The sequence below is a fragment of the Phaseolus vulgaris genome, chromosome 4 (assembly GCF_051622355.1).
Source record: "Phaseolus vulgaris cultivar YP4 chromosome 4, ASM5162235v1, whole genome shotgun sequence".
In the NCBI taxonomy this organism is placed as follows: domain Eukaryota; kingdom Viridiplantae; phylum Streptophyta; class Magnoliopsida; order Fabales; family Fabaceae; genus Phaseolus; species Phaseolus vulgaris.
In genome coordinates this window covers 47,953,667-48,025,755 of record NC_143501.1, presented here as the reverse complement: position 1 = coordinate 48,025,755, position 72,089 = coordinate 47,953,667, and the positions used below count along the sequence as shown (strand labels likewise).

The following is a 72,089-nucleotide window of genomic DNA, read 5'->3' as shown; positions in this document are numbered from 1 at the left end:
CTGTTTGATTTTTCTCGTGGGTGAATACTCATCCGTTTGACCTGAAATTTGTCGCTTTTTGTCCCGAATTCAGTGTATATTCTTACGTAGAATTTCAGGAAAAAACTATTTCGGGAGAATTTTTCAAAAATTTAGTGCAAACCAAGGCTATCCTCTTCCAAAACTTGTGAAAATTCGCCCTACTTTCTAAAATTTTATTCTGGGTCCGTATTGCGCTGAAACAATTCAGACAAGTACTTTCATATGTTGTTTGCACCCAGGTAAGGAGGCACGTCCATAAACAAATCACAAAAAGAAGATACGGGGGAGAAAAGCCAGGAGGCTTTGTTTTCGGAAAACCAGTTTAGTTCATTCTCGGTCTAGGAATTACTACGCCTTACTCCTTGGGTATTTTCGTCTTATATTTTTACCACACGTTCGTCACTGTGTCTACTGAGTTTTGGCTAAGATTTGAGCCCCAGGTTCATTCCATAGGAAAGGCAATAAATTTTTCATTCATCACTGCCGGGGCGGAAAGGAAGTTTCGTTTGTGTGTGAAACTGTTTCATTTTTTTCGTGGGTGAATACTCATCCGTTTGACCATAAATTTGTCACGTTTTGTCCCAAATTCAGTGTATATTCTTACGTGGAATTTCAGGAAAAAACTATTTCGGGAGAATTTTTCAGAAATTTTGTGCAAACCAAGGCTATCCTCTACCAAAATTTGTGAAAATTCGCCCTACTTTCTGAAATTTTATTCTGGGTCCGTATTGCGCTGAAAAAATTCAGACAAGTACTTTCATATGTTGTTTGCACCCAGGTAAGGAGGCACGTCCATAACCAAATGACAAAAAGAAGATAAGGGGGAGAAAAGCCAGGAGGCTTTGTATTCGGAAAACCAGTTTTGTTCACTCTCGGTCTCGGAATTAATACGCCTTACTCCTTGGGTATTTTTGTTTGAAATTTTTACCAGATATTCGTCACTGTGTCTACTGAGTTTTGGCTTCGATTTGAGCCGCAGGTTCATCCCACAGGATTGGCAATAAATTTTTTATTTATCACTGCCAGGGCCCAAAGGAAGGTTCGTTTGTCTGTGAAACTGTTTGATTTTTTTTCGTGGGTGAATACTCATCCGTTTGACCTGAAATTTGTCACGTTTTGTCCGAAATTCAGTGTAGATTCTTACGTGGAATTTGAGAAAAAAACTATATCGGAAGAATTTTTCAAAAATTTGGTGCAAACCAAGGCTATCCTCTACCAAAGCTTGTGAAAATTCGCCCTACTTTCTGAAATTTTATTCTGGGTCCGTATTGCGCTGAAACAATTCAGACAAGTACTTTCATATGTTGTTTGCACCCAGGTAAGGAGGCACGTCCATAAACAAATCACAAAAAGAAGATACGGGGGACAAAAGCCAGGAGGCTTTGTTTTCGGAATACCAGTTTTGTTCACTCTCGGCATGGGAATTACTACGCCTTACTCCTTGGGTATTTTTTTCTGAAATTTTTACCAGACGTTCGTCACTGTGTCTACTGAGTTTTGGCTGAGATTTGAGCCCCAGGTTCGTCCCACAGGATTGGCAATAAATTTTTTATCCATCACTGCCAGGGCCGGAAGGAAGGTTCGTTTGTGTGTGAAACTGTTTGATTTTTTTCGTGGGTGAATACTCATCCGATTGACCTGAAATTTGTCGCGTTTTGTCCCAAATTTAGTGTAGATTCTTACGCGGAAATTCAGGAAAAAACTATTTTGGGAGAATTTTTCAAAAATTTTGTGCAAACCAAGGCTATCCTCTACCAAAACTTGTGAAATTTCGTCCTACATTCTGAAATTTTATTCTGGGTCCGTATTGCGCTGAAAAAATTCAGACAAGTACTTTCAAATGGTTTTTGCACCCAGGTAAGGAGGCACGTCCATAAACAAATCACAAAAAGAAGATACGGGGGAGAAAAGCCAGGAGGCTTTGATCTCGGAAAACCAGTTTTGTTCACTCTCGGTCTGGGAATAACTACGCCTTACTCCTTGGGTATTTTTGTCTTAAAATTTTACCAGATGTTCGTCACAGTGTCTACTGAGTTTTGGCTAAGATTTGAGCCCTAGGTTCGTCCCACAGGATTGGCAATAAATTTTTTATTCATCACTGCCATGGCCGGAAGGAAGGTTCGTTTGTGTGTGAAACTATTTGATTTTTTTCGTGGTTGAATACTCATCCGTTTGACCTGAAATTTGTCGCGTTTTTTCCGAAATTCAGAGTAGATTCTTACGTGGAATTTCAGGAAAAACTATTTCGGGAGAATTTTTCAAAAATTTTGTGCAAACCAAGGCTATCCTCTACCAAAACTTGTGAAACTTCGCCCTACTTTCTGAAACTTTATTCTGGGTCCGTTTTACGCTGAAAAAATTCAGACAAGTACTTTCATATGTTGTTTGCACCCAGGTAAGGAGGCACGTCCATAAACAAATCACAAAAAGAAGATACGGGGGACAAAAGCCAGGAGGCTTTGTTTTCGGAATAAGAGTTTTGTTCACTCTCGGCCTGGGAATTACTACGCCTTACTCCTTGGGTATTTTTGTCTGAAATTTTTACCAGACGTTCGTCACTGTGTCTACTGAGTTTTGGCTGAGATTTGAGCCCCAGGTTCCTCCCACAGGATTGGCAATAAATTTTTTATTCATCACTTCCAGGGCCGAAAAGAAGGTTCGTTTGTGTGTGAAACTGTTTGATTTTTTTTGTGGGTGAATACTCATCCATTTGACCTGAAATTTTTTGCGTTTTGTCCCAAATTCAGTGTAGATTCTTACGAGGAATTTCAGGAAAAAACTATTTCGGGAGAAATTTTTGTGCAAACCAAGGCTATCCTCTACCAAAACTTGTGAAATTTCGCCCTACTTTCTGAAATTTTATTCTGGGTCTGTTTTGCGTTGAAACTTCAACCAAAGCATCAACAATATAAAATGGAGTTGTAATTTAATTATCAAGCTTTCTAAATTGAGTGACAAAGACTACACTTTTAGTGTTGTAATTGTTGTTAGCAGTGGATTAAGGGCATTTTGTTTATGCATACTTAATGCTCTATACAAAATAGTAGGAAGTTTGTGTATGCAATAGTAAGGCCATGCAAGAAGGAGATGTCATTTTAGTGACATTTTTTTCTTTTGTATAATGGTTGGGACAACTTATTACCCCATAAAAAAAATAATAAATGTAGTATATGTTTTATCATCATTTGAAAACTATAAAATTGACAGTTTAATTAAAAAGTACATAAGTCATATTTGTTTATTAAAATAAACTTGAAAACTTATTTACATTCTAAATAAATTTACAACTTAATGTAAGATTTATAAAAAAAAGAATTATTCTAATCTATTTCCACTTGCTTGTAGATTTATTATTAGTTGATTTCAACATTTTCTTATAATAATTTGAGGATTCTTTCTTCAATAAATAAGATTATGTTGATTTTAAGTACACTAAAAAAATTAACTTATATGAGGTTTCTACCTCAAACTAATACTTGATTAATTTTCATTATGAGAAAATACTATCCTCGTGCATGTGTTTTGAGGTATGTAATTTCACTCAGGTTTGTTCACCATAAAGGATAATGTCTTATGATATATACAATTAAAAGCATAGACCTCCATAATACATATGAAAAAAAGAAATAGTTATCATCCTCATACTGCACCTAAATGGGTAACTTTAAGTAAAACTACTGGTTTACATTGAATATGAATGTTTTTTATAGGTCCACAATCAAGCAGTCAAGGGTCTAGTAACACATTTACGTCTTTCGGAGATGTCATATCTTCTAGATATACGACCAAATAATACACACACATATATGTCTATATATATATATATATATATATATATATATATATATGAGTGTAAACCTCACTTTATAAACACTTTTGTAAAGTTAAGTTAGACTTAAATTTCAATTTCTTAATATGATATTAGATCATATTAGTGTTTATCCTAATGAGATTTATTAGACCAATTGTGTCACTTGCTATCTGGTTCCATATACTCCATGTCCTCGATAGGAGGGAGCATGTTAAAAATCTCACATCTTTTAGAAATATGGTCAAATAACAATATGTAGATGGATACAAAATTTACCTTACCAAATTAGTTTTGTAAAATTGAGTTAGACTTAAATTTCACCTTCTTAATATGGTTTGTTAATCTTTGTTACAATGGTTGGTAATAGTTTAAGGATCAAATTCTTAGAATGTTTTACTCCACCATAATAAACTGGAAAAGAATGAAGTGGACAATATCTTGACATGACAAATTTAGATGCATTTTGCATATTAAGCATGATAACTAGGTAATTGAAATTTGACAGAGCAATGTTTTGTATAAAAAAAATTGATTGAAGAGTGTTGTCTACAAGAAGCTAGGGTAAGTACCAAGTGAAGTTCTGTGTAGAAAGGATGATAATCAATAAAAAAATCACACTATTAGTTAATTTGATGTGAATTCATAGTTTTATGAATCGAAAATCTAATACCAAAATCAATTAATATTGATTTTATTGAGTTAAGTGATTAAATTAAAAAAGTGAAACTAACTTAATTGGTTCTATTGAGGTTTTTTAATTGATTAGATTGATATAAGCATAAAACATCATCAGTTCATTAAAGATAAAAAGAAACAAACAAAAAAGATAAAACTTAAAACTCCAACAACAAGAGAAAAGGTGTATCAAAAAATATGTGTGAACAATAACAATAACAAAAACTCAAAATTGAATTATTAGAGATCACCATCATATTAAAATTCTCCTCAATCTTCTCAATGAACACTTTGAATGTTTCCTACTAAGTGAAATATCAAATCTCAATCAAATCAAAGAAGTACCAAGTAATTTTAAAAAATAAATTCTATTGTAAAATTACTTGATACTTCAATGACTAATTAAGATAGATCTTCACATATAAAAAAAAAGGACAAATTTCAATTATATCACGCACTTTGAGTGTCTTATTTCATTTTGTTGACGAGTTTTGCATAATATATATAGCCCTTCAATATAACAAAAATAATTAAACATTTAATATTTATTTTTAACATTAATAAATATATAAATACTTTCATGTGTAAATTAAATTTATCATTCATTAAAACCAGATAAATACATGTTTTTAATAAATATTTTCATTAAAGAGTAAATACACACAAACTTCTAATAAAGGCATGTAAATATTATAAATACATAATTAAATACTTTTATATTATAAACACATATTAAATATAAATATTTAATAAATTTTTTTTAAGTATTTACATAAACATTAATAATATCATTTACTATAATTATTAAATATAATAAATAATTAATATACTATGCACTGAATTTGAATTTATTAATGTATATTTTATAAAAAAACGGATACATTCATGTTTTTAATAAATATATGCACTAAATAGCTTCATATTATAAATACATACATTATTCTAATAAATATATAAATTTAATCTGAAAAAAAACATAAATAAATACATTAAATACTTTTTTATTATAAATACTTAAAATATTGAGTATTTATTATTTATTGTAAGCAAATAATAAAATATATTGTGCAAAAAAAAAGTTAAAGAACATCAAATAAAATCCAACTTTTTTCGGTATATGTGTAAATAAATAAAAATAATTTATAATTAATAAAATTATATATTAAATTTACCTACGAATAAATCAATAATCAATTATATTTAACATACAAACAATTTTATAAAACAATAAAGATTTCAAAGAAAAATTATATAAACTACATAACATAGGTCTATCTAAAACAAGTCTATATAAGACAAGTTTATGTAAGATAGGTCTACGTAAGAGAGATTTATGTAAGACAAGTGTATCTGAGACAGGTGTATCTGACACAAGTGTATCTGAGACAGGTGTATCTGAGACAGGTGTATATGAGACAGGTGTATATGAGACAGTTCTATATGAGACAGGTGTATCTGACAGAGGTGTATCCGAGATAGGTGTATTTGATCTGTGACAGGTGTATCTGAGACAGATGTATCTGAGACAGGTGTATCTGAGACAAGTCTATCTGAGACAGGTCTATCTGAGACAAGTCTATCTGAGACAGGTGTATCTGAGAAAGGTTTATCTAAGACAAATCTATCTAAGAAAGGTATATCTAAGACAGGTCTACACTCAGGTGGATTGAAATGTCCAAGTCACCATGCATTTTTGTTTTTTTAAACTAAGAAAATATCATGACTCAATTCACCACCTTAATTAGACCTACGACCTATATATATGTGTCTATAGCTCAACAAAACATAATAATACACTCAAAGTGAGGTTAGGAATTGTAGTCTTTTCCATATATTTTTCTCATAGTTTTAACAATTCTTTTGTTTCTTAGTTTTTGTTTGAAGATCTATCTTATTCAGTCAATGAAGTATCAAGTAATTAAGAAATCATTTTCCTAAAATTACTTGGTACTTCTTTGATTTGATTGAGATTGAGATTTCATGAGTCAATAAAAAGCATTCAAAGACTTTATCCCGATAAGAGGTGAACATTTCAATCCTTTAATTTTAGGTTTTTTTTAGAAAAAAATGCACTGAATTAATTTGCAGTACATTTTTTTTCCTCTTTTGCTATAATTTTTAGTTTTATTATTCTACTTCTCAGATTTTTTTTTGTTAACGATGAACTATTTATAATAATTGTTTAGATTCGTATTATAGATATAAGAATTCGAATGGAATCAATTAAATTTATTTAAAATTTAAAGTTTTAATTTTATTCCATCAGCCATTTTAAACAAGTTATTTGTTTGGGAATTGGACATCTATTATTAATTATAATGTATAAAGTTTTATAGTGCATAGATAATTATTTGGAAAGTTAATGTAAAATTTCACCATTTCACAAATTAATATGCAAACATTTAATTAAAAATATCTTCACATAGCTAGCAAATAGTAACAAATTCTGTTCCAAAATACGATTTTTTATTACATTAACTTTTTTTAATTGAAGTCGTAAAGTTTTTATTTTATTTTAAATTTGTGGTAAAATATACAAACATGAACCTTTTATTTGATGAAAATTTTGTTTTTGTGCAGAATTTACTTTTCTTTTAGTTTTATTTCAAATATTGTTTTCTTCATGATAAGATCAGTAGAGATTTATTGATTGAATTGCGTTGTAAGGAAAATATGGAAAAAATTAACAATTAATTATCTAATTTGTGCATTCTATTATGGTATTTTTTTTTTTATGGTATTGTAATAACCTTATGTTGAGAATTAACACACACCTTTCATATAGATCAAGGATCATTCCCCAAGCATAAGAACTTTTATACAATATACCTGGAAAATATAGCAGGATTTGTGTTCTTCCCCCTTTTTAGAACCTGGAAAATATTCTACACAACAAAAATTCTAATATTTTATTGGAAAGATTTAAATATATTTGAACTCTAAAATATATTTTAGGATTTCACTTCTTAATAACTTTTGTCTTTGATAAAAAAAAAAAAAACACATTATTTGTATTTTATCTATGTCATTACATTAAGTATCAAGTAACATGAAATTTTGCAATTAACATGGATGGAAAAGTTGACCAAAAAATAATCTAACAAAAATATTTCTAAACAATTAATGTAAATTAAGAAAAATATTAGGTGATTATTTTTTAAAAAAAAACTTAACATATTATAACTAAAATAATTTTTTGATCATTAAATATTATTCATTATTAAAATAATTTTTTATTGAATATTAGTTGAAATATTGTGAAAAACATAACAAAACAATTTTATAAATAATGTTTGATGATACGGACGATAATTAACTTATATAATAAATAGCATGAAATTTTAAAAGGATACGGAAAAGAAGAATGTACTTTCAAGTTTGTATGTTGGTTCTTTTGATAGCACAAACTATAATATAATTTTAAACCAACTTATTGAGTTCCACTGTGAAGATTAACCGTTTAAGTTACAGCACAAGTATTCTTTTAAATCGTAGTCATTTTTAACTAACACGTCAAGTATTATTTCAGAATGTAGTCACTTTTAGTTATAAATCCGAGTATATATTCTTTTTGTATCATAGTCATTTCTAACTAACCCGTCAAGTATTTTTTAACAAACAATTACTCATGGCTAAGACAAAGAGTTGTCTAAAGAGTGATCTAAAAGATCACTAATGTTTCTTCACCAGATAAAATGTGATATATACAATTAAAAGCATGGACCTTGATAACACATAAGAACAAAAAAAGTTTGTTTCTCCTACTCAGACTGGTGCCTAAATGGGTAATTTTGGCAAAGGTAGGGACCATTGCATGCATAAAAAAAGGGTTAAAATGGAGATTTCAGGAAATTGTGCAACATTAAAGCTTAAGTAAAAACCATTCGCTTACATTGGTACATTTGAGCTAATTTTCTGAATTTTAACTCAAAATATAGACTCAACTTAGTCTAATTTAAAAGGAAAGGAGAGGTTAGCATAGTGCATATAATGACATTGATTAAGTAAGAATGTGTACATTAGAGAAAAAAGTACTTCTGCATTTGTTTTCCCCTTGATCATTTTTCTGCAAGGATATAGGACATATAATGTATCGATATTTCAATCGAGGGAATGAATTTTCCTTGCTACAAATACAAAGCATATCCATCATAAGAAGGAGAGGTAGAAACAACCAATCTCTAGGAGACTCATTTTCATCCGTCAACCAAAGATCTACCCAAACAAATTGAAAAGGAAAGACAAGACCTATTGGACATTTGTGGGAAAGAAAGTATTTTTGGAACTTCAACCAATCATCAACAACATAAAATGGAGTTGTAATATAATTATCAAGCTTTCTAAATTGGGTGACAAAGACTACACTTTTTAGTGTTATAATGTTGTTAGTGGGGGGTTAAGAGCATCTTATTTATGTATACTTAATGTTCTGTACAAAATAGTAGGAAATTTGTGTATACAATAGTAAGGTCATGCAAGAGGGAGACGTCATTTTAGTGACATTTTTTTTTTCTTGTGTAATGTAAGATTTACAAAAAAAGAATTATTCTAATCTATATTCACCTACTTGTAGATTTATTGATTTCAACTTTTTGTTATAATAATTTGAGGACTCTATCTTCAATAAATAAGATTATGTTGGTAATAAGTAAACTAAAAAAATTAACCTATGAGGTTTCTACATCAAACTAGCACTTGATTAATTTTCATTATGAGAAAATACTATATTCATGATTCCTTTCTTATTTTGATTTTTCTTAAGAAGTCATCTTTTAAACATAGAATTCAAATGTATAAAAAGATATTTCGATTAGTAAACAAACATCAATGTTGTGTGTTCATTTGTAATCTTTGATCGAGTTAATGATATTTAATTTGATCAAAGCATCAAATTTAGAAAGAAATTATAATAGAAGATGATACATAATGATATAAGAAAAGGTAATTGAAAAAGATAGTTGTGAGATTCTATGTTATTAAAAAAAAGAATGTGAACTGCGTAAGAACTACATGCACGTTGTCAAACTTTGAGAAGGAAGCAACTACATGTAAAGTTCTTATTGTTAAGAATTAACAGCAAAAGTCATGATAATAGTGTGATGAACACTAAATACAAAGAAATAGTTTCATCTTATGGAGAGATTGGGAAAAGTATATAGTGAAGAAAATAAAATCAAATAAGGAGTGCAGCAAATACAAAATTTTAGAAGAAAAATGGTTAAGAGGAAAAAAAACAGTAGACAAAGAGATTTTATAGGTTGTTCTTAGTTTCAAAGCAGCAATTACATCAACAATATGGGATTTTGGTCAATTGAGATATGAAAGTGGAGGCTAACACGGAGAATCAATATCTTTAAATGGAAGAAGATAGTGTTGGAGGACCTCATATTAGGAATTATCAATACATCACTACATAGGAATAAGAAGAAGATGAGGTTATGGGGGGAGGAAGCTCTCGAGTATTATTTACCCAAATTTGCATATAATATTATTCAAGCCATAAAAATTGGTTTATTCCAACCACATGGTACATTGAAGAAGCTCTTGACCTACAAAGTCCCTCTAAAGGCTTTGTGTCTCTTTTTGAAGCTATTTTGGAAGAGACACCTAACTAGGATAATTTTAAAAAGCACAATATATTATTCCTTCTTAACTAGCTATTGTGTCATTTTTTAAACTCCAGTGATAAAGCTATTTTGGACTAGACTACTAACTAGGATAATTCAAAAACACATAATATATTACTCCCTCTTAACTAGTTATTGTGCCCTTTTTGAAACTCCAATGATGAATCAACTAAACATATTTTCTTCACTTGCAACAAATCCTATGAGGTGTGGAATATCAGTTTAAGATGGGTGGGCTTGGGTAAGGTTCTACATTGTTATGTCATACAACATTTTGTGCATCAAAATGGTGGGATCGGTAAAGTTAAGAATTTGGATTGAAAAAGATTGTGTTTGCTATGATTTGAAGCATTTATAGATGAGAATAATATGTGTGTTCAAAGAAAAAGTTTTAATGGTTATTCAAGACATTAAATACCTATGTAGGCGTGAAGTATTACGTGAAATGATAAAGATTGTCCTTCATTTCACTCTAGGCTGGCAATCATGGGACATGCCTTCAAATGATATATGGTGTTGTGGTTTAATTTATATGTTTTTGTTGTTCTTGAGGTATTATGCAACAACATATGACATTTAACACTTGAGATAAAAACTAATAGGCATAGTCTTATCTCTTTAAAGCTTGTGTTATAAGTTCTTGCAAGCTATTAAGTTTTATGGATTCCTTTCTTTCTTTTTTCTCAAGTGAAAGTGTTGGTATTCATTGCATCAAGTCTACAACATGGAGTTTAATTCTTGAATAAACAAAAAGAAAGGATGGTGTGATAGGAACTGAATATGAATGTCTTTGATAGGTCCACAGTCAAGGCTCTAGTAACACATTTACGTCTATGGTTTGTTAATCTTTGTTACAATGGTTGGTAATAGTTTAAGGATCAAATTTTTAGAATGCTTTACTCCACCATAATAAACTGGAAAAGAATGAAGTGGACAATATCTTGATAGGACAAATTTAGATGCATTTTGCATATTAAGCATGAAAAGTAGGTAATTGAAATTTGATAGAATAATGTTTTGTATAAAAAAATTGATAGAAGAGTGTTGTCTACAAGAAGCTAGGACAAGTATCAAGTGAAGTTCTATGTAAGGGATGATAATCAGCAAAAAAAAATCACACTATTCATACTTTTATGAATCGAAAATCTAATACCAAAATCAATTAATTTTGAATTTATTGAGGTAAGTGATTAAATTCAAAAAGTGAAACTAACTTAATTGATTCTATTGAGGTTTTCTAATTGATTAGATTGATATAAGCATAAAACATCATCAGTTCATTAAAGATAAAAAAAAGAATCAAATAACTAAGATAAAACTTAAAATTCCTAGCAACAAGAGAAAAGGTGTACCAAAAAATATGTGTGAACAATAACAAAAAGACAAAATTGGATTATTAGAGATCACCATCATATTAAAATTCTCCTCAATGTTCTCAATGAACACTTTGAATGCTTCCTACTAAGTGAAATATCAAATCTCAATCAAATCAAGGAAGTACCAAGTAATTTAAAAAAATAAATTCTATTGTAAAATTACTTGATACTTCAATGACTGATTAAGATAGATCTTCACATATAAAAAAAAGGACAAATCTCGATTCTACCACACACTTTGAGTGCCTTATTTCATTTTGTTGATGAGTTTTGCATAATATATATAGGCCTTCAATATAGCAAATATCAATTAAACATTTAATATTTATTTTTAACATTAATAAATACATAAATACTTTCATATGTAAATTAAATTTATCATTCATTAAAATTGGATAAATACATGTTTTTAAGAAATATGTTCATCAAAGAGTAAATACACACAAACTTCAAATATATACATGCATTGACAGGTAAAAATTATAAATACATAATTAAATACTTTCATATTATAAACACGTATTAAATATAATTATTTAATAAATGTATTTTTTATTAGTATTTACATAAACATTAAATAATACCATTTATTATACTTATTAAAAATAATAAATAATTAATATATTATGCACTGAATTTATTAATGAAGACTTTATAAAAAAACGGATACCTATTCATGTTTTTAAGAAATATATGCATTAAATAGCTTCATATTATAAATACATACATTATTCTAATAAATACATAAATTTAATCTGTAAAAAACATAAATAAACACATTAAATACTTTCTTATTATAAATATTTTTTAAGAATTATAAGTTTAATTTTAATATAAAAGTATTTAGTTTATGCATTTATTTATTGTAACATTTATCTAAATATTAAATAATACTCTCTCTTTTTTTAAATGTCAAATTTTTAACAAAAAGTTGTTCCTTTTTGATGTATTTTTTATATTTTATAACATTTTTCAATTATATTCTTAATGTAATTAATATATAAAAAATTATTTATCATGACAACGATAAAATTCAATGACATATAAATATAAAACAAAATAAAAAGTTGAAAGAAATACAACAAGTAACTCACTTAAAAATGCATTAAAAAAATTTGTTTTATAAAATAACAGATACTATCATTTTAGCATATTTCTTGAATATAGTATATAATTATGAGATTACTTAAAAATGGAGGAATTATTTAGTTAAATAAGTTTTGTAATATTTGGATAGTAATTTAAATTGGGGAGGCTTAACACAGATAAGATTTACATGTCATTTTCTTGATTTGTCTCGTATAAATGAAGGTCAACCCCACACATGAGCTGATAAATAAAAACCACACATATGTGAAAAAAGTTTAAAACTTTTTATTCACAATGTTATAGCAAATTTTTCATTACAAAGTTTGAATTCCTCATGCTAAACAAGTACATTAAGTAAATAAAGTTAAATAGTTAAAAAAAACTTAAAAGATTGAGTATTTATTATTTATTATTGTAAGAAAATAATAAAATATATTGTGCAAGAAAAAAAATTAAAGCAACATCAAATAAAACCTACTTTTTTTCAATATATGTGTAAATAAATATAAATAATTTATAACTAATAACACTATATATTAAACTTACGAGTAAATCAATAATCAATTATATTTAACATACAAACAATTATATAAAACAATAAAGATTTCAAGAAAAATTATATAAACTACATAGCGTAGGTTTATCTAAGACAAGTCAAGTAAGATAGGTCTATCTAAGACAAATCTATCTAAAACAGGTCTATCAAGGACAGGTTTATCTAAAACAAGTCATCTAATACAGGTATATCTAATACAGGTCTATCTAAGATAGGTATATCTAAGAAGGTCTATCTAAGACAGGTTTATGTAAGGAAGGTTTATGTAGGATAGGTCTACATTCAGTGGATTGAAAAGTCCAACTCACATTTATTTTGTTTTTCTAAACAAAGAAAATCCCATAACTCAATCCACCACCTTAACTAGACCTACGACCTATATATACATTTGTTTGTAGCTTAACAAAACATAATAAGATACTCAAAGTGAGGTTAGAAATTGTAGTCTTTTTCATAGATTTGTCTGTTAGGTTTAACAATCCTATTGTTTCTTAGATTTTTGTCTGCAGATCTATCTTATTCAGTCAATGAAGTATCAAATAATTAAGAAATCTTTCCCCTAAAATTATTTGGTACTTCCTTGATTTGATTGAGATTGAGGTTTCATGAGTGAATAAAAAGTATTGAAATTTTTTTTGAAGATCTATCTTATTCAGTCAATGAAGTATCAAATAATTAAGAAGTCTTTTCCCTAAATTATTTGGTACTTCCTTGATTTGATTGAGATTGAGGTTTCACGAGTGAATAAAAAGTATTCAAAAATTGTCTGAAGATCTATCTTATTCAGTCAATGAAGTATCAAATAATTAAGAAATATTTTTCCTAAATTATTTGGTACTTCCTTGATTTGATTGAGATTGAGGTTTCAAATAAAAAAGTATTCAAAAGGTTTATTCAGGTAAATTTTAATATATCATATGAACATTTCAATCCTTTTATTTTTAGGTTTTTTGTTTTAAAAAATTGCACAAGATAGATTTTTGGGACTTTTTTTTCCCTCTTTTGGTATAATTTTTAGTTTTATTTTTATTCTACTTCTCAACTTTTGTTTATTTACAATGAATTAATCATATTAATGGTCTAGACTCGTATTATCGATCTAAGAATCCGAATGGAATTAATTAAATTTAAAGTTTTAATTTTGTTACATCTATTTTATACAAATTCAATGTTATTTATTTGGAAATTGGGCATCTATTATTAATTATAATGTATAAAGTTTTATAGTAAAGTTATGAATTTATGTTGTAATTCTTGTTATTATTTGGTTCAGGTAAGTTAATTAAAAATTGTTATCTACTCATTTTAATAACAATATTAATAATATTCTTGACTTTTTTAATAATTTTTTACTCAAATCTAATTTGAATGGATCCTTTTAATTATTTTTTATTGTAAAAAATAAAGAAAAAGAATGCAAAAAAAAAAAATCATGTTTCAGAGTAACGGGTTGGAATTATGTTGGGAGGAAGGGATGATCTTATTTCTTCTTCAAATATCTTTACATGGAAATCACCATCTTCTTACTTTCTTTAAAACTTATCTCCTTCACACCTAATTATTTATGTGTTTTTCATTTAATTATTCGAATTTTTGAATGTACCTTTTTTTCTCATCTTAAATTGGTGTGCTTTATGATATAAACGATCTGTTTATTAATATGGTTAAGGAAATCATGAATATTATTATTATTATTAATATTATTATTATTATTATTTTTTATTTTTATTTTACTCATGGCTGAGACAAAGAATTGTCTAAAGAGTGATCTAAAAGATCACTAAGGTTTCTTCACCAGATAGAATGTGATATATACAATTAAAAGCATGGACCTTGATAACACATAAGAACAAAAAAAGTTTGTTTCTCCTAGTTAGACTGGTGCGTAAATGGTTAATTTTGGCGGAGATAGGGACCATCGCATGCATAAAAAAAGGGGTAAAATGGTGATTTCAGGAAATTGTGGAGCATTCAAGCTTGAGTAAAAACCATTCGCTTACATTGGTACATTTGGGCTAATTTTATGAATTTTAACTCAATATAGATTCAACTTGGTCTAATTAAAAGGAAAGGAGAGGTTAGCATAGTGCATAGAAAGACATTGATTAAGTAAGAATGTGTACATTAGAGAAACAAGTATTGCATTTGTTTTCCCCTTGATCATTATTCTGCAGGGATATAGGACATATAATGTATCGATATTTCAATCGAGGGAAGGAAGTTTCCTTGCTGCAAATACAAAGCATATCCATCATAAGGAGGAGAGGTAGAAACAATCAATCTCTAGGAGACTCATTTTCATCAGTCAACCAGAGATTTACCCAAACAAATTGAAAAGAAAAAACAAGACCTATTGGACATCTGTGGGAAGGAAAGATTTTTTGCAACTTCAACCAAATCATCAACAACATAAAATAGAGTTGTAATCTAATTATCAAGCTTTCTAAATTGGGTGACAAAGACTACACTTTTTAGTGTTATAATGTTGTTAGCAGGGGGTTAAGAGCATCTTATTTATGTATACTTAATGTTCTGTACAAAATAGTGGGAAATTTGTGTATGCAATAATAAAGCCATTCAAGAGGGGGATGTCATTTTAGTGACATATTTTTTTTTCTTTTGTGTAATGTAAGATTTACAAAAAAAGAATTATTCTAATTTATCTCCAACTACATGTAGATTTATTGATTTCAACTTTTTGTTATAATAAGTTGAGGACTCTACCTCCAATAAATAAGATTATGTTGGTAATAAGTAAACTAAAAAAATTAACCTATGAGGTTTCTACATCAAACTACCACTTGATTAATTTTCATTACGAGAAAATATTATCTTCATGGTTCCATTCTTATTTTGATTTTTATTAAGAAGTCATATTTTAAACATAGAAATCAAATGTATAAAAAAGATATTTCGATTAGCAAACAGACATCAATGTTGTGTGCTCATTTGTAATCTTTGATCGAGTTAATGATATTTAATTTGATCAAAGCATCAAATTTAGAAAGAAATTATAATAGAAAATGATACATACCGATATAATAAAAGGTAATTGAAAAAGATAGTTGTGAGATTCTATGTTATTTAAAATAAAAATGTGAACTGCGTAAGAACTACTTGCATGTTGTCAAACTTTGAGAAGGAAGCAACTACATGTAAAGTTCTTACTGTTAAGAATTAACAGCAAAAGTCGTGATAATAGTGTGATGAACTCTAAATAAATAAATAAAATAGTTTAATCTTATGGAGAGATTGGGAAAACTATATAGTGAAGAATATAAAATCAAATAAGGAGTGGGGCAAATACCAAATTTTAGAAGAAAAATGGTTAAGAAAAAAAAAACATAGACAGAGAGATTTTATAGGTTGTTCTTAGTTTCAAACTTGTAATTACATCTACAATATGGGATTTTGGTCAATTGAGATATGAGAATGGAGTCTAACACGGAGAATGAATATCTTTAAATGGAAGAAGATAGTGTTGGAGGACCTCATATTAGGAATTACCAATACATCACTACATAGGAATAAGACGAAGATGAGGTTATGGGTGGAGGAAGCTCTCGAGTATTATTTGCCCAAATTTGCAAATAATATCATTCAAGCCATAAAAATTGTTTTATTCCAACCACATGGTACATTGAAGAAGCTCTTGGCCTACAAAGTCCCTCCAAAGGCTTTGTGTCTCTCTTTGAAGCTATTTTGGAATAGACTCCTAACTAGGATAATTTTAAAAAGCATAATATATTATTCCTTCTTAACTAACTATTGTGTCATTTTTTAAACTCCAGTTATAAAGCTATTTTGGAATAGACTACTAACTAGGATAATTTAAAAAAAACATAATATATTACTCTTTCTTAAGTAGCTATTGTGCCCTTTTTTAAACTCCAATGATGAATCAACTAAACATATTTTCTTCACTTGCAACAAATCCTATGAGGTGTGGAATACCAGTTTAAGATGGGTGGACTTGGGTAAGGTTCTACATTGTTATGTCATACAACATTTTGTGCATCATAATGGTGGGATCGGTAAAGTTAAGAATTTGGATTGAAAAAGATTGTGTTTGTTATGATTTCGAGCATTTATAGATGAGAATAATATGTGTGTTCAAAGATAAAGTTTTAATGGTTATTCAAAACATTAAATACCTATGTAGGCGGAAAGTATTACGTGAAATGATAAAGATTGTCCTTCATTTTCACTCTAGGATAGCAATCATGGGACATGCCTTCAAAGGATATAAGGTGTTGTGCTTTAATTTATATGTTGGTGTTGTTCTTGAGGTATTAAGCAACAATATATGACATTTAACACTTGAGATAAAAACTAAGGGCATAGTCTTATCTCTCTAAAGCTTGTGTTATAAGTTCTTGCAAGCTATTAAGTTTTATGGATTCCTTTCTTTTTTTTTCTCAAGTGAAAGGGTTGGTATTCATTGCATCAAGTCTACAACATAGAGTTTGATTCTTGAATAAACAAAAAAGAAAGGATGGTGTGATAGGAAGTGAATATGAATGTCTTTGGTAGGTCCACATTCAAGGCTCTAGTAACACATTTTTGTCTTTTGAAGATGTGATATATATATATGGGTGTGAACCTCACTTTATAAGTCGCTTTTATAAAGTTAAGTTAGACTTAAATTTCAATTTCTTAATATGATATTAAATTATATTAGTGTCTATCCTAACGAGATTTATTAGACCACTTGTGTCATTTGCTATCAGGTTCGATATACTCCATGTCCTCGATACGAGGGAGCATGTTAAAAATCTCACATTTTCTAAAAATATGGTCAAATAACAATATATAGATGGATACAAAATTTACCTTACCAAATTAGTTTTGTAAAATTGAATTATACTTAAATTTCACATTCTTAATATGGTTTGTTAATCTTTGTTACAATGGTTGGTAATAGTTTAAGGATCAAATTTTTAGAATGTTTTACTCCACCATAATGAACTGGAAAAGAATGAAGTGGACAATATCTTGATAAGACAAATTTAGATGCATTTTGCATATTAAGCATGAAAAGTAGGTAATTGAAATTTGATAGAATAATGTTTTGTATAAAAAAAATTGATAGAAGAGTGTTGTCTACAAGAAGCTAGGACAAGTATCAAGTGAAGTTCTATGTAAGGGATGATAATCAATAAAAAAAAATCACACTATTCATAATTTTATGAATCGAAAATCTAATACCAAAATCAATTAATATTGAATTTATTGAGGTAAGTGATTAAATATAAAAAGTGAAACTAACTTAATTGATTCTATTGAGGTTTCCTAATTGATTAGATTGATATATAATCATAAAACATCATCAGTTCATTAAAGATAAAAAAAACAATCAAATAACCAAGATAAAACTTAAAATTTCCAGCAACAAGAGAAAAGGTGTACCAAAAAATATGTGTGAATAATAATAATAACAAAAACACAAAATTGGATTATTAGAGATCACCATCATATTAAAATTCTCCACAATCTTCTCAATGAAGACTTTGAATGTTTCCTACTAAGTGAAATATCAAATCTCAATCAAATCAAGAAAGTACCAAGTAATTTAAAAAAAAATTATATTGTAAAATTACTTGATACTTCAATGACTGATTAAGATAGATCTTCACATATACAAAAGGGACAAATCTCAATTCTACCACGCACTTTGAGTGTCTTATTTCATTTTGTTGATGAGTTTTGCATAATATATATAGGCCTTCAATATAGCAAATATCAATTAAACATTTAATATTTATTTTTAACATCAATAAATACATAAATACTTTCATATGTAAATTAAATTAATCATTCATTAAAATTGAATAAATACATGTTTTTAATAAATATGTTCATCAAAGAGTAAATACACACAAACTTCAAATAAATACATGCATTGACAGGTAAAAATTATAAATACATAATTAAATACTTTCATATTATAAACAGGTATTAAATATAATTATTTAATAAATGTATTTTTTATTAGTATTTACATAAAGATTAAATAATACCATTTATTATACTTATTAAATATAATAAATAATTAATATATTATGCACTGAATTTATTAATGAAGACTTTATAAAAAAAACGGATACATATTCATGTTTTTAATAAATATATTCATATTATAAATACATACATTATTCTAATAAATACATAAATTTAATCTGTAAAAAACATAAATAAGCACATTAAATACTTTCTTATTATAAATATTTTTTAAGAATTATAAGTTTAATTTTAATATAAAAGTATTTAGTTTATGCATTTATTTATTGTAACATTTATCTAAATATTAAATAATACTCTCTCTTTTTTTAAATGTCAAATTTTTAACAAAAAGTTGTTCCTTTTTTTATGTATTTTTTATATTTTATAACATTTTTCAATTATATTCTTAATGTAATTAATAAATAAAAAAATTATTTATCATGACAACGATAAAATTCAAAGACATATAAATATAAAATAAAATAAAAAGTTGAAAGAAATACAACAAGTAACTCACTTAAAAATACATTAAAAAAATTTGTTTTGTTTTATAAAATAACAGATAATATCATTTAAGCATATTTCTTGAATATAGTATATAATTATGAGATTACTTAAAAATTGAGGAATTATTAGTTAAATTAGTTTTGTAATATTTTGATAGTAATTTAAATTGGGGAGGCTTAACACAGATAAGATAAGATTTACATGTCATTTTTCTTAATTTGTCTTGTATAAATGAAGGTCAACCCCACACATAAGCTGATAAATAAAAACCACACATATGTGAAAAAAGTTAAAAACTTTCTATTCGCAATGTTATAGCAAATTTTTCATTACAAAGTTTGAATTCCTCATGCTAAACAAGTACATTAAGTAAATAAAGTTAAATAGTTAAAAAAACTTAAAAGATTGAGTATTTATTATTTATTATTGTAAGAAAATAATAAAATATATTGTGCAAGAAAAAAAATTAAAGGAACATCAAATAAAACCTACTTTTTTTCAATATATGTGTAAATAAATATAAATAATTTATAACTAATAACACTATTTATTAAACTTAGTTACGAATAAATCAATAATCAATTATATTTAACGTACAAATAATTATATAAAACAATAAAGATTTAAAGAAAAATTATATAAACTACATAGTGTAGGTCTATCTAAGACAAGTCAAGTAAGATAGGTCTATCTAAGACAGATTTATCTAAGACACGTCTATCAAAGACAGAACTATCAAAGACAAGTTTATCTAATACAAGTCTGTCTAATACAGGTATATCTAATACAGGTCTATCTAAGACAGATATATCTAAGAAGGTCTATCTAAGACAGGTTTATGTAAGGAAGGTCTATGTAGGATAGGTCTACATTCAGTGGATTGAAAAGTCCAACTCACATTTATTTTGTTTTTCTAAACTAAGAAAATCACATAACTCAATCCACCACCTTAACTAGACCTACGACCTATATATATTTGTTTGTAGCTTAACAAAACATAATAAGACACTCAAAGTGAGGTTAGAAATTGTAGTCTTTTTCATAGATTTGTCTGTTAGGTTTATCAATTCTATTGTTTCTTAGATTTTTGTCTGGAGATCTATCTTATTCAGTCAATGAAGTATCAAATAATTAAGAAATTTTTCCCCTAAAATTATTTGGTACTTCCTTGATTTGATTGAGATTGAGGTTTCATGAGTGAGTAAAAAGTATTGAAAATTTGTTTGAAGATCTATCTTATTCAGTCAATGAAGTATCAAATAATTAAGAAATCTTTTCCCTAAATTATTTGGTACTTCCTTGATTTGATTGAGATTGAGGTTTCACGAGTGAATAAAAAGTATTCAAAACTTGTCTGAAGATCTATCTTATTCAGTCAATGAAGTATCAAATAATTAAGAAATATTTTCCCTAAATTATTTGGTACTTCCTTGATTTGATTGAGATTGAGGTTTCAAATAAAAAGTATTCAAAAAGTTTATTCAGGTAAACTTTAATATATCTTATGAACATTTCAATCCTTTATTTTTAGGTTTTTTGTTTTAAAAATTTGCACAGGATAGATTTTTGGGACTTTTTTTTTCCTCTTTTGGTATAATTTTCAGTTTTATTTTTATTCTACTTCTTAACTTTTGTTTATTTACGATGAATTAATCATATTAATGGTTTACACTCGTATTATCGATCTAAGAATCCGAATGGAATTAATTAAATTTATTAAATTTAAAGTTTTAATTTTGTTGCATTATTTTAAACAAATTCAATGTTATTTATTTGGAAATTGGGCATCTATTATTAATTATAATGTATTAAGTTTTATAGTAAAGTTATGAATTTATGTTGTAATTCTTGTTATTATTTGGTTCGGGTAAGTTAATTAAAAATTATGTTGACTTTTTTAATAATTTTTTACTCAAATCTAATTTGAATGGATCCTTAAAATTTCACATTTAATTATTTTTTATTGTAAAAAATAAAGAAAAAGAATGCAAAAAAAAATCATGTTTGAGAGTAAAGGGGTGGAATTATGTTGGGAAATGCACTGTTTTAATAAAAAACATTAAAAAAATGCACTGCATTAATTTGCAGTACTTTTTTTCCTCTTTTGCTCTAATTTTCAGTTTTATTATTCTACTTCTCAATATTTTTTTATTAATGATGAACTATTTATAATAATGGTTTAGATTCGTATTATCGATCTAAGAATCCAAACGGAATCAATTAATTTTAAAAAAAATTTAAAGTTCTAATTTTATTGCATCAACTATTTTAAACAACTTCAATGTTATTTGTTTGGAAATTGGGTATGTATTATTAATTATAATGTATAAAGTTTTATAGTTCAGATATGAATTTATGTTGTAATTCTTGTTATTATTTGGTTTATGCAAGTTAATTAAAAATTATGTTATCTACTCATTTTTACTCAAATCTGATTGTAATGGATCCTGAATGTTCCAAATTTAATTATAATTTATGGTAAAAATAAAGAAAAACAATGCAAAACTTTTTCATATGCTAGGAGAAAGGGATCATCTTCTTCCTTTGTCAGTATCTTCCTTTTCAAAGAGGATAAAATATCTCCTCAACCAAACCATTTCACAAAATTATTGATAATAATATGCAATTATTTAATTAAAAATATCTTCACATAGCAAGGTTAAGTCTTTCATTCTGGGTGTTTTTCAGAAAATTGTATATTTTTACATTGAAATTATTAAAATAGATAATAAAAAAAATATTTTGAAACACTATTTTTTCTTTACATAATTTTTTTATTGAAGTGGTGACAACTTTTATTTTATTTTATATAAAATTTACGATGAAATAGGTAAGTATTAATTTTTTATTATATGAAAATTGTGTTTTCATGCACAATTTTTTTTTTTAGTTTTAGTTATAATATTGTTTTTAATAGGAAATTCATGAAGGATATTTGTTGGTTGAATTGGGTTGTAAGGACAACAAAACAAAAGGAAGTTAATTATGAATTTCCAATTTTTACATGTTGTTTTTAAGTACACAATTCAATCAATAAATTTCTACTAATTTCTTTTTATTTATTTCTTGTTATTTATTTCTTAGATTTTCAATTATTATATATTTTTGCACATTTGAAAGTTATTTATAGTCACACTACATTTCATAGGTTCACATGATTTAAAAGGATATATATAGAATTATTTATTTATGGTATTGATAATAAACTCATGTAGATAATTAACACACTTTTTATTTTCATATGGGTCAAGGGTCATTCTCCAAAGATAAGGACTTTTATACAATATACATTCCTAAAATAATCTAACCTTGGAGCCCATGTATACCTAAAATAATGGATTTGTGTCCTTCCTCAGTTTTAAAATCTGGAAAATATTCTAGACAGCAAGAATTCTAATATTTTATTGGAAATATTTAAATATTTTTATTTTATCTCTAAAATATATGTTTGGGTTTCTGCTAATATGTTTTGTCTTTTGATAATAAAACACATATTATTTTGTATTTTATCTGTCATTTTACATTATAATGCCGACTTGATATACCGTTTGATAAAAATATGTGATTTTTAATTATATACACATATATATGTATATTATAGAGACTATTTGATATAATAAAAAATATTTAAAGACGGCAATACAAAATAATTTTCTTTGAGAAATTAAAGTCAAGACAAATTCGTTTGAAACAAAAAAAAAAACTGAATGATAAAAATAAGAATGTATAGTCATTTGAAAATATTTTTATTTAAAAGAGCTAAACAAATATCTATTAAAATTTATTAGTCACAAACAATGTTTTATGCTTTATTGAAAAATTATATCACATTTTTAATTATACAAATATATATATATATATATATATATATATATAATAGCATCTGATGTCACAATTGTATTTTTGAGAGATTTTTTAAATGACTAAAGTAGATGAATAATTGTGAAATAAATAAATATTATATTTATAAATTGTATACTATACTTTATTTTCTAGTCCTATTTACTTGAGTCTAGATTAGTGCAATCCTCTAGTGTGTCTTCAAAATAAATTAATTTTGATATACTAAAAATATTTTAAATATATTTTAAAATATCAAATCAATATATTTTGAATGTACAACACAAATCCAAATTCTATTTTTAATTATAGGCGCCAATTTTATTTTCTTCAAGTTTTTTTTTTTTTTTTTGTACAATTCCTGTTGATGATTTTTCTTTTAACTCAATATTAAGGTTTTCTGTCTATACAAATCAATAATCACGTGTTTCAGTTTAAAAAAATTATAGTATGTTTTATATATTAGAATTGACTTTGTCTTCTCTCGAGGTAATTTTAGTAATATATATATATATATGTTTGATTTAAATATTTGTTTTACCGAATGTTTACAATAAAGTTAAAAAGGTTCAAAAGTATCTTTATTTTATAAGCAATGAAATTTCATTTTCAATTCATGAATTTAATTTTGTATTCAAATTCATGAAAATACTTTTGTAAATTTAAACCATGCTCATACCTATTTGATAAAATTAATTTGGACTCTAAATTTCAGTTCGATTAGAGGATTAAAAAAAAGTAGCTATTAGGGTGAACATTTTCCACTAAATTTTATAATAAAATTTATTCCTCATATTTTTTATACATTGAAATATTTCCATTTCGCAATTAAAAGGAAAAAAAATATCAGTAAAAGCTAAAATACTTCTAACTTCTATTAATACGAAAGTTGAGAATATATAATTGAGCATACCTGTTTCTTCTTAAATATATTATATCATTCCGACATTTCATTTAGTTTAGAAAAATATAATTTGTAAATTAATATATTCAATATTTTAATCCAGTTTATATATAAGTGAATTTTTTACAAAATTTTTTTCTTCTTTTTTACTCTTAGCACATAAACAATTAGTTTAGAATTCCTCAATATGGCAACTTTTAGTAGTCTTTATTTCTATGGTTATTTTTTGTTCTCTATCTTTTAAACCAACAATTTATTGGTATAAAATAACAAATTTAATGCTGATTGGCACTAAAAATATCAGAAAATCCCATATTTTCTTAAAAGGGCTAAAGCTTTGCTTACATTATCACACAATAGAATACATCTCACTTCGTCTATGTAGAGAGAAGTAAAGTTCTTTTAAAAATAAAAATAAAAAGGTAATTTAATCATCTTGCTAAAAGAGAATATAATATACTATATAACTAATTAATAATATTTTTTTGTTGTACCACATTCTCTCCTTTGTTACTATATGAAAGAACCTAATCTTAATCTTATTTAAAATGCTCTGTTATTGAACTAAGGAATTTTTATATCAATTTCCAAAGAGTGTGAGTGAAGACTAGGGTATATAATTAATAATATTAGTACATATAACATTACCCATTTATTAAGCATTGGAACCTTGCAAATCACAAATAGTGAAATGAGTTGCACTAGTTAGGGATTTTTTTTAAAAAGTAAATTTCACTTGTTCAAATTCTTTAGTTATTTTTTTTCTCTGTTGTCCTTTTAAGATTTTTTTATTAAAATAGGATAATTGTATAGATTGATTATTAAAATAAATTAAAAATTATTATTAAATCATGTAAAGTTGACATGATTTTAGTATAAAAAAAAATTATGTCAAACTAATTTTAGTGTATTTAAAGTGAAATTGTGTTGATATGACTTAATATAATTAAATTTTAACTAAAATTATACCACTCTAATATTAATTAAAATTTGATTATACCTGTAAGATAATATAACTTATCAATTTTAATAATTTTTTTGAAAAAATATTTATTTTAATAATAAATTTATAAAATTATCTTGTTTTAGTAAAAAAAAACTCCTTTTTACTAACCCCATATCACTTTTGGTGGAATGTATGCATACAGGTAAGTCAATCTCTGCATAAAAAACTTATAATTTCCCCAAATGAATGCATGAAAGTTACAGCTAGCAAGGTTGCTTTACATGAAAGACAAGACCTTTTTCTCTTGGGTCAAAATCTAAGCCACCCCACAACACATGATAACAAACCATATATGATTTTGTGCAAGTAAAATGATGGGTTTGTGAGACACTACATCCCAAAAACATTCATCATTTTAACCTTGTGATTTCAGAGTGGGACCCTTCCTCTGAAATCCAACTTTCTGCACTGTTATCTAATTATTATTTATTTTTATGGCATAAGATATGATCCATTGGTCTCTTGTGCCCCCTCTGCATCTTTTCCATTCTAATTGAAGCCACAAGCCAAAGCACTACACTCCAAGAACAATGAGAGAGCAAGGGCTTTCCAACTTTATCTCTCATCTCTGCCATCAGTTTGGCTTAAATGCACAAAAAGAAGCAAAAGTAGTAAGATTCCCATGGCCTCACACACCCCTATTCAATAATACCATATGCCCACAATTCCAACAAGAAGACAAACATGGCCCCACTTAACAAACAACAACATTAAGGAAAGTAAGTAACTCCCACAATTATAAAAATGATTCCTTTTTATATCTCAGAACTAATCAATCCACATCCTATCCCTCTGTTATGCTGTCTCTGTGTTAACAAAATGCATGAATCAATTGGAAATCTCACCCAATAAGTATTTTCTACCTCTTTGAAGTAATCTTTAAATTGAAAGTGACTAAATAATCATCTAAAGATTGAATATTAAGTAATTGTATTAGCATCTGTTACAGTTCAAGAGCTACTTAACATGATTTTAATACTGATAAGGTTATTCATATAGTTTTTCTCTCTTTCAAGGACTGTGCACGAGAGAATAATAATACTTTATAGATGAAATTGAAGGTTTTGCAGTGTGAAGTTGTAGTTTAACTGTCCTCTCAAAAGTTTCTGTTTGATAAATTATTATTTTTTTGGCAAACTGTTTGATAAAAAGTGACCACTGAAATAATCATATTGTTCTATTATTAAATGTCCTCTCATCACGGAAAAAATAAATCCACATTCTCTGCATAACTGGACAGTTCCTTTGCTTCCAAGACCAGTTTCAGATTATGTTTCACTCCTTTTTCAAATTCTCATCACACCATTTATTTCTCTCTCTCTCTCTGTCTCTCTCTCTGTGTAAACCATGCCTGTTGTGACAGAACACATGAAGTGGAGAAGACCAAGAAACCAATTCAGATGCCCCATTTCAGACAATGATCAAAATCCTCAAAACCCTTCAACAATCCAATCTTCTCACACCAAATCCACTATCTCGTCTCTCTTATCTTCATTCTCCACCCCTAATGAAACCACACATGTCAGAGACCAAAACAGCAACAAAAACAGCAGAAAATTCTCTACAGCAACCTTTAGAGGACTCGGTTGCACTGTCAGAGCATCCCAGAAGGTTTCGGTGCCCACTGTGATTCGGTCCTCGGCAGATTGGGAAGGGAAGAGGAACAGGAAGAAGAAGCACAGGAGGAACAGTAACAGTAACAAGACATGTGATGGGGTTGTTCATGATGTTTCTGGTGGCACATGTGTGGATTTTCAGGATGTTTGGTGTGGTCCTGGAATTGGGTTCTCAACAGATACTGCTGCTGCTGCATCTGTGGACTGTGTTGCGACTAGGAAGAATGTGTCTGCAAGAGGAAAACTTGATGTGGTAGAGAGGGAGGTACAACAATACTATTCCCAATTTGTTACAATGGTCTTTCCTCTTCTATGATTCAGACCTTGAATTTGTTGTTAATTGCTTTTGTCTATGTTTTGACCTTAATTTTTATGTTACCAACCAAAATTTTGCTCTTTCAACTTATGGGAAATTTATGACTATATCTAAAAATTAATAAACTTACTGTGTAAGTTGATTTGTAATTTGTTGTTCTATATGTTAAAACTTCTGAGCATCCTAAATTTACTCTGTTCTTTTTCATTTATCTTAACGTTCCCTATGTCTAGTTCTGTAGGGTCAGAAATTTTTGTTCAGATGGTAACAATGGAATGATGCACTAGTGATGTTTACATTTTTGTGGTTGGATGTGTTTGTCATGTTACTAACTTGGAGAGAATTGATCCTTATGGCGTGTTAAGATCATCAATCATTTTGGTTAGCCTTGTTTAGTGGCTTGATTGATGTATGATGTAATGTTCCTGAAAACGGTATTTCTTTTCTAATAACACAAACTGAGATAGAAAATAATTGAAAAATAAAGATACTATATAAGTTATGAAATACACCATCAATTATTTGACTAAATTAACTGTAAAAAAATCTAAATTTTTTTTTATATTAATATCTTAGAAGCTATAATTGTTAAGTATTTCATTTATTTTATTAGATATTCTTTTAAAAATTTCAGAATATCATTTTTGCATTCTCATTAAAATAATTAATAAATTTAGCATAGTAGTTTGTCGGTGCATAAGATAGGTATGAATTAGAAGCATGCACACAAATTCTTACCATGACATGACAGTTTCCCACTTGATCTAATAATCTTAGAAGCATACTAAGAAATACTAAGAAAAACAGATAACACTCTCTAGCTTAGTAATTAGGACAAATATGAGAAAGATGGTTTATGAGATGCAGAATCATGTTTAAATAGCTACCACCATCTTCAATACGTGTACGCATTCCATTTCCATGTCAAGTCACAAACACATGGTGGAGTTCTTGATTGGTTTCTAGTGGACCCCTTGAGGAAGAGGAGCCCAGTGATTGAAGACATAAAGTGAAAGAGAACACTCATTGTCATCACTAACATTCTATAGTTGTTTGTTTTATCCTATTGTACAAAAACACAATCAAATGAATGATTAGTTGAGATTTTTTATCCATTTGTGTCAATTAAGTTTCGTCATTGTTTTGGTTTCTACTTGCTCTGACATGTCTAACTCTGCTTCATAAATATCATGGCAGCGTTCATCTTACTTTGGAAGGCGCACTGTAAGGCCAGAAAGCTTCTCTTTTCTGGATGATGAATCTGATATCTTCACAGCACGTAGTGGGTTAGACCCTTTTGGAACTGCTAGATTCTATCGCCATGTTCCACATCCTTCTCCTGATGGTCTTGCTGAGGTTGGTTTTTGTTCTTATACCCTTTCATTATGAGTTTAAATGTTCAATTTTTTTGTATGGAAAGTGTAAATGTTTTCACTTTGTCAATCTCTCACAAATGGTGGTAGCCTGGTAGGGATGTCTTCTAAGTAATTTGTTTATGCAAGACCATAAACTTATAACACATGAAATTTTTTTACAGCATGATAATGTAAAAACTCTTTATACTATCAATACTTATCACACATAAATTATTAGTTGATGTTTATGTATTCATGTTGTGAACTTTAATAGATTACAGAGCATGTTTTATACAAAGACACTTTTTTGGATTTTCCATATAAGAACTATTGCTTAATTGGTATATGATCTCTCATTGAATTTGATTATTTACTCTTGAATTTGATGATCATAACTTTTATTAACTTTTTGAATCTTGCATGTATTGTGGTATTGCAACATTCTGCTGGTACTCTGACTAAAGTATAGCTGTTTATGGACTATTAATTACTGCATATGTTAAACCAACTGTAGAACTTGAACTTGGTGAGGCTGTGGATTGGCCTTTTCAAGAAGATTCTACTTTGTTAAAAATTTCTACCAACTTTTGAATCCTGCACTAGTCCTCTACAAGAGTATATGGTGTCAAGATAGAAGATTAAAGAGTCTTTCACTCTCTTTTTTACATCAAACCTTAACTACACTTATAATATAGACTTGTTTGGAAAGATCAAGTGAGAAAAGTAATGTCACACTCTAATTAATTAATATTCAGTTAGTCCAAATTTGTAAAAGAAAAAGAAAATAGCAGGTTTTGGTAAAAAAAATTATTACTTGAATAGAATAATGCATCTTGCATAGTATTGTGGTGAGGACAGAGGTGGAGTCTTTAAAACATAAACAAGATATAGTTCAGATACTCCATTGGTTTGGTTTTATTTACTTATAGTTAAGTTGTTTGATAAGAATAAAGAGACAATTTTTTTTACCAGATCAAAAGATTTTTGAAATTTTTATTTATATTTTTTAATTTCTATATCACAATAAGTGAATATATGTATTTTAATTAAAAAGTTAATTACAAGTTTAAAATATAACAAATAAAAATTAACGATCTTTAACTTTGAATTAATAACTAAATTCTAACAAACCCTTTTCAAAAGGAGAAATTATTGATGTGCACCCAAAATATTCATCAAGTGATATACACCTGGAAAGAAAATACAAGTTATAGGTTTATAGAATATATGATGTAATAAGAAGAGAAAGATAGAAAAAAGTGTTTAATAGGTATATATCAAATGAAGGTGTATGTCTAAATTAAAAGTTGAATCTCATAAATGAAGTGAAGAAGTTTTTGTTGAGGGCTGCAAATATGAAGCTAAAAAAGTAAAAGTAATGTTAAACTTAATCAATAATGAAATCATTATAACTTGGGTTAATGTATCTGAGTTATTCAGGTTAAATAAGAAAAATATTCAATAGCATATGACACCATTATATAATGATTAAAATTTCTGCAAGTTTGTACATAGAATGATGGTGTTTGTACAGATAGTGGAAAACATTGTATTGCTTTGAGAATTTGAGGCAGCTAGGACTATATTGTATATTTTCTAGACTTTGATAACTTCTGTGTCCAATTTCTTTTTTCAATAATACATGATTTTTTTTTTAAATAATGGAAAAATATTTGTTTGCTTTTATATAAAATTTCAGTTAAAATAAAAAAACTAATCTTTAAATATAAGGAAAAAAATAAAAATAGCCCAAGCCCAGGCATTATAATGGAAAACAAAAAGGTGGGTGCAGTGAAAAGGCACTAAACAGAACGAGGGTTTTGATGTCGCAATTGAGTAAAAAGGGTTCTTCTTAGTCGACTTACAAGGGTAAATGTACTCCCTCTTGGATGAAATTTCCTATTTTGATATTACTATATTGAAGATTTTACCTTTTTTGATGTCTTGACTAGGTACCTATGAGGTTTTATTGCATTAGTTTTCACCCTTTGTGGTGACCCTTATAATTTGTCAATTTCTATTGAAATTGAAACAAAATTTTACTTGGAATAAGAAGAGTTTAAAATGGGATATTCTTGGTTCTTAAAAATTGGAATGAAATTACAAAAACACTTTTTCATGTTTAAATTTTAAAGTATGTCATTTGAATTCTAGTGCTACCTACTTTCTCACAATTTTGAATTATGTTTTGTTATGTTTTTTTCTTCTCTGTTTGGGTTACATGTGTAACCAAATAACTAAGGCTTGTTAGTGAAGGTTTTGATTTATTAACAAGAACAAACTTGTGTATAGAAACATCAGTGTCACAAATATCATTCTATATGAATCCTTGGCTTAGTTATTATTGTATTCAAGAAGTGATGTATTGTGTATCTTGATTGTTATTGGAACTTTGAAGATAATGATAATCAGAGGAAGAAGAATAATAATGGGGGGTCGACTAAACTCACACGACCAATTTAGGGACTGGAGACTTGATATTGATGACATGTCATACGAGGTCAGAGTTCCTTTCTGTACTTACTAAGGATGTTGACTCTGTGTACATACATACATCTTCATTATTTATTGTAAAACTTTTCTGTTTCTGCAACAGGAATTGCTTGAGCTGGGTGAGAGAATAGGTCATGTCAGCACTGGACTCAAAGAAGATGAGATGGGACACAACATAAGAAAAGTTAAACTTTCAAGTTCAAATGATGCATCAAAGGATCAAGAAGGCAAAAACTGCAGTGTTTGTCAGGTGAGTTTGTAAAATTACATTACTATCAATTGCTTTATATGCATTGCAGGAAGTTGAGTTAATGTGAATGATCAAAATGAAATTTCAATTCTGATAAAATAACAACAAAAAATGTATAAAACTATATGTTTTTGTTCTATAAAAAAACTGGTATTTTTAGGAACAAGAAAAATTTAAACCTAGATTTTTAAATAATTGAACATTATGTTAATGTGTCTTGCTTGTGTGATCAGGAGGAGTATGAACCACATGATGAGTTGGGGAAATTGAAGTGTGACCACAGCTATCATTTTCAGTGTATAAAACAGTGGCTTGTGCATAAAAACTTCTGTCCAGTTTGTAAGCAAGAAGTTGTGGTTCGATCCTAAGTGGCACTCTCCTCATGTTTTTTACCCTTAAATTGATGTATAGTTTTCATATGCAACATAACCAATCTTCATATATTTTAGAACTTTTGGCTTCCATACTGAGGAGTCCACAGTTTATTCTTGCAAGTGTTACATTTGTTAATGGCCTCATAATTGGACAATGTTTTTGCTTATTACTCACAAGGTTGTGAAATTTGAATGCTGCCAGGTAAACAAGAAGTTCATAACATCACTTACTCTTCCTTTTTGTACTGTGCAATTCCATGTTGTCTGGTCCTAACCTTCATTAAGAAACCTCATGAGCTCAAAACAATGCTCTTTTTGAAATTGAGTAGGGTGCTTACATCAAAGTATAAAACCATTTTTTAAGAATTTGATTGAAGAGAGCCATGAACTTTACTATGTTTCCAAAATTAGTACTTTTTAAAAAATTAATTTGTCAATTTTTGTCTCAATGTTATACTTCCCCAAGAAATTAGTCTTTAGCAATTGAAATATGTGGTTTATATCCCTTCCTACTAATTCCATTATTGGCAAATGGTTTGTTCTGCTTGATTAAGAATGGGGTGTGTTTGGATAAGTACTGATTTTTTCTAGTATTGAAGACTTGCACGACAGTGAGTTTGCTGAGAGGGTGAATGCAAATTCATAGGTTGTTGTGCAAAATGAGTTTTGGATCTGGTTTGTGACATGTTGCTGTGTTAAGCTTGCACAAGTGTTTGAAAAATGTCTCTAGGTAACATCCAAAATCAACATAACAACCATGAAAAGTTCAGGGACTAAAGCTTTTCATCAAACCATTGGCTTGCATGATGTAAAATACATAAGATCAAATCAGTACCACAACCACACCTTCCCCTTGAAGAATTCAGAATAACAACTTGTCAAGAATTACTTAAAAATCTCCCACAAATCACAAACTTAGGTAAAATGTATGCTTGTTACTACCAAAATTAGTAATGAGATAGTCACGTAGTTTTGAAAGTTGAAAATTTGATTTCATCATATTAAAAACACAGTTTAAAACCAAATTTGATAGAAAAGTATACTACAAATACACTTTTCTCAAAAGCCAAAAATAAAATTTCGTGACAATTTTCACATGGTCTTATTCTTGCAATCTAATTAAAATCACATGAAAATGGCATTTACCAAAAAAAAATATAGCATGTGTTAATCTTCCAATTGTAGAGTTTAACAATACCCATGTGTGTCGTGTAAATTAAATTTATTATACATGTGTTATGTGTAGTTTACTTCTTTTTATCTTTTACTTATTGAAAAAATATATTAAATACTGATTTTTTTAATATAAATTTAGAAAATATTGATTAAAATTATTTCTTAACAAAGAAAAATGCTATTGCCAAATATGTATATGCATACAAGATCCAAAATTAAAACAATTTTATGATATCTCTTTTCGAACTACTCAGATCTGCTAAATCTTGAGTTTGTTCTTTTAGATATGATTTCTCTCACCGACACATCTTTTGTATTTGTTATTCACATTCTTCTGAAGTTTGTTTTGGATTTTCCTTTTTTGAGTGTCTTCTTCTATTATTGATTTTATTTTCATTGTAGGGTAGAGTTTCACATGTACTTTAGCAGGAAGTCTAATGCACTGTTCAAACCGCAATACTTTTTTCTGTTGGTCTCTACTGTGAAAGATGCCAATTCATTGATACTATTTGGGCTGAAAAGTATGACTACAAATGATTGGTACTGCAAGTAAAAAGTACTTTTTGTTCTTTCTCTATTTAAAACCTTTGAGAAAAAGAAAACTGCATTTGCTTATAATGTGTTGTGTTGTGATGACATTGATGATAAAACAAGCTATCAAGATTAAGAAAAGAAGTTGTAATTGTTTATGTTGTTTGCCCAAAGCATAAAAAACCTTTAAAAACTTCATAAGTTAAAAAATTGGTATCTCAAGAGAAAAATAATTTTTAAAATAACAAAGTTCACAGCTACTTAAGGATCTGTTTGTTAAAGGTTTATATTTTTTTTAATTAAAGAATCACTTTTTTTAGTTTTTCATTTGTTTGTTTCAGCTGCTTATAACCTTATTATAATCAGAAACTATTTTGAGTAGGCTTCCATAAGATCAACTTCTTCTTTTTAAAAAAAGGAGTAATTTTGTTGTTGTAAGCAAACAAAAATTAACTTCAACTTTAAAACAAAAATCTCTCAAAAGTAATCTCAAGATTATTTTAATATCAAAATCACTTCTTTATTAAAAGCTTTAAAAAATAATCACTAGAACAGATAAAAATTACCACTTGATTCCTATTAACTAGTTTTTAGCAGCCGGATCATGAATCTGTACTTTCACCTTATGAACTTTATTTAAAACTACACATGTACACTGTCTTTGACTATATACAGGAAGATAGGTATTGGCACTGTATGTATCCACTATGGTGCATATATATACGTGGAAGGATCTTGAAAGGTGTAGGGGTGTCCTCTTTATAAGGAATTGTAAAAGAATGAGCCATTGTGAAAGAGCCAATGGTCTAAAGCATGTCATGTTGAATGAGAAATTCTGTTATACATGGATACAGTTCATCTGCAGCCTGCAGCATGGAGTATAAAGTGAATGTTAAGAAAATCCACATATTGAAAAAACTCAAGTTGGTTCAATTATGTATGCTTGTAACTCCTTTTCAATAAAATAATCAAAGGAATAATCATACCAGACGACCACCCACTAAGTCATAGTGGGCATAGTGTGGACCACCAAGCTCCCCAAAGACTTTGTATGTAACCAATTCTTCAGGAATAAGCTTCACCGTTTCTGATTCACATTTATCATTACAATTTATATTCATCACCGTAAAAACTAAATTATTCTGCTTTGGATAGAGAAAGCTAAGTATTTAAAAGATGATGATGATGATGAGTACTAACAACACATTTTCGAACAATTTTGTTTCTAACTCGCTCTTTCTTACTGGTTGAATTCATGTGGGTCTCACTAGTTTGGGAATGAAACATATCAATAGAGAAATTTGACCCAAATAGAGTGAGACTAAGATGAATCTCACCAAATAAGAGAATCTGTGGAAAAGTGTGTTAAAGAGTTGCTGGTATTAAAAAAAAATTTCAAAGGATTGACTGGTTTAGTTTTAATACCATATACAGCTTCAGGAGGGCAGATCAAGTCTTGGTCACCCGCTATGGCCAAGACAGGAACATTAATTTTGCAGAGATGGTCCTTGTACAAGAATGTTCCACTCCTGTCACGTAAACCACCTTCTTGGAAAGCTGATGATAACTGCAAGAGAAGCTTGGCAGGTATGGTACCTGTCAATTATGGTCCGGTTGTCAACATTGTCAACAGGAGAACAATACAAAGTTTGTAAGAGAAGTTTTTTGCAACAGCATACATAGATCTCACAATTCAAGAAGTTACAGAAAGCCCAAATTAAAGTATGAAAGATCTAACATTGATCACAATGTGGAACATCTTAATAATAGCATTAGCTTGATATAGTTGAAACTAGGTAAATAGAGGACCCAGATAGGGCTGTAGCTTCACAAATCAATTTAACTGCAGAAATTATAGAGACAGCTGCTGCACAGATTGGTATGCATATTGAAGAACTGCAATAAGATGCAGGGGATGGATCACCTCTTAATTTAATTTTGATAAGACATGTATGTAACAATGTACTTCTCAATGATGCCCTACTGTGTATAGTTAGTTTCCTAAGGAATTCTTTTGCTAAAGTGCATAAAGTAGTTGAAAGGCACTCTGGTACAAAAAGTTGAGAAAAAATGCCTGATGAAAGATAAATTGGAACTTACAGAAGTTGTTCAAAACAAGCTTCTCAAATAGCTTTTGATCCATCATATCTTGAGCTGAAATCTGAGAGTTCAGCCAAGATAAAACATACGGAGGGTAGCTTGCAAGGGGATAAACAGTGGCCAACAATGGCCCAACTGGAATAGCAGGAATGTTCAAAGCCTGAGCAGGTTCTGCCTGCAAAAGAAGGCATGGTCTTGTTAGTTTTTTGTTATCTTTAGCTTAGAGACATATTACTGGCATGGAACAAAAATAAAATTTGTCACCACACAATCATTTTCCTTAAACACTTGCCAGGGGTAAAAGCAACTTGAGAGATGATCTTGAAGGGGTATAATCAAGTGATGATGCCAAAGTAACAACAGATGCCAGTCCAGAGTCCTTTCCTTCAGAATCTAACATAATTTTCGATGGAAAAAAAAAAAGAAATATGATGAACACATTGATTCTCAGGAACAGTTTGCACATAGGTTCCTTCACAAATCACAACAATGTTGTTTATATTCCACACAAAATCTCAACTTGTCCATAAAATTTATCACAAGATAAAAGAGGGGATATCATGTGCATAGCAACAGATATTTATATTTTAAATACCTTCCACATTGGTTGTGGTAAAACAACTAAAATTTGTTTTTTGGTTGCTAATAAACAGGGATGTGTACAAAAATTAAGTTACAAATATGTCACACTCAATAAAAAAGGAATGGACAAAGTAATACATGCTCTAGATCAATATGGTTCATAATTTCCTTCAAATGATGCACACTGAATTAAATGCTGTAATTGCAAGCACTTGACGGCTGATGCCACTACCATTGCGAAAAAATTATTTATTCCATACATTAAAGAAGTGTTTTGCATTTGACTACTGAAAATTCTAGAATAGAATCAAGTGATTATTTCTTGCAGTGAAGTTGAAGTAAATTAAGGTTGGTGCTACCTTTTGGCATGCTTTTATTGCTCAAGGTTTGATATAATATCAAAGGGAAATACACAAAGCAACCATGATAAATTTTGTGTGAACAAACTTGCACCAAAAAACAAGCCAACATGGATTTTCTATATCTGTCAAATAAATCGTGAATGAAAAGTAACTGAGCCCCATAATTACATTAGTGGCAGAAGAAATAAAACAGCAGCAGATCCATGGGACTTACAACAACGTGAAAGCTTTGCATACAGCAAGATACCCCCCATTGAGTGACCAATTGCCAGCAATTTTCCATCCTTTGGCTGACATTGAGCTCTTATGTACTCCATCTAATGGTTGAATGAATGAAACCAGCAATTAAGAACACAAATTTATTGAGATAATTCAATTTTCTTATGCCAATATTTGGTGGAACAAACAAATAAAAGTACGCCACAAAAGTAAAGAAAGAAATAAAAGTACAACTCTTGCCTAATTAAAAGTAAAACATCACAAAGGAGTGTCACCTCACCGCTGCAGGTACATCCTCTTCCAGATAATGGTCAAAGTCCCAATCATACTTAACAATCAACTGAAGCTGTTTCTGAAACTCTTCTAGAGTGGTAGAAAATCGGTCTTGCAATTCTAAAATCTGTGCTGGGAACAACTGTTGACCTTCAATAATAGCTCGGAGTCTCCTATTGAAATCCTTGATTTGACCAACAATTGCAGAGTTCTTTCCTCCCTCCAACAAATCTGAAAAGTAGTAATTTTCATATTAGAGGTTGATATAATCATAGAATGTTAAAAGTGAGATGTTCCTATGATATGAACCCTTCACTAACCCGGATTGAGAAAGCCTGCAAGATTTTCAGATATCCTTGTAAAAATGTCCATTAACCTCCTTGTTAGCCTCATTTCCTCAAATTTAGTTATAACCTCAGGGGAGCCAAGGTCCTTAAATCCCATTACTCTTGCTGGAGAAGCACTGCTTTTACCAATTTCATCCCTAATAGCAGAATCAATCTCAGACAAATTCTTTAGGCATTCGTCATCTTCCTCCAAGCTATCTCCAATAGTGCTCAACCCAGCACCGCGAACCTCAAGAATCCACGTATCAAAACCTTGTGCCGACATGTACCGAGCAAATGAAGACTGAACACAAGCAACATATACTCATCACACATCCTTTAACATTATCCTAGACTAGAACAAAATACTGTCACAAATAACCACCATCCCAACAACGAAATCTTATTCCCGAGGTCAGCTACATGAATCTACCATTAGAAAGTTAAAAACCAAATTTTCAAGGATGATTGTCACAAATAATCAAACATCAGATTTAAACTTAAGGGAACACACAATAATTTACTCAAAAACCAACAAGATGAGCTCCTAAAAAAATCTTAACAAAATGAAAGTAATGTTTAATAGGTGCAGAATCCGCATCAATCATTTCAAAAGTTTTAAATTTCCGGGCAGGGTTGGGATTTCGTCAAAATCTTTGTCATTGTGAGAAATGGAGGACAAATGTAGCCCCAATTGAGGTTGTGATACGGCCGAGTCGCGACGAACCACTTTTAGAAACTCTCCCATTCCCAAAACATAGTTCTATGATTTTTCAATGGAAACGGTGTCACCTCAGGAGAGAGATCATAGCCAATTGCATTGGTAGCAACTCCTGACAACAACAAAAGCGGGTGATTCCTCAACGGTGCCTGCAAAACACATGCAAAAGCTTATATCTTGTAACACCACCCACCTTTGAATCTTGAGAAACTAACGTAAAATATGCCACCAACATGTGTAGCATTCAGCCTTTATTCCCATGTCTTTCGATAAAAACGAGGGAATTCAATACCCAGAAGCTAAATATCAGTGCATTGCCAAAAGGGCATTCACAGAATGCAAAAAGTTGAGAACTTGAGAAGAGGGGAACCTCAGGAGAAGGAAGGTAGCGCCACAGAGCGAGCTTCCAATCGGAGTTCGAAACCACCACGCGGTGAAGCTCGTCGGCGGTGCATATCGATCGCCGTTTGCGGTCTTTCTTCTCCATTCGCACGCCGTGGAACGCCGCACTCGTCGGCGCCACCAGCCGGCGACGGAAAGGCGAGGAAGCGAGTCGGGTTTTGTGGTTCCGGTCGGGTTGCGGCGGGTCGACCCAACAGAATCCGGCGGCAACGTGATTAAGAAGCATTTTGCTGTGTTTAATGTTTTGTGAACAGAAACACGTTTTTTTAAATTATTTTATCGGTTATTTAATTTTGTGTTTTTTGTTTTCTTATCCCAGGTGGTTCTGTGGTTGGTTTGTCTTATAGATTTTGTTTTGTAGTTTCTTATGGTAAACGGAACTAACTAACTTCATGAAGATAACAAGAAAAAAGAGTAACCATTTATTATTATTATGAGCTGTGAAAGCTTGTTTAGCCGTGTAAGAGTTTGAAGTCTTGTACCTAAAGAAACATCAATCACCATAATTGTCCAAGTACGTAAAACATGAAATTCAGCCTCAATTAGTAATCTAATATCTAATTTTGTACAATTTCAATAATTATGATTTTAGGGTTCATTTCACAATCCAATTGTAGTTTAACAATTATTCCAATTTTAATCATCCAAAGTTGAAATTGAATTTTATGTTTTTCACTTACAGAAAAGTAAAATTATTATTAAGGAATGTAAAAAAAAAAAACTTAAATAGCTAGTATAAAGTAAAAGAGAGGGTAAAAATTCTTCTACTTAAACTTGCATTGATCAATGAAGTAGTCTTTGAATTCTTGCCACGGTTATATTGAGAAAGAGTTTAATATTTATTAATAAAAACAATTTTTTATCACATAAAAAAACTAATTTCATGTATTTGAATAATAATAATAATTATAATATCATAAAGTAATGATAATAAAAGATTCTATAAAATTGTATATATTAATTTGAATTATTGTTTTTATAAAATAATTAACGTAATGTAACATGTAGATTTTGGAGTAGATTGATAAATAAATGTCCAGTGTAAACAAATTATTATATATTAATAATAATAAACAATTCAACAATTTTTTAATATAAATAATTTAATTTTATATATAAATAAATTTTAAATATAACCATTATAATTGTTCACCGCAAAAGTGAAACAACTATTTTAATAAATATTAATTTTGAACTAAAATTAATGTATTAGATTTAAAATCCAATAAAGTGTTGTTGACAATATCTTAGATTATTCCAACAATTTTGGTGGTTCATAAATGCAATGTGATTGGTGCTCATGATTATTTTTATAGAACATTAATAAAATAACGAACACAAATTTTCACAATTGTCTATCTGAAATTTGAAAGGAATCCTAAATAATAAGAAAATCAAATTCATTTTTCATATACATATTTTTTTATTAATATTTTTATCTTTAATAATTGTAGCAAAAATATCATTTTTTTCCCAAATCATTCACTTGTAATATTTATTTCATTAGGAAGAGTATTTGCTTGATAAATGTTTCTTAAAAGTATTATAAATACACATACTTTCAAATTGAGTTTAAGTGAATGATTTAAAATTATTAAACATTTAATGTTATTCAAAAACCCAGATGTCAATTATTTACTTTTAATTTTGTGATCTTCTTTTTGAACTTAATAAATTGAATATATACGAAGTTACACAGTGTTATAGAAAATTAATAAATTGATTATTAAGGCTAAACAAAGAGTCATGTGGTGATAGTATTAAGTAAGGTAAAATTTTCTTATTGACCAAATATGAAACTCTAAACAACTCACAATCTTTTCCTGCAATACATTTTTTATAATTACAGAATGTAATTTAAATTAATAAAAAAAGAGATAAAAGACATGATATAAAATTAGTATATACTTTTAAAAAAATTAAGAACATTTATTATAACAGATAAAAGAATGAAAAAGAAAAATTATAATAACGTGTATGGAGATTAATTTAATGAAACTATATGAAATAGATGTAGCATGTGGGGCTGCTGGATGCATGGCAATATAATCACAACCGTCGTAATGTTTGGAATGATAATGACATTATTAAGCATATTAAAAAGATAAGGGATTTGTTATATTATTTTTAAGATCATATTCTAAATTCTGTTTGGTTTTATAAAATTTATATTTTTATAATGTTAAACATCATCCTTAACTAGAGATTAAAATAATTCATAGTATACAAGTGTGTATATCTCATTCTATAAACCAATTTTATAAGATTGAGTTATGTTTAAAATTTACTTTTTAATATATGATAACAGAGTTATTTTAGAAACTATAATAAGAAGGATTTGTTGACCTTATCAGATCACCCGCTATCGGATTATTATCGAATCATCTAAACATATATAGTCTCGCGCACAAGTTGTTAGTATAGACGTGAAGGAATGTATTAGAGATATTACATTGACTAAAAATTATAGCATTTCATTTTATAGTATATAAGTGGTACAAATTTCATCGTTCACTTCTAAATAAATAATTTACTTATATTTATTCATAAAAGAAATATTTTTTACATAACAAAAATAACTTACATAAATTAAATTTTATTTTAAATTTTAAACCTTAAATTTTATGTCATGTCAATATATTTCAATAATAAATTTTTAAAAGAAGACAAAATGTTCAATCTATTATTTTTAATATTAAAGTAACATTTGTTTACCGAACCTGTCAAATTATCATTAATAGTTGATGTATAGAAATTCAAGTATCATTTTCATAAATACTTCTTATATAATTATTTAATCGCAATAAAAATAAGTAATAGGACTTTTGAATTTAAAACAAAGACAAATGCGGCGTTTGAAAGGATAAATAAGAGTAAATATTAAAATAAAGATTTAGGATTTTAGAATAGAACATATAATAATTATAAATAATCAAAATAAAAACATTGATAAAGATAGAGACGTAAAAATATTAAAAAGGTGTTGTAAATTGATTTCACTAACTTTTCCCATCTAATTTATTTTTTTCTAATCCAACAATTTTAGTTACACTGTTATTTCAATAGTCTACAAATCTGATTTCAACTTAATTTCTTAGTAAAAATAACTAGATCACCTAAATCTCTATTTTGATAATTATTAAAAAATTTGTTTTTATTTTTTGTTTTCATATGAGTTTTTACAAATCTGTTTTTATTTCCACAAGAATTTTTTATAAGTTATAATCATATAAAAATAATTTTATTTGTAAAATATAAGACTAAAATAGTAGTTAAACCAAAATTCAGTCTATTAATAAATATGTAATTCGAAGCTATGACATTGTGTCAAAGATGATAACAAAAATTTGTTAAAACTATATATTATTTGCATATTGTAATAAACCATTTTTTAAGTAAATTTTGTGTTTATTTTTGTTATGTAATATATATTTACATTTTAAAATATTTGTATGCATAAAAATATCTTATTTATCATTTCACCTTAGATCTATAAAATGTTTAAGATCAATCATTGCCAATATTATATTAATATCACTACTAGAGTTGACGCAATCATTGTTGTTAACATTTTAATATCATCATCATCAATACCTCAACTTATTATTATTCTCATGACAGTAATAATTTTGAAATGATAAAAAAATGAAGTATGATTAGTGAAACAACAATTTATATATTAGAAGAAAATAATACATGATTGTTTTTAAGTTTTTTTTTTTAATGCAAAGAAAAATTATTAAGGAAAAGTGTAGGATTCCATATTTACTTATATTTTTTTATTTAATAGTACTATTTTTATGTAATGGATATATGATTGTTATTATTATTATTATTTTAATAATATTTTGTCGTAATATCAGATGATTATTATTATTTGAGGTATTATCATAACTGAGACGTCAAGTTTCACAGTAATGTCTAATGATAACTTTTATAAAAAAATTGTAAAAATGTGAAAGATAGATAGTTAATTTTATGAATTAGTATTAATCAATTATTATAAAACGATAGTAATTATTAAATATTAAATGACCTTTTCTTCAATATCTCTCTTCAAAAGATTGTAGCAGTGGTAGATCTTGGTCACGTTGCATGCATGTTCATAGATTCTCCTTTGTGTTTATATGCCTATGAAAAGAGTGATACTTGCATCTTATCAGTTCTGTGAGAAATTTTGTGGGTAAAAGACAAAGAACGTCTTTAGTTTCACGTTTCAGATATGGTTTTTCACTATTACTAAAACTCATAGCTATAACTTTCAAGTTTTGAACATCATTTCTTACTTCAAACAGTTTCCAAACGTGGTGGAAGTCATTCCAATGATCACGTTACGACTTTAGAAGGCTTTAAACTCACTACACTATTTTGATGGCAAACCAATGATTCACCAGCCGTAATCATCTATTAAGGAACAAGTGCTGTTAAGCTGATGAAGTTTCAATCACAACCAACCATTTTCTTATAAAAGTCTGTGTTAGGATATCCACAATATTCCACTGAGTCATTTTCTTTTTGGCTAAGTCTAATTCATTTTTTTGACCTCTTTTATCAGATCACTCAGTACCATAGATAAGATCAAGTAAATCTTGTTATAATAGACTCAAAATGAATTCGTATTAAAAATAGACTTTAAATTAATTCAAACTCATAAAATTGATGAAATTTGTAACTACTTACATACTATAAATGTGTTAATCTTTACCTCTTACACAAGCATGTCAAATCTTCATGAAATCTGATGTTTGTTTTGTTAATCAGAAGAAAACAAAGTAAACGTGGCTGTGAAGTGACTCCAAGTGTAAACAATATAATAACATTTGGATAGAAAAGCAATAAAAAATTCCCTCACCAAAGCTAATGGTAGCAACTTGCTTTATTCAACTGAGTAAGTAACCGTGATGATGAGAAAAGCTAAGTTTGCAAAAGATGGTCTTACATGTCATTCATTTCCGTACAGATAAAAAGAAATAACCTATGATTTAGTCCTTATTTTTTTGTTTTTGTAGAAAGTTGGGTACATATGTTCATTGTTAAAAAATGAAAGTAAAAGTCCAATTACCCTCCCCAATATGCCTCCACCCAATTCATTCATTCTCATCCACTTCTGATTCATTCATACTGGCTGTGATGCTCTATTTTGCTGCTGAATGTTGTCTGCAGGAAACTGTTTTGAAGCATCTGATACTGCTGCAGCAGCTGCAGCATGGGTCATGGATTGGTACTGAGGAAGAAATGGAGGAGAAGTAGTGGTTTGTTGTTGGGTGTAGTATACTTGGTCTTGCACATGGCCTTGGCCACCATATTCATAACCATAATTAGTAGTAGTACTAGAGGGAGCCACAGCAGTGGACTGTGGTGGATGATGGAACTGAGGCAACCCCACATACTGTGGCTGAAATTGGTTGGGAGGTATTGGAGCATATGCAGGATTTGAGGTTAAAGGAGGAGCCTTGTAAACACTTGGAGTCACCTCAGGTATAGGAGTAACTGATTTTGTGGGGTAGATAGGTGGAGTACCATCCTTGTATGCTGCTGAGGTAACAGCACTTTGTGGTATTAGGGTCCTGCCTGAGGCTAACACATTAGGGTCACCCATATTGGTCTGCAAGGCCATGTTGTATGGCTGTGTTACTTGTGTGTGTCCTACAGGCATCACATAAAATGGGTACTGTTGCTGAGCAATTGGAGGGTGAAGTTGTTGTTGTGGTGGTGGGGCATAAACTGGGTAGTATGATGAAACTGGTATTGGCCCTGTGGCTGCAGGGTGGTGGATGTAGTGAGAGCTGGCATGGACCAAGGGCTTTTGCTGCTGGAGTTGCCTATTTTGATCTAATTGTTGGGGTAATATGTAGCCAGAATCCTGAACTTGTCCACCATGGACCTGAATCACCTGATCAGATAGTACTTTGTTGTCTAGTAGTGCAGCTTGGACTTGATCTTGATAGTAAACAGTCTTGGAGAAAGAATTTGCAGATGCAATACTACTATCACTGAAAATGTTAATAAAACAACACTTTCAGAAAACATTATCATCACCAAAATTAAAAGTTTTAACTGCGTGATTCTTCCTTAAAACCCACCATATTAACAATAACAAAAGCAAAAGAAGACAGAAAAAACAAAGGGTGGTGCTAATATGACAGAAATCACACACCTTGCAACTGAATCAGGAGAAGGTAAACCCATACCACCACTAGTCCTTGGCTGCACAAGCTGCAATGGTAAAGGGGGCTTCCGAAACCCGGGATCTGATCTCTCATCCTCCGAAACAACTCTATTCATCGCATTATCACTGGTAGCAACCACCCCAAGAGATGGCATAGTCATAGGTGAGGGAATTGCAGGCACAGCCACAGCAGAAGAAGCCACACTCCCCAACCCATCATCTTGCTTCACCCCACTTGCAATGGTCATCTGAGCAAACTGCTCCTCCACCAGCCCTCCAACCTTGTTCTCTTGTTGAAGCCTACTACTATTGTCATCAACACGTACCCGAATGGGAGGAAGATTTGCCAGAGAAGGAGAGAAAGAAGGAGAAGAAGAAGAACTGTTCTCCATCATTGGTGAACCAGGAGTTGATTGCACCACATCGGGCAAGTTCTTAGCTTTGTTATTGTTAGTATCAGGCAAAGCCTCCAAGTTGTTGTTTGAACCACTAGCACTAACACCACCACCAACACCATCAAGGTTCACAAAAGAGTCCCCTGCAGCAGTATCTGAAACTACCCTGTTTAACATTCCAGAGTGGTTAAGTGCATCAACAAACCATGTCTCTGACTTCACATCATCAAGCAGTGACCCCATTGAAACTGTGGCCTCAGGTTTGGTGAAGAACAGGAACACCCTGAGCCGTGAAGAAGCCGTACCTTTCGCCGTGATTCGGTCATACTCTTCCACCATGTTGTCAAGATCTTCATCAGTGGTCACAGTGATGAGGTTATCAAGGTCTTCATTGGGAAGCTGGTACTTGAGCGTGAAGGGTCTTCCGTGGAGAATGGTTCGAGAAAGCCGCGCACACAGATCTTTCAACGAAGAGTGGCGGTCCACCACCACAATCCTTGTGTCACCGCCGACATAGCAGAGAGTCTTGTCATGAGGGCGAGGCATGATGTGGCCACCATAGCTGCACATGAGGCGCAGCTTGACGCCAGGAACGACCGGTAAATTCTCATCATTCCATGTTTCTGCATTTCGGGAACGTGGAGATGAAGAATCTATGGAATCAGGATGATTTTTATGAGTGGTGGTAGTGATGATAGTTGCGGCAGAAAGAGGTGGAGGATCCATTTGGAGAGATGAAGTGGATCCTCTGTTTCGCTCTGTTTTGGGCAGAGTGGTAACAGAGGAGAAACAGAGTTGGTGGGGTGATATTCTTATAGGTTGGTGCAAGTGGACTTATTCCTTCCTTTTTTTTCTTTGGAATGTAACTTTATGAGTGAAAAGCAATTCATATATGATACCTCATTGGCAAATAGAAGCCTTGTCTGTTACACCTTGTTTGGAGCTGTAATTCTCTACAATCCAGCTTTTGCCAATGTACTCATTCCATTGGAAGTTTCAAAGATCAAAAGAAAAAAAAAACAAATAAAAATCAGCCAAAGATTCATGGAACTAAAGTGACATAGGATCACTTCAATTCAACTTTTGGCTCACATTCAGGGGTGCTGTGCTTCATTTTCATTTTCAAATCTGAATCCAGTTTGCCATGGAATTCCCCTTGGATCATTATTTTATTTCATTGGAGTCAGCAAATTTTTTTCTGTCTTTTTTTCCATTATTATGACTGTAGTTATTCTAACAAGCCTTCATATACATTCAAGATTAAACATGTAATTGTAAATGCAAAATGTTTAATAACTATATATAAGTGTTTAGTTTGTGATGGAGTAATTCACACAATAGGAAAAGAACACTTCTGTTTCTCATTCCCTTGCAACATCCTTTCTTGTTAGACCATTCATAATATAAATCTAAAGTCAACTTTAATATAATTTTCCAAAGTAAAGTATTCTCTTGTTTAACATTTCTTGCAATAATGATATGTGCAACCAAGTGTGATAGAGACCAAATTGGTGAACTTTATCTAATTATATGTTTTTGTTTGACCATTTGGCTCATAAAAAAACCCACTAAAGATAACAAAGTTTTCTCTATCAAGTTTTAGTGGAATTGCATTTTCAAAGACCTCAATACTAGTTGATTAGGCGTTTTGTGGTTATCCAATTGCCTTATGGATTCATGCCTTTGGTCCAAGTCTTCATATTTAATAAACAAGTTTACAACTTATTTTTTGTCACATTCTTCTAAATTTTACAACAGTTCTCTGTCTTCTGTGGCAAACCTTAAAATCAAACAAACACCTTAATGTGTAAAAAACAACTCAACTCAACATGTACCAAAAGCACCTTAAAGGGTATTACATTTGTCTTCATATACCCTTTACATTACTTAAGTACCCTATACATTACTTTCTTTTCTGTATAGAGAAATGTTATTTTAGATAACTGCTATATATCAGTTTAAAACTTACAACTTTTCATGTGGATCTACATTTAAGATTATTTCTTTTACTTTTTAGCTGATGTAATCTGAATAATTTACTGAATTGTTAATATATCATTACTCTTTCTTACTCTATTATATTCTCTTAGTTGAGAGGAAAATGCTTAGTTGAGAGGGAATGAAGAAGCACATGCATATGGTGATGATGCATTGGTACTTGTGCAGACCTTGCATAGTTACAGCTTGAATTGGCTGGTCATAAACGCAACCTGCAATGCTAAATCATTTTCTTGACTTGTTGTCCTTTTAAGTTGGCTTGCCCTCACACGCACGAGGGGGCTGCTTGAGAAGAACACAACCCAAGGGAGCAACTATAGGAGAGAGTAACATGGTCAACACAAAACAAGGCTACTTCATTGCTTTGCTGCCTCTATTTTTTATTCATTGGACTCTGTTACATTATTACAGATTGTTCTCTCATTATGTGGCCTTACAACTCACATTCATTCATTGCTTCTCACATCACATTCATTGGTTCCAGTGCTTCATTGTGCACATAATTTTTCTCCTCTTTGTTAAATCTTCTAAATCTTCCTATCAACATAGATTTGAATCTGTTTAAAAAGTCTGCATCAGTTCATTGACAGCACCCTTCTGTGGTCAAAAGTTTTGTGATTTGAGAGAATATTTGAATGAATAAGCTAAGAGTAAAACCATTCCCCACACTGCTTGGAATTTGTTTGAGATTACGAATATTTTAAGAGAACTAAGAATCTAAAAAGGAGGTAAAATTTAAGGTTGAATGGTCCCAAAACACTATATATATATATAATTCAACAGTGACATTACAAATGTGGCTTATTCTGTATAAGCAACAAATGTTGCATTCATGTGAGGCTAAAAACAGCACCACAATTGCAATTTCTTAATCTAAGATTAATTAAGATTAACTAAGGCTGATTAATAACTTCAGAACAAAACAAACCTTACAATAACCTCCAACTGCTGGAAAGTGTCTCTGGCAAAACTTTAGTAAAAATATATTTTTGAAAAACTGAATAGATCTCTGTGAAATAAAATTAGTTTTATGTATGATTTAAAAATTAACAATATATGCTATTTTACAAACTAATTTATGAATAATAAATTAATTTTAGTTTATGAAAAATTATTTTACTTTCTCTTTTTATATTTCCCTCCAAAAGTGTTATGGAAAAGTTTATCCATACATACTCTTGGCAATTGCATTTTACATCCCATAATTTGAAACCGCACCCCAATATGAACTGAAATTTCAATTTTATCCTTTGAAATTATACAATCCTACATCATTTATGACTTTTGAAAAAAAAAAGTATTCGTCCGCTTAATACAGAATAAACTTTTTAATACAAAAGTAATTTTTTTAATAGAAAAAATATTTTTAATTAATTTGTAAAAATTAAGTACCTAAATCAAGTAAAATGACAGTAAATTTGATATTTATCAGTGCACAATGTCAATTGTTTATATATGACATCATCGAGGGAGAATCTCTTGATATATGGGATTTATATCCCTTTTTTCATCCCTGAAAATACACTCATATATCCACACATATATTGTCATTGACAAAAGATTATTCATACTCAACTAAAAATGAATCTAAGTTGTTCAAATTATGTATATTCTTTAGTTGTAGAAGTGTGACATAATCTCTCAACTATTTCGATGGACAAATCAAACATCCCTTAGCTGGTTAAACATGATGCATACCCACCATACATCCTTGTATTACTGAAAAGAGACAAATACAACACATTACCAAATATCGCACTTTTATTAGAAAATATTTTGCATCCAACAAGGTACAAGAAATAAGTCTGAGTTGCGTACACTCATCTCTGGTGGATGATGCACTTCTCGTATACCTCATACAACCAACTAAGTCTAACCTAAGCATCATGACACTCTCTCAACTCTGTCATGACATCATCAAACTCAATTCTAAAGAGCTTAACCAACATTAATAACTCTAATGTAAAATATAGTGTCACGTACAAACAAAAATGGTCCCATTATGGGGAGATGTAACAATGCAAATACATCATCCAATATAATGGTCATCTCACCCATAGGATGGTGGAAAGTGTTGGTATCATGATGTCACTGTTCTACAAAGGTTGAAATGAAGCCTTTATCGACAATCTCATAGGTAATGTTGCATAGTAAAAATGACTCGGTGCTAACCACCACGACCTTAATTTAGGGATGAGGGATCCCAAACTTACCTAACTTACGCTCGTGAGATACCAATTTCAACTTGCCTCAATACTCACCCTTACAAAGTCGTAAGGCCATGTGGTTAGCGTAACTCACTAGCAAAGACGTATCAGAAGGACCACCAGCAAATCCTTGCTACTCATCATGTCTCATGTAGCTACTGGCAACACATCTGCATCAAGTGCAATGGTAGCTTGTTACCTATCCCAATCTCTTTTATTAACCAACATCGTCCGTCTTTGTCTAGTTTCAACTTGAGATGATCCACCTCTAGTCCTAGTCATGCCTCTGCCAAATGTGAAATCATTCCATTAGTACTATTTTTTTAAGAAAATCCATAATGTAAAAAAATATCAAATATATTTTAGATTATACAATCCAAAAATTTTCATAATCAACCATTACAAAATTATACAATAACGTAGACGAAGAAAAAAAATGCAAAAACAAACTTGTTCAACCGTTGTGGTGCCAATTTGACAAAGTCAACAACGATTCTTTGGAAGGCAATGGTGGTTTGGCAGAGGCTCTCACACACAAATACAACAAGGGGTGCACTTACAGAGGAAGAATTAGGGATGGCAAAACAAGCCCAACTCGATGAGCCAGCCTATGGGCCTGGTATCATTTAGACAAGGTATATATTAACTTTTTGAACCTTTTAATTTGTATTGGTTTGACCCGCCTAACCCACAATCTGGTGGGCCACAGACAAGGCGGGTCAGCCCGCCAGCCTGCCCTTATTTAATTTTGGCACTTTTGAAGAGGAATCTCATGTTTTTAGAATTAAAATTGGTTGGTCAATGTTTTATATAAAACTTTATTTATATTAATTTTTTATACATCATTTTATTTATTAAAATATTATTGATATTTACTTTATTTTGTTAGGCATTAAATCTTCTTTGATTAGAATATTAAACTTTGATTCAATTTTATTGTTATTCCTTACATTTTTATTGTCTAAAAAGTGATATCAATAATTACAACAAGGTAAAAAGATCCAAAACAACATAATTATAAAAAAAAGAAAAAATAAATTAAAAATGTGAGACCAACCCACCTTTTGACATGACGAGTTACTAATTTCAATCTGTATAACCTTAGCAGATTGTTTGCCTTGCACCGCTTTTGGCGGGCCAAGACAGACAGAACGACCCATTTTGCAGTCCACCAACCCACCTTTTAACACGACGACTTACTAATTTCAATCCGTATAACCTTAGTAGATTGCTTGCCTTGCATCGCTTTTGGCGGGCCAAGACAGACAGAACGACCCACTTTGCCTTCCCCTAGGAAGAGGAAAAATGGGAGAAAAAGAAAAGGTAGGGTTATATACAAATTGGAGTGGGATATTTTTTCCATTTCACAATCGCATGGGGTGCAGATTTAGATAATGACAGTGTAGAATGAAGAGGCCGATGCTCTTAATGCTTAATTGGGCTAGCCCCTTGTAAAGTGGGCTTATTTGGTAAAAATATACTTGTTTTTTACATTTTTATTTTTATTTGTATTTTAGAATTGTTTTAAAAGAAAGTTTTCAAAGGTGTTAAAACTTTAATATTTCAAAATGAATTTGAAAATTTGAATATTTTTTAAATTTATTTCTGATCTTAAAATAATACAGATGAAAAATATATTAAGAAAAAAAATACTAATTACAATGACATTTTTACTTACTTGACAAATTGGATAACTTCTGTTAATAACTAATCAACCCAATTATTTTGGACCTATGAACGGGTCCAACACTAATAATTTTATTGAAAATGACTATCATAGCTTAATAAAAAATGATTTTTTAACATAAAGTATAATATATTATGTTATTAAAATATTTTACTGTAACTTTTAAAAACTAACATTAATTTATAATTAATAATTTTGAAAATATTCCATAATAACCCCTAAAAAATTTATTTATTTATTTTGTGCTATTTTTCATATTTTAATAACAGGCTGAGTCAACATGAAACTAGTGCAACAAGAGCAAAATGTTATGGTGGTGATTAGCTTGATTGTGAATAAGGGCATCTTCAATGTTAGTTCTTATAATAAAAAATCATTTTTATTTAATTTTTGCATTAAAGAGGAATGTGTTGACACTCATTTGTAGAACCAGTTTTTGTTCAAAAAAATAAAATTAAAGAAGTTATTTTTATAAGAGTTAAAGAGAGAACAAGTAAAATAAGAGATAAGAAGTTGGACAACAACTAAATTGAAGAGTTTGAATTTTGAGAAAGTTGGACAACCAAAATTGCCTAAGCAATGACAATAGGTAAATGGGACACTCCCAATCAATAACAATAAAGTTTAATTAATTGTAAAACAGAGGAATCTTTAACTCATATCATAAAGTTCTCATCAAACTCACACACACTCAAATAGAGAAAATTGGTATAATGGCTTTCTACACTTAAAAGATTAATTTGATGTTACTCATGCATGATTTGATGACATTATTTGATCAATGAAAAGTCAAGATTTTTTTTTATTAATGTAGTAAAGTTTAGAGTGCACATAAATGTGACCTTAGATTATTCAAATTATGTTATAATCATTGTACTAAAAAAAAAAAGTAAGATCTATTATATATTTAAATACAAGAAAATCATTAAATAAAATTTAATTTAAAAAATAATAATTAATTATTATATAAATTAAATTAAATATTATTTAAAAAATAATAAATTATTTATATTTAAAATAATTTTTATTATTAATAAAATTTATAAACTAGTTTTTAAATTGATTTTAATTAATTATCAATGTTTTAGATATTAATTTTAAAATATAAATTAATTAATAACTAAAATATTAATAATTATTTAAATACCAATTTAAAAACTAATTTATAAATTTTATTAATAATAGAAACTGCTTTCCATACCAATAATTTATTTATTTTTTAAAATAATATCTAATTTAATCTATATCATGAATAATTATTATTTTCTGTTTAATAATTTATTTTAATAATATATATATTATATATAATAATAATATTTATTACATTTGTTATTTCAAATAAATAGCAGATATTTGATTCACGGTATAACTTAAAATAAAATATAAAACTTAAGTGACCAACACTAAAAAAAAATCACTAACTAAAGAGAAAATTTTATAAACTAAAAAAAATTGGTTTCTAAATTAGTTTCTATTATTGTTAAATTAGTTTCTAAATTTGATAACAAAAACTAGTTAATTAGATAACAATTTAGAAACTATTTAACAATAATACAAACTAATTTAGAAACCAAAATTTATTTTAATTTCTAAAATGATCTCTAATTTAATTACTGTAGTAACTATTTTTTATTTTTTATTTTTTTTATTTATAAAATTGGTTTCTATTTCATAATTTTCTTATAGTGCAACTGAGTTCCATTAAAGAGCGTTTCCACGTGGTAGAACCTCCTCAGGGAATATAAGGTTTTCATGAGGCTGATCTTGAATTGCCATCCACGCACGAATACCTTCGTTTAAGAGAATATTTTTTTGTGTACAAAGTATCAAATTCAGAATCTTTCATGCACGGATTTCTTGAGAAACGAAATCATAAGCACGTAAGTTCAGGAGCTCTTAACAATGACATAGGAAAATTGTTAAAACTTGTATCATGTCAAACACTTTATTACTAAAACTTCTCAGTGCGATTTTTTTGTAAAATTTTGAAAATTTCAAAAAATATTTGTAAAAAAAATAATATATATATATATATATATATATATATATAAATATGTGGTTGATGGAACCTTGATGGAATGAATTAATAGTTTGAAGGAATAGTAACAAAGACATTAATTGATACATTGATTGTTAGTTTGCTCCACATGATATGAGTCAACTTGGGAAGTTATGAACATTTTATTTTTCTTGAAAAAGAACAAGCTAATCATCTTCTTTGTCACAACAATGATACCATCTTTTTCTCTTCATTATAACATTAGAAATTTGTAAAAAAAAAAAACTACTTATTATCGTACAAAAACCTATTTGTTATAAATTTGCAACATTTGAATTTATTTATTTTTGAAGAATACTCAGTTCTCCTGCGTTCAGGACAGCATTATTACTATTTTGTACAAGAAAAATTAAAAAAAAAATTATGGTGGTAATTTTTCATAAGTATTTATTCTACAAAATATTTATACCTAACATAACAAAATATTCCTCCACTTATATATTTTTCTTAGTTTATGTACAACTTGAATTTTCACAATATTTATATGAATAGAAAATAAAATAAAAATTATAAGATTTTTGCAGGAAAAATATTATGAATGCCAAATATTTACAAACTTATAGGAATAAAGTTCAGAAGTATACAATTGTTAGATAATTGAATTTTCATGTATACTAATCTGTTTTTTTTAACTATACAACTTTGTTGATCTTACTATTTGGAATGCTATTTTAACATACTATGCTTCAAGATATAAATAGTTTTAGGCAAAAAAAAAAATCCATTATTTATATCATCTCAGAAAATGAATTAAGTAGACTACCACTTTTTTTTTTAACTTCGTCATTATTTTCTTATACATACTTAATATTTTGAAATCATGTTAGATATTCTTGTATTTTATTAAAATAAATATTATTTGAAACCACAAAAATTAGCTTAGTTATAATGAAAGGTTTATATTTCAAGTTTAAATCCATTTGTTTCATATCAGACCTTTTCGGCATAATTACTTTTTTAATTTTTCTATTTATTTATTTTATTCAATTTAGTTCACCTAATTAAAGTTTTAATAGGATTCTTTAACTTTAAAAATGAAAAGATGTGATAAATTTTCATTAAATTATCAGGACAATAGTTAACAAACAAATAATAACAGTTTTAATTTATACATAATACATTTGTTAATCGAACATATGGTTATAATTTATAAAAACTAACAACATTAATTTCAACATAAGAATATAATATTATTGATCAAATTAAGCCAATCATAAATTAGTTATAATTTTAAGTAACAATATGAGATTTTTTCTAAAAATTAAAAATATATTAAATTGTACCTTGTTGCATTTCATGCTCCCATTTTTTTTTTCTACAACCTATTCATATTATTGTATTTTTAAAATTTGATTAAACTTAACCTATTAATGAAATCATACCATTTATGATTTATATAAGTCATTTATAAAAAATAACTAATGACTATTTCAAGCAAAGAAATAATTAGATTATTGTGTTTTTTTTAATTAATGGCACTAGCAAAAGGTCCATTGATATACAATGAATAACAATATTATTGCCAACTACCATCAATAAGCACGGAATAAATACCAACGCTAACATAATGAAGTTGGTTTGTGGGATAAATATTTTTCATTCAATTTACAACAATCACTATTCAAAAGTAATTAAAAAAAATGAACATTTTTTTACGAAAAAATTATTAGTATTGTTGATATATATATAATTACAGTTTCACATTATATAAAATAAACAAATTAAATAACTGAAAAATATTTATAATTCTATTGTGTTTTTTTTAAGATAATGTTAGGTTTTCTCGTGTACACGTGGTTTATTGGTGAAAAATTGTTATTGTTTCTCCTCTCAAATTATTCAATAAATAATATTATAATAGATGATTAATCCTAATGTGATTAGTTATTGATTATGGGTAATGTACCCTTTTGTAATTAATTAAAGTCTTTCTCTTAAAGGTGCAGAGAATGTGTTAAAACCTTGCAAAAATACTCAAATTGAATAACATATGAGTATAGTCTATATATGGCTATAAATTTATTATTTTAAAATTTTAAATTACAGGTATTGCCATGTTTTATTGTGTTTTTACTTTTATATATATATATATATATATATATATATATATATATATATATTCAAGACAAAATATTGTATATTAGTTTTTCTTTAAATAAATTTATTTGATAGTTATTCTTTCAAATTTGTTCTATTTTAAGATTATTCTTGATATTAAATACAAATTAAAGTTATGTTTGGATCGAGAGGGACGTGTGAAGATTTGAGAAAATAAATGGGAGAATTTGAAAAAAAAAGTCTGAAAATATTAATGTATTTGGATTGTGGTATGTTGTACTGAATATATGAAATCTTTTTATTGGAGTTTGCGAGTGATGTGATGATTTAGGAAGAATTTTTAATTTCTTTAAAGATGTAAAATGTGAGTTCACAGATTTATCTTTATAATTAAAAATTTATAAATAATAAAACACTACAAGAAAATAATAAATAGAAACTAATTTAAAAACCGTTTAGCAATAATAGAAACTAATTTAGAAAGCAAAAATTTATTTAGTCTCTAAAATGGTATCTAATTTAGTCACTATAACAACTAATTATTTTTTTATCTGAAATTATTTTTATTTCATGATTTTCTGGTAGTGTATATATATCGGTAAAACATTAACCATGCATAATAAAAAAAATGATGAAAATTAGAAAATAATGTGAAAGTAGTAGTAATTATTTTGTGAAGGAAGGCAACCACCACCTCCTCATGTTAGTTGGCTTTAAATTGGAATTGAATTAAGAAGAGAGAGTCCTTTGGCATAGGGTGCATTGCATGGACATTAATTAAAGCGAATCATCTGTTTTTCCTTTCACACAACGTTCTTACACTTACACATCTATCCATGCACTTCACACATTTATCACTTCTCACTTTCCCATGTCTCTGTCCCTCTCACCAACTTCACCTCTTCACTCTTCACTGCACCCACCTTCATTCATCTCTTTCCAAATTATTATCATGCACATTTCGCATCAAACACCTTTTGTTTCTCCCACGCTCTTGTCCATTTTCTCTCTCTCTATCTCTCTTTTGCACACAAGTTGTAGAAGATGGAGATGGTTGATTTTGTTCCTGTGTGTGGAAGGATGAAGAAGCACAGAAGAAAAGGAGCATATCAGAAGCTCAACAGCAGCACAGAGGTAAGTGGTAGTGTTGAGAATGTTGGTGACACTTTGAGGCCAAAGGTGAAAATGGTTGAAGTGATTCCTAAAGTTCATCAACCAAAGATTAGTAGGTTATCCATGAATATCTGGAAAAGGTTGAGAAATGCTTATGTGAAGCGTATGCTCAGTTTGGCTGAACATGTTACTCACTTGAACAATGGGGAAATTTGCTTCTTCAACAAGATCCATGACGATGATGTTCATCTCTTGCTTGCTTGAGATTTGAAGCACTCATGCAAGAACTTGAGGAAGCACTTTTGTAAAAATGTTATGCAAATTATGAGTTTTTTTTTCTTTCCTTCTTGTAGTTGAGGTGTATCAGAAGAACATCAAGTAAGTTTTTCAAATAGATTTTGGCACTCCAAATTTAATTTTTTACTTTCAGTCAGAAGATATATTCTCAGTTAAAACCAAAATGCATTACTTGGTTAATATAATCTTGGAAAAGAAAGGTCATGTTCTTGGTTGAGCTAATATATAATTAACATGGCATATTTTCATGTTGTTGGTTGGTGGTTGATGAAGCTTGAAGAGAAGGAATCGTGTTGGACATTTATGAGTGTGTTCCATGGTTAAATTGTGTGGCGTCTAAAGCAAACTTGAAAGAAGTGAAATGTATGTATTCATGGAAATTCTTGAAATTTCTTTCCAACAAAAAATAATGTGTTTGTTGATAGCATACGAAAAAACAAAGTATTATACTATAATTGGATGTTATTAATACCATACATTTTCGAAATCGAATAGTCGATATCACTTCAGTTTCGGGCTTATATAATGCTGAAAAATCTGTAATCTGATGGTATAATCTGTTGAATTTTGGTTCTCTAGTTAGAAACATGTTGAATGTGTTTTATAACAATATAAAACACTCCTAAAATGTTATCTTTAATTCATTTAATATAAAAAATTGATAAAGATAAAATAATTAATCACGATTACTTAAATCAATTATTAGATTAATACAAGAATAATTATAATATTTTAGACTTAATATAAATCTAGAAATAAGTTATCCTATTTAGATTCAATACAAATCTATAAATAAATTTATTTGAAATAGGTAAACGTTATTTTTAGACAATATTTATTATTCTAAACTTCTCAATACAAATTTTGAAATGAGTTGAAACATACATCACTAACATATCATAATTTTAAAGTGTAAAAGAAAATAGGACTTCAATCACACTAGTGATTGATGAATTGATTCAAGAAATGAACTTTTTCTTGAAAAAAATTCTTTCTAGAAAACTTTAAAATTATAACTTCAAACAAAAATCTATATAGTTTAATTCAAATAACTTTTGCTAGATTATTCTATTATTTTCTTGAATTATTATATTTTAAAAGTATTTAATTAGGTAATAAAAAAAACATATAACCATTATTGAAATCCCTCCAATCGTAAATATTCTTCACAAGAATCAACATAAAATCTATAGCACTTGCTATCTTATTTGATGATGATCTTGAGCTTTCTTTAAATGTAAAAGACGATTTTTCAAAAAAAAATATTTGCTAAAAAACAAACTAAAAACTTTGGTAAGTATTGAAAAAGACATCTCTTTTAAAAACTGTAGAAACCTTGCCTTTTAAGAAGTTAAAAAAAGAATCCTGGTACTAACTAAGATAATATGTTTAGTGGGCTCTGGCCGCCACATCTTGGGCTGCTATATCTTGGGCCTCTATGTTTTGGGCCGCTACATCTTGTAATCTTGTGCTGGACAGCTTCCTCCTGCACCTCCATAGCTTCTTCTGGCACCCCATACTAAAAGTACATTTACTATTATACCTTTCAGTAAAAAAATAAAATATAACTTTAACCTAATTTAATTTGACCTACTTTCACCTTCTCTCCCTTTTTCCTTCACTCCAGCGCCCCACACCCTCATCCATCTCCCACCTCCCACCTCCCACCTCCTTCAAACTTTCTCATTCAAAGCTTTCATTCCTTCCAAAGCTTTCATTTTTCACTGCCATGTTCATTTACAGCACTTACAGGTTAATATTTTCATTGGTTTTAATTTTGAAGTGAAATGTGGCGAAAGACACATTGTAGTCCAGTAACCATCTGCACAAATAGGTATTGTATTACGTAATCCGGTGAGTTTTAAGTTAGGTTTCGAATTACATAATTCAGTTGCTTTAAATTAGGTTTTGGATTATGTAATCTGGTGAGTTTTTAATTAGGTTTCGGATTATGTAATCCGGTGAGTTTTTAATTAGGTTTTGGATTATGTAATCCGGTAGGTGTTAGGTTTTCAACGTTCCAGATTATATAATCCCGTAGGTTTATCCAATTAAGTTCTGCATTGTGTAATCCGAAAGTTGCATTTTTTGTGTTCTGGATTGAATAATCCGTAGCTTTGGTTTTGGGTTTTGTGTGAGTTGTGCACATTCTGGATATGATATACACACAAATTATCTAATCCAGAACACTATTGTTCTTGGCACTGGATTGCGTGATCCGTTGATGGAGCTGATTTCATAATCCAGAAATGAGTATTTAAGGGTACGATAACTTATCAAAGAAAGAGGAGAATGACAAACCAATTATTGTCGACATGCACGATAGTTACCACCACCACCGCCACGTAGCTACCACAACAATGCACCACTTCAACCACGAGCTCAAACACCACAATAGTGACATTGCACCCACCACCACAACAAGCACCCTTTTTTTTCATTCTTGGACAAAATGTAAAACAATACTTTCATTTTATCTTTTTTACTCTTGGTATTTTAAAAGTTTATGGAGGTGTCTGAAGAAATTATGGAGGCGCAGGAAGAAGCTATCCTTGTGCCGCTATATCTTGGGCTGATACATCTTAGGCTGCTACATTTGGGCCTAAATTTTGGGTTGAATATGCTTTCTCTGGGTTCTGTTATCTAAGTTCACCATTTAAAAATTCTGAACTACTATTTCACCATCACCTCTAATCACCTCTAATCCCTCTACTGTTTCACAATAAACATTTCTCTCTTGGAGCTCTTATGATGTGAACTTCGAAGCTTTCCCTCAATTGTCTTTAATTAGTGATTGAAATTTGGTCTAAAAGTTTATTTATTGAAATTTGGTTAAAAGTTTATTTATTGAAATTTGGTCTACAAATTCATTTATTGATTAGTCAATGTAGTTTCTTTCCTTCAAACTTTTTGATATTTTTGTTTAGTTTAAAGGCTTCCATGCAACAAAATTCTCAGCATTGAGTTAATTACCCAAAATTCCTCCATTTTTTGTACCTGAAAAGTTATTTAACAAATTATTTGTAATAGTAAATTCTAATTAAAACAAAAAAAAGAAATATTTATGCTTTGTCTAGGAAATTATTTAAATATAACAATTAGGGATACCAACAAGGCGAGTTGAATATGAGTAATGTACATCCACTACCTTCTTATCTAAAAGAATTTCTTATCTAAGAATTTGTCCCATTACCCATCTCGCTATCTATTGGGTATTTGTGAAAAAATATTCAAAATTTCTTTTATATTCAAAGATATTCATCAAATCTTCATGCTACTAAAAAATCTTCTTGTATTTTTCCAATTTCCTACACCATCAAATTTTGCATTTTGATAAAAGAAAGGAAGAAAAGGAGATGAACATTAATTACAAATTTGATGAGACTAATTCTAAAAAATGATAAACATAATAATCCTTTTCATATAATTAATCTCTTTCATATTGTAATTTACTTTCAAAACAAAGGAAATGATATTTTGATTTTTCTTAAATTTTACATTATTTGAAAATTAATATCGAAAGGAGAAGTTATAAAAGAGTGCTGAAAGAGTGCTATCGATTTAAAATCATTAAATAAAGTAAATAAGATTTATTATTTATGTTGTAATATATAAAAGTAGCATCAATAATAATAAGATTTGGTATTCCATGAATCACAGGGCATATTAATTTTGAAAGCAACCAGAACCAGAATATTATTCCAGCAATCATAATGAACATAGTTTTGACACAGACAGAACCAGAATAAAATTGTTGCAAGAGTTACTAAACAGGAGTTTTCTATGTGAATAGTTCTTCTTATCACACCTAAATTTCATTCACATTTTCATTACACGTTCTCAATGTCAACTCCTCAATGCATCATCATTCACTCACTCACTCTTTTGTCTGCTGTTCTCATTTCAGTTGGCTTTTAATAACTTTTTGAAAAGCTTAAACTTTATCACAGATTATATAATGAGTAAATAGCACTACTACAAGAAAATTATTAAATAAAAGTTAATTTTAGAGATAAAAAATAATTAGTTCCTGTATTGACTAAATTAGAAATCATTTTAAATATTAAAAAAATTTAGTTTCTAAATTAGGTTTTATTATTGATAAATAGTTTCTAAATTGTTATCTAATTAGCTACCAAGATTTTTGTTACCAAATTTAAAATCTAAATAATTGATAGTTAAAATAGTCTCTAATTTGTCAATATAGCAAAAAAAAAAATCTCTAAAATAGTCAATATAGCAACTAATTATTTTTTTTTATAAAATTAGTTTTTATTTAATGATTTTTTTGTAGTGCTAATAAAATTTATGTATCTGGTAAAGTAGAAATATTGTTCGAGCTTTTCCTGATAGTATGACATGGATTACTTCAGTGTTGTAGTGTCTGGTACTTAAACTTTGGCTCGAGACATTTTCTCTACCTATAAAAATTGGAGTATTCCTGAAATACAGAACATGAAAAAATATTCTTCTCTTTCAACTCCACACATAAAATAAATAAACTAGAGTAGAGTATGGTTATGGTGTTAACTTACACCCCTTAATACAAACAAAATGAGTAGAGTGAGGTACTTCATTACTCAACAAAGTACCAAACTTTTGATATAATTCTTGAATATTGTGCATATGACTGTGCTTTCTACCACTTCTGAGGCCAATTTTGGATCTCATGGTTAAAAAAATTGCCACTCTAATGAAGAAAGTGATTTGGTTTGGCATCAGAGACAAACTATAAAATTAACATGTGTTGGATAATTTGCAACCTAAAATAGCTATTCTTGCATTAATGAGAACTAAATGAAACCCAACTAAAACGTGCTGAAATAATAATATTTTGCTGTCAATGAAGAAAACTGTAGGATGATTTCATGAAATGACTATTCACGGATCGCTGTTGGTTTCTAAATGACAAAAAAATAAGAACACACATGCTTTCTCACAACATTTTGACGGCAAATCCATGTGAACCACTGCTAATCCTTCTTTTTCTTCATCTTCAATCATAAAAACAAATTAACTAGCAAATAAAACATTTTTTCAATAAATTAATAGGCCATTTATTTCTATATTCATTTTGTTTGTGTTATTCGCCAATTAACTAAATTATATATAAATCACTGGTAAAAAAACTCTCATGTGTGCTTATATATAAATCAAACTAACTAAACATTAACTAAATTAGATACCCATGATAAATCATAGTTAATCATAATAGATTCCCTGAGGCTCTCAGAAAAATATTATCAATGGTCATATTGAAAAGTATGTTCAAAAAATTTGTCTTGGTGTTAAAGCCTTGATGAAAACATCTATAATCTTGTCTTGGTGTTTTTTTTTACATGAATTAGTTTTTTTTATCAACAATTAGATTGAGAGTTTTTTTGCAATTTTATCTCTAATAAAATACAAATTAATCTCCGAACGTTTATTTCTTTTTATGTAAAATAAGATTTAAGGTAATTTGAATAACAATAAGATTTAAGGTAATTTGAATAACAAAATGGAAGTCATTTATGAAAGAGGTTATTTCAAAAGTTGTGTATTTCGAGTAGAAGTTTTGTTGATCGTGTTTTACTTTTTGGATTTCCACTAGATTAAAGAATTATCAAAAAAAATTACAAAATCCAGTAGTAGATTTTTTACTATCTGGACAAAATTCACAGTCAACATCAACATAAGCAATGCAACCTAGTATTAGAATATGCTTTAAAAATAATGTCTTGTTCAACCGTGTGTTTGATGTATCTAAGCAAACATTATAAGAAAATTATTAAATAAAAACTAATTTTAAAGATAAAAAATAATTAATCACTATATTGACTCCATTATATATTATTTTATAAACTAAGCAAATTATTGATATCTAATGTAATTTTTATTATTAATAAAATTTATAAACTAGTTTTAAAATTAGTATCTAATTAGTTACCAAGTATCTTTCAAGAACGAAAAACACAAATTCAGCCACACCATTTAAAGATACTTCAGTGTAACCCTTCCGATCACGTAAGAGTCTATTATATATCTAACCATGATTTATATGAACATTTATACTATGTTATATAATCCACCAATACCAAATTTTAATAAGTAATACTTCATACAATTATATACAATAAAATAATAATAAACATAATAATCATAAAATATACAATTAAACCTATAATATGATTAAAGTATTTGATCTTACATATGATGGATATGTTGATAGATAGGAACTGATGATCAAAGTGGTTCAAAAATAACTAAAATCTTGCTAACCAAAACAAAACAATTATATTACATTAAACAAAATGTATTTTTAAAATAAATAAATTTTTAAGATGTAATGGTTCAATAAATCTCTATTTGACAGAAGAAAATAGCACAAAAGTTTTTAGAATTTTTTGAAAGTGTAGATATATGAACTAAAAGCAAAAAATACCTCAAAAATACCTAAAAATTACCAAAAAAAATATAAAAAGAGTCATAGTAAATAATTAATTTTTAGTAAATCGGGTGGACCCAATCCTCTAATACCTTCCTCAAAATTTGGAGCTTGGGTAATTTAAAACTTTAAAAGATGACCAAAAGATGTACTCAAAGGCTCTAACTCATACATCATAAACTTTTCAACCACATTCTCCAAGTATTCCTATTGAGATAAACGTAACTCTCCAATTGTATGATCCTTTCATATGTTCATCCCAAGAATTCGTCTCACAAGATCAACCTCCTTCATTTCAAACTCTAAACTTAATTTTTCTTTAAACTCTTTTATTTTATTTTTATATTGTCGGATAATAAGGATATCATCTACATAAAAAAAAAACAATCATTTTCATAACGTAATAATTGCTTCTCTAGAATTATAATTATAATAAAATAAAGTAACAATAATAATTATTATAATAAAATAAAATGATATAACATCTGTTTTAGTGGCTTGGTTATACTCTCACTCTACCATAATTCTGGATTTGATTCCTACATGCTTGACTTTTCTTTCTTTAAGAATTTATAGCTTAAATGCCATGTGATATGGAATTGAACTTGCTCCTAAAGTAAAAGCCTTCAATTAACAAACACCCAACAGTTAAATTAAATATCTATAAATAATTTCAAGACAGAAAAAACAATTAACGACCTAGTAAATTAAGACATTGACCATAACTTGATTATTAGACATAAAAATAGAATCATGTTGAGAAGTATGAATGTGAAATTTTGGTGGACCACCTAACCCAGTAGCTAACATGTCATTCTCAGCCAGCCAGCAGATTCATTGAAGACTTGTACATATTTTCTAATTTTTTTTTGTAGAAAACTTATTTTATAATCTCTACCCCTCACTTGTTATTATATAAACTATCTTCTATTCGCTCAGTTCCAAAGCACAAGACAAACACCAAGACACCCTTCGATTTTGTTTCCTGTCAGAAAAGCCAGAAGTTGCTTTTTGATTCAATTAAGCAAACATGAAGGTATGAACCAATGGTTTTACTTTTGCTTTTATGTCCCTTTTCTTCTTTTTTTTTTTTTTGATATTTTCTCAAGAACTTATATACATAATAACACGTGTGATAATACAGCAAAAAGTAGTTATCAAGCTTCAAATGGACTGTGACAAATGCAGAAACAAAGCCCTGAAAATTGCAGCAGAGGTACCAGGTGAACATCACATGCCAATCCCTGTTATAACCTTCCATATGCAAAACAAGTTTCTTTCAGAGACTTTCATTCCATAGCTTCTATTAACTTTCAATTTATATGTTTATGCAAACTTACATATATAATCAGAGAAGTTCTTAGAGTTCAGTTTCTTATATGAAGAGAAAACAAAGCTTTTGTTAGTTAATTTTAGTGTTGTTTTCTACTGAAAACTAAAACTAACTCATCTTTTTATACTCATACACATGTTTTTACAGAATATAGGGAGATGAGTTTATTAATATGAACAACACCTAGAAGACTATACAAACTAAGCTTTCTCCATGTAATACCAGTAGTGTGACAAAAAGAAGCAAAATAAAAGTAAATTGTAAATACTAGTTAAGTGTTAAGTTCATCTCTAGTATAAAAGTCAAGTCTTATCTTCTTTTTTGTCTCATTATATATAGCATCATTTTTAAGATATTTTCACAAATTTTATTCTGATGGGAGAGTTTTACAAAAGTACTTTTATAATTTTTTATTTATACTTATAAATATAATTTTTATAAGATAAGAAAATGAAGTTTATTTTGATGATAAATGATTTTAAATTTTAAATTATTTATTTCCTCATAAAATGTTTTAATAAAAGTTCGTGACAAAATCTGGATCGTTTAAAAGTCATGGATAGGAGACTTTCTTAAATTATTATATGGGTTAAAATTATCATGATGTTTATCAATCTTTACATATAAAATGTAATTAAATATGATGAATTATTGTACGTAAATTTGAAATCTCAATTACATATATAGTAGAAACGATAGACCGTGATTTATGCAGCACAAATAATGACATATACACTATTATGAAAAGGATACAGATAAGAATTACGTATAATTTCTAAAATTTAGTGTAGAATACGGGACACGGATCTATATGTTATATAATTATGAATTATATAAATTGACAATAAAAATTTATTTGTACAGTTTTTTTTAACAGAAAGATGTTTTTTGATTGGTTCAAAATGATTTGTTTTTTATTTTTATAATTATAATAAAAATTTGTATAATAAATTTGAATTTTATCAGAAAACTAACAAATATTTTTCAAATTGATATTTCAGTGATAGATGTGATAGATGTGTTATGAGTGTCGATGTTTGATAGGTGTGATCAATACATACCATTTAAGAATTGTATGCGAAACCTTATACCATTTAAGAATTGTATGCGAACCTTATAACACGTGATCATGTTATAGGGCATGTGATTGTCAAAAAATTGAAATTCAGTATCCATTAACTTCCCAGGTGTGACTTCGGTAGCCCTGGAGGGTGACGACAGCGACCGCGTGGCGGTGAGCGGCGAAAACGTGGACATGGTTTGCTTGGCGAACCAGCTGAAGAAGAAGTTCTCCTCGGTGGTGATTGTGACGGTGGAGGATCTGAAAAAGGCAGCAGAAGAAAAGAAGAAGAAGGAGGATGCGGAGAAGAAGAAAAAGGAGGAGGAGGAGGAGAAGAGGAAGAAAAGGGAAGAGAAGCTGAAGAGCATGCTGCGTGCCTGTCTGTGCAAAAAGTGCAACAGTTCCAGCTGCCATGGTAAGTGTGACATTGATAGCATATTCTGCTTTGAGTGCAAAAGCAGCAGCTGCAATGGCGAGTGCTGCATCGTTGGTGTTAACTGTGAGAACGCAAAGTGCGATGGGAACTGTGACTCATGCTCCAACTGTCACAAATCAAACTGCAGTGGTTCTTGTTGTTCTAGTAAAAGTCCTTCACCGTGCCCTAAATGGTGCACCTGTCACAAATGCTATGTGCCCTACCAACCTTATTACTACCCCCCTTGTCCTCCCCAACTAGTATGCTATGATTCTTGCCCTGATCAGTATCCTTGCTCCATCATGTGATCCACCACACAACATTTCTTCATACTGTAACAATCTGCTACCAAATTAGCATCATGCAACCACATGGTTCAATAAGATATTTGTATTTAGTACAATGTTTGTGATGTCCTCTCTTTAATCCTGCGAGACATGTGCACTAAGTATTTGTTTGGTCTATTCATGTTTGTTTTTTATTCCTGTAAAATTTCGAAGTTGATTTCTTATTAACAAGATCTCAGTTCGTATATCTTTCCTCTGATATGTTTTCTTTCTCTATTTTCTTATCGGAATGGGTTATATACGAAGTTAAATTAAAGTTTATGTTGTGTTTTAATTTAATTTTTGTGTTTTGGGCAGGGCATAAGTAAGACTACTTCTTGGAGTGCAACATGCTATAAGACTATAAGAACATTCCAGCCATCGTGTATAAAAAAAATTGATCGTTAGTAATAAATTCTCCTTGTGGATCAATTAATCCTTTTGCATTTTTTTCAGAATTGTAATTTTATTTGATAATATTAATTTAATCGGATAAATTTTGTTTGACTCTTGAAGCATTTACGTACATGAACTTGTGTGTAGACATGGTCACTGCTCAATAAAGTAGAAGCGTTCGTTTTGGCATAAAAAAATGCTAATCTGAAGTTAGAAGCTACAATGACTCAGCTTTGAGCTACAAGTGGATAGAGAGAAAATAAAAAAAACTAAAATAATTGGCTTAGTGGTTGAATATATTTATATATATATATATATATATTTTGTGTTTATTGTATATGTGTGTGGTATATTATTATGTTAAAAAATGTTGCTTCTGAACAATTACAAATTAAAATACTGGTTTATAATTGTGATTCTAATTATAATTTAGTACATGATTATTAACGTATCGTATCGTATCGTGTATGCATTAAATTTTATTAGGAAGAAACATAAAAAAAATGAAATTTGGAAGTCAAAAGAGAGAGAAAAATATATCACATTACAAGTTTCTACGTTTAAATATTTGGAAACAATAATAGAAAATGATAGAAAAAATATAAAAAATAAATGTCATAGGCTAACTACACCTAAACTGAAATGGTGTCAACGGTGACTTATGATCATAAAGTAGGTACCAGATTCAAGCATAAAGTAGCGACCGAACGCAAGCATAATTTATAGTACTATTACCTAACCATGTTATATATAGTTGAAAATATTGAACTTCAAAGTAGCAACCTGAAAGAAAGAAGATAATAAAACATTGTCACAAAATCAATTAAGATGTAAACATATTATTCAAGGGTAAAATACTCACTAGTAGATAAATGGGTAACTACAACCACATTCTAGGCCCCAAAAATAAGATTAGGTTAAAGAAAAACACGATCACATTTTTATAAATATTTAACTAATGTAATATACTATTCTATGAGTTAAATTTGTTTAAAACTTTTCTTTATGTACGTTAACATGGTACATTCAAATATTATATGATTTAATTGGTGTAATATACTGGATTAAAAAATTTAAACAAAATTTAAGTGATAACATAGAATATTACAATTATTATTTATATGCAAAATCAAATTTTATTGATTTTTTTTTTATCAGCAATGAATAAATAAAATTAAAAGGATATTTCAGGGGTATCCCAACCCATATACAGTAACCACAAGTGGACTTCCTATATCATTCACAAAAGAAACTCTCCTTTATGGTTGGAGCAGAACAATCATACCCAAAAATATAACCAACAAGTTACCTCAAAGCAACATTCAACTTTACCAAAAACACCCAGAACCGAGGCCACCTACATTCACCTTGCCACACGACAAATTACTCGTGCAGGGAATAACTCGCCATGTAGCTTACTCTGGTGAACACTAAGTTCCACGAGGAACACAACCTCTGCAAAATCGCCTGCCGCCAATGCTACTCGCCATGTATGCTTTGACCTAAGGAAACCCCGCTCTCGATGAGGATCCACTCGGGAAATCCCCTCATCAACGGGCGAGTTGTTCCCTTCATCTCATTGCTCATGATGAGGTTTAACATACCTCTTTATCGAACCAACACATCTGGACTTACTCACCTAAAACTCCAACAGCTTCAAATAAGCTTTCTGGAGAACCCGGCGATGTGTCTACCTCGGCAATTTCCAGTTATCTAATCTTCTGTTCTTCGGATACGGCGATGATGCACAACTTTAGCGACCACCGACTACGCACGCATGGAGATTGCCACTTCATCGACCGGCGATCATGTTGATGTTACCAAATTTTATTGATAGTTTCACTTTCTTTAGTCATCATGAATTATGTAAAGTGTTTTTTTGATTCATGATGAACCATCAATGTCAAACCCACTTATTAATAGCATTTTAATTAAACCAGACAAATTACCAACAGGTAAAAAAAGATGTGATGTTGTTTTTACTTTCTCCCGCATTTGATTGCCGATTTAAACCGTGTTAAAACATCTCGACTGAAATCATCATGAAAGTTAAACCATGTTTTATTAAATCTTTCACCAATGACCAAAATAACTCCTTAAAAAAATCCAATTAAGCTTTCTTTGATGAAATTAAAGAAATAGAAATAGAGGATCAACGGAAAGCTAAGGATTTGTATTTTAGTTTTGGCTTTAGCAGTTGGTGGGAATACCTTCTCACGAGGGACCAAAGACTTGATGAGCCTATCCACGTAACATATTATTATAACTTATTTTATCAAACTATTTCAACTGTAAAATAGTGTGTAATTTGAATGATTGGAATGATATTCAATTATGCATTAGTTTCACAAACAAATGCACACATTATTCTATGTTATCACCTTTTGTCCCTTATTAGAAGAAAAAGTCTTTGCCATATGAATATTTCTTAGTCAGTCTTTTTTTTATTCATAAATAATACTGAGATTTGACTCACAATTTTAATTGGCAACTTCCATCAACATACAATATGGACATGCAGAATCACACATCAATGATCACATAAAGTAAGTCAAACAAAAACATGGAATAAGATAAATGTTTTTTAAGAAATATGTTTTAAAAGATATTTTCAATTAAAGTTTGTGAGATGAAAATAAAAGAAATAAAAATAAAAATAGAGAGTTAAATTAGAAAGAGATTTTGTAGTATTCACTAAAAAGAACATTAAATAAAAACTAATTTTAGAAAAAAAAATTAATTGTTATAATGACTAAATTAAAAATATAAAGAATAAAAAAATTATTAATTTTTAAATTAGTTTTTATTATTAATAAATAGTTTCTAAATTTAAAATATAAATAATTGGTATTTAAAATCTTGGTAATTAATTAGATAGCAATTTAAAAACTATTTATCAATAATAGAAACTAATTTAAAAATTAATAATTTTTTAGTCTTTAAAATGATTTTTAATTTACTCATCTAATTATTTTTGTTTTTAAAATTGATTTCTTATGAATTTTTTTAGTGATTATTACATTAAATAAAAACATTATTTTAAATAAAATAAATAAAAGGAGGACCTATATATATACAACGGTGACTTTGTTTGTCTTTTTCTTTTTTGAAGTGTGTGAGACACAATTGAATAGAAGATAGCAACTTGTTCATCCTAATTGGGAAAAAAGGGAGATGACATCTAACTAATTTGTTTGCAATTGGGAGAAAGATGTAAGTAAGAAATTTTTAACTAAATCAACACTTTTAAATTATTTATCTTTTTAATAATTATATCAAATATTTATTTAAATAATATATTATGTCAAATAATTATTTAAATAATGTGGTTTATTGTAGCAATTCAAAATTCAGTTTTATTTTAATTTTTTTTATTTAAATATGAAGAATGGAATTTTTTATTTTATTTTTTAAGATAATTTTATTATTTTAAAGTTTTAAAATTTTCTTTCCTTCGTTTTTAAATAAATAAATAAAAAAAATTTAGAATGGAACCGACTGGAGTAAACTGTGTGTTATTTGGGTTTCTTTATATAAATATTTAGCACAATATAGTATTGGAGGAAATAAATTATCCAAATATGCTCTTTTTGTTAAAATTTATATAAATAACGCTTTAAATATTTGATTTTTCTTGTTTGCATATAGGTGTCTCACAATGAGTAGGATTTTTTTAAGGGTAAGGAATAAGAGTATAATTTTTTATTAATTTTTTTTTCATTGTTATTTTTTTTATCTAATGTGAAATTGATTTTTATTTCTGATTAAAACTTTATACCATCTAAATACTTGTAATATAAAAATATTGGAGTCTTCAAATCTTTCTATAATATGAAAAATAATTGTTAATTCATTTTAAAGATTATTAGTTTTTTCAAAAGTTATTGTTGTTTTCCTTGTATACCTAATGCAACTACTTTTAATGCAACTTGCAACTACTTTTAATCGATTGATGAAGTTGAATTTTAAATTAAACCAATTTTATATATAAAATGTTTTATTTCAATCATTTTCATACTATAAAGCATATAATAATCTAAAGTTTAGACCATAACTAAAAACTATTTTCGTGTTATAATACAAGAAAAAAATATATTTAATTTTTTAAAATTATCACATCACACACACGTTGCATAAAACTTCCTAGGTTTTTAATGTATAATTGTTCTTGAATGAATTGTGTATATGTTAGGGGAAGGGAAAAAGTGAAAAATAAAAGCATGCAACTTCCACCTACCCCTTGTCCTTGCTACCTTTGGATAAAATGGATTGTGATGTGCATGAAAGGGCCCCTCCATGTATAAATTCTCACATCAAACATATAGAATTAATGTTATAATTAGTAGATTCACTTCTCCTCTCACCTCTTGGAACTTCTTTGACTTTTTCTCTTTCCTAACCCTAGATAACAATAATGAAAGTGGCTCCCACTACACATTTTTTATTTTATTTTCTAAACTATAAATTTACATTCAATTATGCTTTTTTTATCAAAATTTAAGAAATAAATTATAATTATATAAATATGAAAATAAAGTATTTTAAGAATTTTAGGAAACATGATAAATATTAAATGACTTGAATTAATAAGAAAAAAATGAGAAATTGTATTCTAAAATGGTTTTTTAAATAAAATAGAACTAAAAAGCAAAGATAAAAGAGAATATAAATTTTGTATAGATTATCTAATAAATGAATTGAACATGCCAAATAGATACTCAAACATTTTTACTTAACAAAGAATAAACAATGAATATAAGTATTTAAAATAGAAACAAAAGATTATCAAATATGTATAGTAAAAAAAATTGAGTTCAAAAATTAAAATTTATGTTTCGATGCGATATTATTCAAACAAAATTGAGTAAAAGAGAAAAAAGGTAGATATTCTAAAGATTAAAATAAATTTAATGGATAAGCCGAACAATTGAATAATAATGACAAAATTATAGTAAAAAAATTAAATAAAATGAAACAAAAGAACTAAAATAAAAAGTAAAAAAAATATTTCAATACCTTTAAATAAATAAAAAAATAAGAGAGAAATATACACATATTTCCATATCAAAAGATGTTCACACAACACATCACCCTCATAGTGGAGTTTTTTTAAACCTTAAGTATTCATTTAATTTGGGTTCAACAACAGCTTGTGATTAGATCATGCATATTTAATGGCATTTCATAAAGTAGGTAATCATATTGACCCCATTCTCATGTTTAAAACAAGTGACAAGTCTTTCTCAAGCAAGATAAAGAGAGAAACAAACTTATATATAAATGAATTCCTTAAATAGTTTCATACATCAAAATGTTAATTAGTTTCTTGATCAAATAGAGGGTATGCTAAGTTAAAAAGAAGAAGAAAGACCTAGCAAAGAAACATCACAAGACTAGGCACATTGCAATGAAGATAAGGTTAATAATAATGTCGGTGGTGCCATGAAAGGAACATTATGAAAGCGAAATGAATGGAAAGTTTGTGAGTAATTTAATTGAATATGATAGATGAAAAAAAATTAATAAATTTGTTAAAATTGTGATTTTGCTCTTGTATTTAAATGAAATGATGAAAAATTAGTATCTACCATCTTAAAAATTATTATTAATAAAAAATATATTTATAAAACTTATTTAT

General features: G+C 28.7%; 4 protein-coding genes across 8 annotated transcripts; 2 read left to right on the top strand and 2 right to left on the bottom strand.

The window, feature by feature from the left end:
- The first annotated feature begins 26,185 nt into the window (after window positions 1-26,185).
- On the top strand, window positions 26,186-32,042 carry LOC137837976 (uncharacterized). The gene is made up of 5 exons (XM_068647167.2): window positions 26,186-27,296; window positions 28,545-28,703; window positions 31,101-31,202; window positions 31,299-31,445; window positions 31,679-32,042. Exons 1-5 carry the CDS (start codon window positions 26,763-26,765, stop codon window positions 31,811-31,813), a joined length of 1,077 nt encoding a protein of 358 aa, XP_068503268.1. The 5' UTR covers window positions 26,186-26,762; the 3' UTR covers window positions 31,814-32,042.
- Window positions 32,043-34,142: 2,100 nt separating this feature from the next.
- On the bottom strand, window positions 34,143-38,911 carry LOC137837974 (uncharacterized). Of its 4 annotated transcripts, none has more exons than XR_016520603.1 (10): window positions 38,480-38,911; window positions 38,181-38,258; window positions 37,383-37,692; window positions 37,065-37,293; window positions 36,785-36,887; window positions 35,915-36,019; window positions 35,627-35,797; window positions 34,952-35,122; window positions 34,513-34,613; window positions 34,143-34,392 (listed from the first exon to the last, which is right to left on the bottom strand). XR_016520603.1 is itself a non-coding variant. In XM_068647164.2 (10 exons), the coding sequence occupies exons 1-10, from the start codon at window positions 38,735-38,737 to the stop codon at window positions 34,333-34,335; spliced, it is 1,581 nt and encodes a 526-aa protein (XP_068503265.1). In that variant the 5' UTR covers window positions 38,738-38,903; the 3' UTR covers window positions 34,143-34,332. The 4 variants fall into 4 exon arrangements, 2 of the variants coding, with proteins under 2 accessions (XP_068503265.1, XP_068503266.1); XM_068647164.2 differs by having other exon boundaries at window positions 37,070-37,293; window positions 38,480-38,903; XR_016520604.1 differs by lacking the exons at window positions 35,627-35,797; window positions 35,915-36,019 and having other exon boundaries at window positions 38,480-38,848.
- Window positions 38,912-43,369: 4,458 nt separating this feature from the next.
- LOC137837975 (uncharacterized) lies at window positions 43,370-46,211 on the bottom strand. The gene is made up of 2 exons (XM_068647166.1): window positions 44,669-46,211; window positions 43,370-44,504 (listed from the first exon to the last, which is right to left on the bottom strand). Exons 1-2 carry the CDS (start codon window positions 45,799-45,801, stop codon window positions 43,628-43,630), a joined length of 2,010 nt encoding a protein of 669 aa, XP_068503267.1. The 5' UTR covers window positions 45,802-46,211; the 3' UTR covers window positions 43,370-43,627.
- Window positions 46,212-63,838: 17,627 nt separating this feature from the next.
- On the top strand, window positions 63,839-66,562 carry LOC137837973 (uncharacterized). 2 transcript variants are annotated; one of them, XM_068647163.2, is made up of 4 exons: window positions 63,839-63,957; window positions 64,066-64,144; window positions 65,442-65,729; window positions 66,374-66,562. In XM_068647163.2, exons 1-4 carry the CDS (start codon window positions 63,952-63,954, stop codon window positions 66,382-66,384), a joined length of 384 nt encoding a protein of 127 aa, XP_068503264.2. In that variant the 5' UTR covers window positions 63,839-63,951; the 3' UTR covers window positions 66,385-66,562. The 2 variants fall into 2 exon arrangements, with proteins under 2 accessions (XP_068503264.2, XP_068503263.2); XM_068647162.2 differs by lacking the exon at window positions 66,374-66,562 and having other exon boundaries at window positions 63,844-63,957; window positions 65,442-66,263.
- The last annotated feature ends 5,527 nt before the right edge of the window (window positions 66,563-72,089 follow it).

What these genes read in the sequence shown, in the direction of transcription:
- LOC137837976 (XM_068647167.2), top strand. Translation starts at nt 26,763, where the DNA reads ATGCCTGTTGTGACAGAACACATGAAGTGGAGAAGACCAAGAAACCAA. An exon ending in TTGATGTGGTAGAGAGGGAG is followed by an intron (nt 27,297 to 28,544) that starts GTACAACAATAC and finishes ATATCATGGCAG; the next exon opens with CGTTCATCTTACTTTGGAAG. An exon ending in AAAACTGCAGTGTTTGTCAG is followed by an intron (nt 31,446 to 31,678) that starts GTGAGTTTGTAA and finishes TTGTGTGATCAG; the next exon opens with GAGGAGTATGAACCACATGA.
- LOC137837975 (XM_068647166.1), bottom strand. Translation starts at nt 45,801, where the DNA reads ATGGATCCTCCACCTCTTTCTGCCGCAACTATCATCACTACCACCACT. An exon ending in TCTCCTGATTCAGTTGCAAG is followed by an intron (nt 44,505 to 44,668) that starts GTGTGTGATTTC and finishes TAACATTTTCAG; the next exon opens with TGATAGTAGTATTGCATCTG.
- LOC137837974 (XM_068647164.2), bottom strand. Translation starts at nt 38,737, where the DNA reads ATGCTTCTTAATCACGTTGCCGCCGGATTCTGTTGGGTCGACCCGCCG. An exon ending in GCTTGTTTTGAACAACTTCT is followed by an intron (nt 35,123 to 35,626) that starts GTAAGTTCCAAT and finishes CATAATTGACAG; the next exon opens with GTACCATACCTGCCAAGCTT. An exon ending in ACTTAGTGGGTGGTCGTCTG is followed by an intron (nt 34,393 to 34,512) that starts GTATGATTATTC and finishes TCCATGCTGCAG; the next exon opens with GCTGCAGATGAACTGTATCC.
- LOC137837973 (XM_068647162.2), top strand. An exon ending in AATTGCAGCAGAGGTACCAG is followed by an intron (nt 64,145 to 65,441) that starts GTGAACATCACA and finishes TTAACTTCCCAG; the next exon opens with GTGTGACTTCGGTAGCCCTG.